At 43.9% G+C, this 72,089-nt stretch overlaps 3 protein-coding genes across 4 annotated transcripts in view; all 3 read right to left on the reverse strand.

Moving 5' to 3' along the window:
• Positions 1-9,249: 9,249 nt before the first annotated feature.
• LOC134578433 (dispanin subfamily A member 2b-like) lies at positions 9,250-36,602 on the reverse strand. Of its 2 annotated transcripts, XM_063437436.1 has the most exons (3): positions 36,293-36,602; positions 24,705-24,889; positions 9,250-9,370 (listed from the first exon to the last, which is right to left on the reverse strand). In XM_063437436.1, exons 1-2 carry the CDS (start codon positions 36,539-36,541, stop codon positions 24,740-24,742), a joined length of 399 nt encoding a protein of 132 aa, XP_063293506.1. In that variant the 5' UTR covers positions 36,542-36,602; the 3' UTR covers positions 9,250-9,370; positions 24,705-24,739. The 2 variants fall into 2 exon arrangements, with proteins under 2 accessions (XP_063293506.1, XP_063293505.1); XM_063437435.1 differs by lacking the exon at positions 9,250-9,370 and having other exon boundaries at positions 24,260-24,889.
• Positions 36,603-42,762: 6,160 nt separating this feature from the next.
• LOC134578608 (dispanin subfamily A member 2b-like) lies at positions 42,763-45,577 on the reverse strand. Its single transcript, XM_063437582.1, has 2 exons — positions 45,101-45,577; positions 42,763-43,491 (listed from the first exon to the last, which is right to left on the reverse strand). The coding sequence occupies exons 1-2, from the start codon at positions 45,344-45,346 to the stop codon at positions 43,324-43,326; spliced, it is 414 nt and encodes a 137-aa protein (XP_063293652.1). The 5' UTR covers positions 45,347-45,577; the 3' UTR covers positions 42,763-43,323.
• An 8,912-nt stretch (positions 45,578-54,489) lies between these two features.
• Positions 54,490-72,089, reverse strand: part of LOC134578573 (dispanin subfamily A member 2b-like) — a 19,441-nt gene continuing 1,841 nt past the window's right edge. The window contains exon 2 of the mRNA XM_063437543.1: positions 54,490-54,648. Coding sequence (XP_063293613.1) covers positions 54,490-54,648 — 159 coding nt within the window. The remainder of the gene's footprint in view (positions 54,649-72,089) is intronic.

Below are 72,089 nucleotides of genomic sequence, written 5' to 3' on the forward strand. Positions count from 1 at the left end.
CAGACCCATCTTTCTTGTCAAGTATTGATGTCTCCTGTGTTGGAGTGGATGGCCAACCGAGACACAGTCCTCTAACAACCCCTCTGCGGGTTGGCACAAGCTTACTTGCTCGTTTTGTAGTTTCCTCCACATGCCCAATTAACCTGTTAGGCGCTGATGTCCTTTCACGCCTGCAGGCGTCTATAACCTTCACTCCAGATGGACAGGTAGAAATGTCTACACCTCTATCTGTTTCTGACACTTCAGCCCTGTGCTCCTTACCTTTGATGCTGCAATTAGATATATCCAATGAGCAAGCAGCAGAACCTAGGTCCAATTTCCCAGATGAGTTAAAAACTCAGGTGCCTGCTAAGTTATGGTCCTCAGGCCCAGAGGATATAGGTCATTTAAATGTCCCACCTGTGGTGGTTAAGCTTATCCCAGGAGCTAAGTTACCAAGGAAACCACAATATCCTCTAAAACCAGCACAGGCTGCAGCCATTTCTATTCACATCAAAGCGCTCCTGGAAAAGGGTGCTTTAGTGGAGTGTAAATCAGAATGTAATACTCCATTATTTCCTGTGAAGAAGAAGACTCTAAAAGGTGAGCCAGTAAAGTACAGGATGGTTCAGGATCTCCGTGCGGTCAATGAAGCCACTGTCCTGGACACCCCTCTTGTACCAAACCCCCATACCCTGCTCTCTGGCGTCCCACCTTCTGCAAAGTATTTCACAGTCATTGATCTAGCTAATGCCTTTTTCAGTGTTCCACTAGATCCATCCTGTCAATACCTGTTCGCTTTCACCCATGAAATGCAACAATATACATGGACTGTCATGCCCCAAGGGGCACAAAATTCTCCAAGTCAATTTGCCAAAGCCATGTGTACTATTCTTGACCCATGGCAAGCTGAACACCCAGAAGTTGTTTTACTCCAGTATGTGGATGATTTGTTGCTCTGTGGAGATGATATACCCACTACTGAAAAATGTTCAATTAGTCTGCTTTGCTATTTGGCAGAACAAGGATGTAAAGCTTCACTTCTCAAGCTGCAATTCTGTCAACCCTCTGTGATTTTCCTTGGACATTGCCTATCTCAAGGTACCAGACATCTCACTCGGGACCGAGTCAGAACAATTCTGGACATTCAACCCCCAAGGACTTCAAAATCTCTTCATGCCTTCTTAGGCCTCATTTCCTACTGCAGAGCATGGATCCCAGAGGCCTCTCTGCTTATGCAACCTCTCTACGATGCACTCAAGTCAGATCCATTCGGCCTGACCAACGAAGCTCTGGACAATTTCAAATCTCTTAAACGTGCCATTGTCTCTGCTCCTGCCTTGGGCCTACCAGACTATACCAAGCCTTTCAAATTATTTGTCTCTGAAAGACTAGGTCATGCTACAGGAGTTCTTACCCAAACTAATGACTTAAAAGGCCGCCAGAGGCCTATTGGATACTTTTCATGCCAACTGGACATTGTGGCTAGAGGGACCCCTTCCTGCCTTAGGGCTGTTTTTGCTGCAAGAGAACTTATTGAAAGAACTTCAGACCTGGTCCTTGGCCACCCGTTGGTTGTTTTGGCCCCTCATGACATCTCTGCCATTATCAACCAAGTCCAGCTCAAGCACGTGTCTCCCGCTAGACACCTACGTCTGCAATGTCATCTTCTTCTGCCTGACAACATTTCTATACAAAGGTGTCAAGTTCTTAACCCATCCACTCTTCTTCCACTCCCTGAGGGGGGTATCTACTATGGGTTTGTCACAGATGAAACCTACATTTACCTTCTCTGTGGATGTATCAAGAAAATGCATCCACATTTAACTTTTCACGAGGACAAGACACCTCTCTGTGAAGGTCCAGATTACGCCTTCTGTACCATGTGGTACAAGCCAGACATTACTCCTGAACCTTGCTATGAAGATGAGCTCTACCACTGGTTTGAAGTAAAGCTCACTGCCCAAGATTTCTATTGTGACTCGGAAGGCAACAGCATGGTCCTGATCCAACTGCCCCCAGAACTCAATTACCTATACCATCATTGGGATACTGCTATTCCACATATTCCTGTTACCAAGTTAAAGACAAGATCATGGAATGACCTTGGGCCCATGGCAAAATTATGGGCCACCATGGATGAATCACAACTACAGGAAAATGGCATTGCCAAATACCCAGCAACTGACCTTCTTGAAGCATGGCCACGACATTTCCTGGAAAAAGAATTTAAAGACCTAGTTATAACAAATGACTATGACCCAGAAACTCCTCATGACTGTTTCGAACAGATGAAAATGGAAACAGTACACTTACCAACTGTGCATGAGAATCCATTACCGGATCCGGATTTTACTCTGTTTGTGGACGGTTCAAGGTATGCTGATGAAGAAGGAAAATACCATACAGGATATGCCGTAACCACGACAGGGGAAGTTCTCAAGTCATCACCTCTACCGCCAGCAATGTCTGCGCAAGAAGCTGAATTGCAAGCCCTGACTTCAGCATGCAAGATTTCCAAGGGAAAGCGTGCCAACATCTATACAGATTCAAGATATGCTCTGGGTGTGGCACATGACTTCGGCCTCATTTGGAAGACAAGAGGATTTCTTACCACTGCCGGTACACCAGTCAAACACAGCTCTGCAATCAAGGAACTAATGGATGCCCTCCTACTCCCTGAAGAAGTGGCCGTTTTGAAAGTAAAGGCACATGGGAAATTGGATTCAGATGAAGCAAAGGGCAACCATTTGGCCGATCAGGCTGCTAAGCAAGCAGCCAGAGATTTGCAGGAAGTGGATGAAGAAGTGTCCGGTCAAGAAGAAGAAGTTCCTATCTTTACCTTACAAACTCTTCCTACTGACCTAAGAATTCTACGAGAACAACAAGCTATAATTACCCCTGAAGAAATCCAGAAATGGAAGAAGAAAGGAGCTGTCCTAAAGGACGGAATTTACTACAACAATTCTAAATTTTGCCTTCCAAGAAGCTTATACCCAGCAGTTGTCCAATGGGCCCATGGGCCTGCACATCTGTCAAAAGACCTAATGGCCGCCCTCATTCAAAAATATTATGAAGCACCTGGAATCACAACCCTGATCAACAGCTTCTGCAGGGCCTGTGTCATTTGTGCAAAATGTAATCCAGGAAGACCAATCAAGGTGCCTGCAAAGCACCTAGCAAAACCCATGTACCCATTCCAGAGAATTCAAATTGATCATATCCAAATGCCCAAGAGTGGGTCTCATGAATATGCACTAGTAATGGTGGATATGTTTTCAGGCTGGCCAGAAGCATACCCTGTAGCCAATATCACTGCAAAAACAACCGCAAGACGCCTACTTACAGACATTGTATGTAGATTTGGACTACCAGAAGTCATTGAAAGTGATCAAGGCCCAGCCTTTACAGCAACAGTGACTAAAGAAATTTGGACTGCTCTGGGAGTGACCCTAGCCTTCCACACCCCTTACCACCCACAAAGTAGTGGTAAAGTAGAGCGCATGAATGGCACTCTAAAAGCCAGAATGTTAAAAATGTCACAAGAAACAAAAATGCCCTGGCCAGAAAGTCTGTCAATAGCTTTGTTCAGCGTTAGGCACACACCTAGAGGGAAACACTCGTTATCCCCATATGAAATTCTATTTGGGACAGCACCCAGGCTAGGTTGTTATTATCCACAGCAGTTACAGCTTCAATCAGATGTTTTAGTAGACTATGTAACTGAACTTGCAAGTGCCTTGAACAAAATACATGCCCAAGTTTTCTCTTCAATTCCAGATCCTGATCTGAACACAGGTACCCATAACCTGCTTCCCGGAGATTGGGTTCTGGTTAAGAAGTTCGTGCGGAAAAGCACCCTGGAACCAAGATTTGACGGGCCATTCCAAGTTCTCCTGATCACCGCAACTTCCGTCAAATTGGCCGGCAGGCCACATTGGATCCACGCTTCCCACTGCAAGAAGTCTCCTGCCCCAGAGGAAGCAGATACCGCACAACCATGTACCTCTGGTACATTGTCTCCTTAATTAGTTTAATTAAGGCCCAGCAAGTAGCCATCACTAAAGATGCTAGTGGGTACACCTTCTGGTATAATTCATCATGTACCCGTGTGGCTACCTATACCTTTGATTATTGTGACATCGTAGAATGCCCATTCACTACAACACAAATCCAGAATATCTATAGAGATATCCCTCATGTAAAAGATCCATATGTTTGTGTAGTTGACAAACAATGGGGGCATAATTGTGGCCATTGGGGGGCGGCGGGATGGAATGCCGGACCTTCCTGGGGCTACAAGCCAAAAAGTGCCTTATCTAAAGTAGATGATCATGGTAGGTCCCTCCTTCAAAGAATGACTCTGAGAAAGCCTGGAGGAGGCACACCAATGAAATTAATTCTTAATGTTGAGCATCCAAGCCCAACAGATGCAGACCAGTATGTATTGGGAATGTACTGGAAAAAGGGTTCCTATACTAAATTAGGGCATTTCTACCTTAAAGATATGTGTAATTCCCCTGAGTGGCAAGGAGCTACTCATATGGTCACAAACCCATTAAAACCACACATCCAGTCCTTTAAGGACATGATGGCCATTGCTAACCCCACCTTTGAAGATACTATGGCCGCTGAAACAGGTTTTAATGATGTTAACCTATGGTTAGAATGGATGAAATATAATGCCAACAAACATAACCGAACCGCATGCTATGTGTGTGGTGGTGCCCGGCCTCATCTGGGCACTGTACCTTTAACCCTGCCAGTAGATGAAGAAAAATGCATTTTAAGTCTTTTTGCCTACCAATATAATTTCAACAGGTCTCAATGTCAAGCATGGACAGCGGAGTATCCTCTTATAGCCAAAAATGTAAGACCTCCTCATGGTGTTACCGTATATAAAGGTAATTACACTTGCTATGTCAAACATGATGGGATTGGTAAATTTGTGGGTAACTTTCCCGCAGGTTATTGTACTACATATAGAACTGTTCCTGTACGTTTGCTGCAGCAGCACACTAGGTCACTGGGAGATATTTACTGGTTGTGTGGGGATTTACAATTAAGATCCAGAATGGACACAGAGTGGTGGGGGGAGTGTACATTGGCCAAGGCCATTATGCCTATACACATTATTTCTGACACACACACCAACACCCATGAGTCCAGCCACACTAAGGCTAAGCGTGAAGCCCCAGTAAAAGGAAGTTTTGACCCTCACATTTACATTGATGCCATTGGGGTGCCTAGGGGGGTACCCAATGAATTTAAAGCAAGAGATGAAGTTGCTGCAGGATTTGAATCAATTTTTACCATAGTTACTGCAAACAAGAACTTAAATTGGATAAACTACATTTATTACAATCAACAGCGTTTCGTTAATTACACCAGAGATGCCCTCCAGGGATTAGCCGAACAGTTGCAGGCAACATCCCAAATGGCCTTCCAAAATAGAATAGCCCTGGATATGATCCTAGCCGAAAAAGGAGGGGTATGTAAAATTTTGCCCGACACCATGACATGTTGTACCTACATCCCAGAAAACACAGGTCCTAATGGTAAAGTTACATTAGCCATAGCAAAATTAAATGACCTCTCAGAAGAATTAAAAAGGAATTCCGGGATAAAAGATCCCTGGGACAGATGGTTTGGTTGGATGACGGGTTGGAAAAAGGCTTTAATGCATATTGGTATGGCAATACTAATTTCTTTTTTTATCTTTGCTCTTCTCTTTTGTTGTGTCTTCCCCTGCCTGAGGAAAGCTCTCACGAAGACTATTGACCAAGCGGCACCCACTTTCACACTACTTGATGTTGATGACCAAGATTTCCAGGATCTCAACTCACCCTGTTTGCCGCTGCAATCCATCCCTTTTGATGATAAAGTGCAGGAATTCTAGGAAGGGACTAGATTAGGGACAGCATCTGTCGGTGAATGGTAAAGGCCCCATGTGGAGAAGTGGTGGGTTAGCTGCCATGGGATACCCTTGGGTGTGAAGTGTTCGAGAGCCATACTGACAGATGAGCTAGCCTAGTAGGGTCAGAAAATAGGGACAGACTTGCACTTTGCATTAACACCTAGCTAGCGGCCACGGGGTTTCTGTGCCTTTGGGCTAACACGTCTTCTGGTATTAACAAATAAAGTTTTTATCTCTTAGAATCTAACATTTCATAGGGGGGACTGATGTAGAATTATTAAAAAAAATCTTATTGTATTTATATTGAATTGCTGCTCTAACTCTGTATTAACCTGATACTGTGACAAATCCTCCATTTTGTCCTCATAACCTGACTTCTTCATATGAAAACTACATTACATGACAGTATTTCTCAGCACATCTAATACAATAGACAAGGACTGTATTCTCCATAAGGATATGACTAACCCAGGAACTGTTGAATTTCCCCTAACTCGCAACATAGTATAATTTAAAGGCCATGAGAACACAGTAGTAATGAAATGTTCTATTCATAAGAGACCTTGCACCTAACCACGAGATTTGACATCACCGACCGAGTAAAATGACGCTCAAGACCCCTTGTCCCCCACCCGTGTCCGAAAAAGTACCACCTCTTGGTGGGTGGACACGGAACTAACCACTTAGCTTTTGATCCAATTAATTATATTGATAGGTGGACACTAACCCAGACACTTAACAATTAATCCAATTAATGATGTTTATTCACTGATATCTTGATAATCAATGATGACGAAAATGTCTCTTAAAAGGGCCTGCGCGCCCGCTGATTCTGCACTTGCCAATAAATTTCCTCGAAGTTATTTTAACCTGAACTCCGTGTGTCAGACTGAATTACTTCAGCGTATATACGCAATTCAATTCTCTTTAATTTGGACAGGAACAGATAGACACTTAAACATTTTGGTTTACTGAAAAAGTACCATAACAAAACTATGTAACATCTACATAGAACAGAAAAATAGACAGATCATAAACCGGTCCTTCGAATAACCGGGTTAATACGTTGAAAGACAGAAAATGGTGAAGGGAAAGACGAGGTCAAGGAAGCCAGAAATACACAAGATCGATTAGAAAGCCAAGTCAGGGAAACCAGAGATCAGAATAGCCAAAGTCAGAACACCGGGAAATCAATAACAAGGACAAGAAAATGCACTCTCAGGAACCAGGAACAGAAACCACGACAGGGCAATGAGCTAAAGAAATCCAGGGGATTAAATTGGGCTGTGATTGGTCAGAGCTTGGCCTCTGACCCCAGAATGTGTGTGTGCGTTCGTGTGACCTTTGGAGGCTGTGACGAAAGTCACTTCGCGACTAGTTGTTGGAGAGGACTAATGGCTAGACTTTTGCCTTGTGATTATGGATTGCAGGATAAAACTTAGCAGGAAAGGTTAAAGGATCTTAACATGTATACCTTGGAGGAAAGACGAGACAGGGGGGATATGATAGAAACATTTAAATACATAAAGGGAATCAACACAGTAAAGGAGGAGACTATATTTAAAAGAAGAAAAACTACCACAACAAGAGGACATAGTCTTAAATTAGAGGGGCAAAGGTTTAAAAATAATATCAGGAAGTATTACTTTACTGAGAGGGTAGTGGATGCATGGAATAGCCTTCCAGCTGAAGTGGTAGAGGTTAACACAGTAAAGGAGTTTAAGCATGCGTGGGATAGGCATAAGGCTATCCTAACTATAAGATAAGGCCAGGGACTAATGAAAGTATTTAGAAAATTGGGCAGACTAGATGGGCCGAATGGTTCTTATCTGCCGTCACATTTTATATGTTTATATGTTTATATTATGGCCCCTGTATTGGACTCTGGTTCAGGACTGGGGAAAGGCTTTTGTTTGTGACTTTTCCCTGCAATGGTTCAGTGAATGGAGCTTGCTGAATGGATTGTGCTAATGGTGTTCGTTTACTGAACAAACTGGCGAACAGCCGGACCACCCACAAGTGGAGTATGCTGCTCCACTAACCTCCCAGAAGCTGTGGTTAACCACAGCTTAATTGACGGACGGCTGGGTAGGCGTTGTTCGTATGCACGAACACGTGGCAGTGGCCATCTTAAATTGTCGACCGGCCAGCAGTGTTTTGTCGTCGACTGCATGGAACTGTTTTCGGACACTATTCCACACGAACACCGCTGGGACTTCCAGACTTCCAGCAATTCGTCTCTTTTCATACGAACGCAGTGGCTTTCAGTACATTTAAACACACAAACCAGGGACACACATAGACTTTGGCCATTCACCAGTTCATTCGGTAATTTGAACAGCATTTGAACTATTGGAAATAAACCGGCCGCACAGCCTAATTCTCAGGAACTGTTTTGGGCATGAAAATATGTGTGCGGTCGGTCAAAATAAACTTCCAGGAATTTCCTGAACCCCTGCTCTGATCTGGGTGATTTTTGGATATGTTGTTCACCCAGATCAGGGCTATCAAGGGATGTATTTGATGTAAGATTTATGGGGATATGTTATGTTTGGTTTTTTTTCTGTACTTTGGGGAAAATGTGTGTCTTTCTGCCTGTGGATAATTAGGTTATTGTTTTATCTACCTTAATTGTATCACAGGAAGAGGGGAGGGATTGTGTAATGCATGTGGCAGTGTCGTTCATTGTTACACTGTTTTCATTGGCTTACATGTTTTGTGTCTCGGTGCCCAACTAGGTCCACCTGGGCGGCACCTTTGCTGTAAAACTTGTATAAAAGACCAGTTTGTGCCATTAAACTTTCTGTTCCTGTTTGACCCTCAACACGTAGTCTTGTCTTGTGATTGAAGGGGAACTGCTATAATCACACTGGGGATTGCTATACTTTGTATACTCCCCTGGGTTCTAATCACGTTCCTGTTACGCTCTCCTGGAGGAGAGGTCTCTCCCACACAGTCCTGGATACCAGAGGTTCATACAGAGTGGAAGGAAGATGGCGAGATTCCAGTTAAGCTACGGCGGTTGAAGCATCCGTTAACGGAGGTACCCAATTGGGTTGCCAGATGATCCCTTACAGAGGCGGAGCTACAAATGGGTGCAACCTCGTGGTCAGCGCCATTTTCGATCCCGCATGTGGAGGGAACGGATACGGTTCCCGGCTCGTTGCTGATCAGGTAATTCCTCCTGTAAGAAATTATGACCCTCTTACAAGGATATTCTTTTAGGGAATGTGTGAAAAATAAGACACAAACACAAGTGTATAATAAAATGTATTATTAATATTGATTTAGGATTCTGTTACAGATTTAAAAAGGGATATACACATTATACATTATAACCATATCCAGTACATAATCAAAAGATGCATAATAAAAGGGCAATACTTAGACATTTAAATTAAGCTCTTTCCCTTGCGCCTTCATCTTTGGTAGTCTGGGACAGTCTCTCTCAGTTCACCGTAGCACCACTGCTTGCTGCGCATCCTCCCCAAAAGAGACAAACAGAGAGAAAGAGAGAGGAGAGGAGCCCAACCTCCTTGGCTGTTGTCCTTTTAAAGACTGATTCTTACATTAATTAAGTCCCATAGTCCCTTTTCCCTCCCAAAAGTGGTTTATCCCACCCTCTTTTTCCAGAGACTTCTGTCTTTACACAAGTCTTTTCCTTTTATCTCTTCCCTCCAGCTATACTGTAATCTTCTGAAAGAAGTGACCAGTTAGGTTAGGTTTCTGGGTAGGTTAGACAGCTTGGGAAAACACACACTTCCATGGTTATACCTAGATGTTCATTACTCTGATCTTCTGATAACATGCATGGAAACCTGGTTGTCAGGAGAACTGCTGGAGGGATGTAAGCTTTTGTTTTAGCTGCGTGTTGTAAAAGGCAACTAAAAGCTTTGATCCTTATCACACTGTTATCAAGTACGTTGTGAAACCAGTCACACACACAGAAAGTTATATACAATATTGCAGTTTTGCATATCACTTTCTTACACTCCGACCTGTCAGCGTGGTAACATCGAGCCTGTAGCTGTGACAATATGTAGATGTGACGGAGCCAACAATTAACCCCTGAACACAAGAAAAACCTTAAAAACATATAGAAAACAGAAATGCACCACTACACATGTGGTACCCCCGGATAGCTCCTCCCTGAATGTCCAATCTGTCCTAAAAGCACCTGGATCGGACAATAGCTGGCCCAATATGGCTGGAAGTCAAAGTTGATTCCAGTTAGGTGTGCCGTGCCTCTGGAGCCTCCCTGCAACTAGAATGGGGTAGTCCAGTGAGGAGGTGGAGGGTTGGGGAGCCAGGTACTGATACCGGAGAAACTGACGGAAGCCAAGCACAGAGAAGTGGACACAGGTTTCTTCAGGAAGGAAGAGATCTTTATTCGATTCACCGACCGGGGCTCAGATGGACTAGCGTCACCACAACAAACAGTCTGAGCCCAGAACTGACTGTGTAAATGCATTATATAGACATATAGCTCATCCTATAGTTAACTCTACCCACATATACTCTTTACCCAATCAGCTGAACAAAGCCTAACTTCCCTTACCTGTTAGACCACATGGCTCACCCAGAACAATGGAGGAGGGGAAGTGTTTTCAGTTCCTGCATTCCTACACTTGCTCAGTACACTGTTGATTGTATCTTAGCTACGTGTAACTGACTAACTGATACACCAACATACACATATGCCACATGGAAATCTCGGCCTACTAAATTTAATTTCTACCGAGCTTCCACCACAGTACAGACAGTCAAGGTGACCGGGCAGGGAAACCTTTGTAGTTCAGATGAAAGAGGGGTCTCTGGGATGAAGACCATAGTCCCTTTCCTCTAGGCTAGCCTTCACGCTCCTCCAGAATTCCGTGGCATTGGAGCACTTGCCACAGTACGGATAATGCATTAACTCATTGAGACTAGTGAGGTAAGGGAACAGCCTGCTCCAGTCTCCCAGTTTTATCTAAACAGTTCACTTTTGATTTATTCATATATACTTTTACCAGGGATTCTGCAGTTTATGTATAAGGTAGACCCCTACGGTCAGATCCTTAATGTTACCATATTCCGATTTCTACACTTGTATCCCTACACTATGTGAGTGTTATTAACTATCAGAATTGATTATAGTGACCCCTATGGGTTACATAGTTACATAGTTACATAGTTACATAGTTACATAGTTACATAATTACATAGTTACATAGCTGAAAAGAGACTTGCGTCCATCAAGTTCAGCCTTCCTCACATTTGTTTTTTGCTGTTGATCCAAAAGAAGGCAAAAAAAAAACAGTTTGAAGCGCTTCCAATTTTGCAACAAGCTAGGAAAAAAAAAATCCTTCTTGACCCCAGAATCAGGGCCGGCGCTACCATTAAGGCGGACTAGGCAGCCGCCTAGGGCGCCCCTTGGGAAGGGGCGCCGCCAGGAGCGCCGGCCCCCCTAATGCTGCAGCCACCCGAGCGCTCTGTAGAGCGCCTCAGGCGGCTGCAGCTTCGCCCGGGCTGGTGCGTCCATGAGGGCGCACCGCCCGGGCGCAGCATGAGGAGAGGGGCTGACAGGAGGAAAGCGCTCAGCGCTCCCTCCTGTCACTCCCTCACTGTAGCGTGGCCGAGCCCTGTATAGTCCGCCGGTACAGGGAGCATTTGTCTCCTGTACCCGGACGGACTAACCGGAAGTGAACACTGAGTGTTCACTTCCTTTTAGTCCGGCCGGGTACAGGAAACAAAAGCTCCCTGTACCCGCGGACAGTACAGAGCTCGGCCACGCTACAACACAGGTAGGGGGGGGGGAGAAATAAATGGAGAGGGGGGAGGGGAGGAGGGAGAAATAGAGGGGGGGGGGAGAAATAGAGGGGGGGAGAAATAAATGGAGGGGGGTGGAATAAATGGAGAGGGAGGGGGGAGGGGAGGGGAGGGGGGGAGAAATAAATGGAGGGGGGTGGAATAAATGGAGAGGGAGGGGGAGGGGAGGGGGGGCAGGAGAAATAAATGGAGAGGGAGGGAGGGAGGGGGGAAATAAATGGAGAGGGAGTGGGGGAGGAGAAATAAATGGAGAGAGGGGGGGGAGAAATAAATGGAGAGGGGGGGGAATAAATGGACAGGGAGGGGGGGAATAAATGGACAGGGAGAATAAATGGACAGGGAGAATAAATGGACAGGGAGGGGGGGATAAATGGAGAGGGAGGGGGAGGGGAGGGGGGGCAGGAGAAATAAATGGAGAGGGAGGGGGGAAATAAATGGAGAGGGAGTGGGGGAGGAGAAATAAATGGAGAGAGGGGGGGGAGAAATAAATGGAGAGGGGGGGGAATAAATGGACAGGGAGGGGGGGAATAAATGGACAGGGAGAATAAATGGACAGGGAGAATAAATGGACAGGGAGGGGGGGATAAATGGACAGGGAGGGGGGGGGATAAATGGTCAGGGGGGGGAATAAGTGGACAGGGAGGGGGGTAAATGGACAGGGAGGGTGGGGGAATTAATGGACAGGCAGGGTGGGGGGAATAAATTGAAAGGGTGGGGGGAATAAATTGACAAGGTGGGGGGGAAGTAATTGACAGGGAGTGGAATTGACGGGGTTAGGAGGGGGAATGAGAGTGGGGACGGGAGAAGAGAGTGACAAGGGAGGGGGGAGAAGAGAGGGACACGCAGGGGAGAAGAGAGTGACAAGGGAGGGGGGAGAAGAGAGGGACAAGAGGGGGGAGAAGAGAGGGACAAGAGGGGGGAGAAGAGAGGGACAAGAGGGGGAGAAGAGAGGGACAAGAGGGAAGAGAAGAGAGGGACAAGAGGGAAGAGAAGAGAGGGACAAGAGGGGGGAGAAGAGAGGGACAAGGGGGGGAGAGAAGAGAGGGACAAGGGGGGGAGAGAAGAGAGGGACAAGGGGGGGAGAGAAGAGAGTGACGAGGGAGGGAGAGGGGGAGAAGAGAGTGACAAGGGAGGAGGGAGAGATTGACATCCATCACACACACACACACAATGCACCCCTTGCACACAGAAAAACACACAATGCATTACACACACAGACACACACACACAAGCAATTCAACCCTTACATACAATGCATCCCTTACACACACAGAAACACAATGCATTCCTTACACACACTCAATACACCCCTTACACACACTCAATGCACCCCTTACAGACGCACACACTGCATCCCGTACATACACAGAAACACACATTGCAGCCCTTACACATACAAACACAGATTCACACAATGCATTCCTTACACACATATCAGGACATCCCCTACTCCTGTGAACAAACTATTTGGTGGAACGTGAAGGTGGACCCTGGGGCCCAGACCATGAGCTGTGTAAAGGGCCTTTAAAAAAATGGAGCTGCTTTCCGTTCTCCCAGAACACAAACAGCCTCCAGAGAGCCTGTTCTACACCAGACGAGTGGAGCCAGACTGCAGCTAGAGCCCATCACCATCCTCATCTGATTGTAAGTAGGCAATCTAGTATATTATTCGTGGCACTAATCTCTAATTTACCTCACATTAAAGGGACACTTTAGTCCCCAGAACCACTGCAGCTTAATGTAGTGGTTCTGGTGTCTATAGCCTGTCCCTGCAGGCCTTTTAATGTAAACACGGTGGCACTGCAGCACTTGCGTTAGTTAACATGGGGCATTGTGATGTCATAGGGCCGGGGGGGGGGGGGGGGCGGCAAACTTTACTTTTGCCTAGGGCGGCAAAAATCCTTGCACCGGCCCTGCCCAGAATGGCAGTCAGATTTATCCTTGAATCAAGCAGTTATTACCCTACATTGAAAGATTATATCCTTGAATATTCTGTCTTTGCAAGTATGCATCTAGTAGCTGTTTGAACATCTGTATGGACTCTGATAACACAACTTCTAAAGGCAGATAATTCCACATCCTGATTGTTCTCACAGTAAAAAAACCTTTCCTTTGCTTGGAAATGAAATTTCTGTATTTTTTTTCAGTCAGTTTTGGAGAATAGCTGTATAGGTTATAGTGAATTGCAGTGGGCTACAGACTGCCTCTGGGTAGGTTTTTTTTTTTTTTATTTGTTTGTTAGCTAAATTCTCTTATAATTGCTTTATATAAGATTACAGACTGCCATCGACAACTAAATTGTCATGGACTATAGAGTGCTTGAATTAGGACAAAATTATTAGCGTTCTGAGTGCTATCAAACTTAACACATTTGGCCAACTTGTTAGATATTACAGATGGCTTCCTTCAGCAAGCATTATTAGTGTTGGGTTGCCATTTGTGATAGTAGACACTGAAGGTATCTTTTATTTTTTTCACTTTTTTTAGACCCCCCTATACATTTTTGCTGTAAATTTAGCAAATTTGATATGTGCCACTATGATTAAACTCCTCAAATTATGGTCAGCAAGCTCTTCGGAATAAAACAATACTCACAATGTATGCCTTTGTGACTATATTGTGCAGTTATTGTGCCATAGAAGAGACCTGACTATTTCAGTTTTTACAGTTAGATTTGATCAGATCGGCCTATTGTGCATTTTGAAGTATTGCAGTAGTTTAACAGTTCAGATAACCCCATACGTGCTCACACCACATTGCAGCCAGTGCTGCATCAAAGGTGCTGCATGCCAAGCTCACTCCGAGCTCTGCATGCAGCTCACCTGTTGGTCTGGGGCCACTATGAAAAGGGCCACATCTGACAGAGGGCTCCCTGGTATCGAATGATAAAAATGATGATTTAACCCCACACACATACCACAATCTAGATGTAGGCATTTAAATGCCTATTTCAGGAGCTGCAAACCGAGCTGACTTTCAATGAACATGCAGCTTGTTAATGATAAGGGGTTAGCGGACTGAGAGCCTTTGGGACCCCCGGGCACAATTAGATCCCAGGCCCTTTGAAGGCCAAATATATGTGCATTAACTAAATGTTAAATATAACTCTCCTGTAATACGGCATTCCTTTGGATGTACATATTGTGAAGACCTGTGTATCAATGTATGTTTGTATGTGAGTCTGTGTGAATGCACTTGTGCCTGTCCGGATGACTACATGTGCTTTTTTGTATATAGTGTCAGTGTGAATGCATATGTGTATTGAGCGTTAGTGTATGTCTGCATGTGCAGGGGTGTGGAATATTAAAAAAAAATCTATTTGTCCAAGGGGGGGTGACAGGTGACAGAGTGAGTGAGGGAGGGGGTGAGTGGTGGCAGAGTGAGCGAGGGAGGGGGTGAGTGGTGATAGATTGAAAGAGGGAGGAGGTGAGTGGTGGCAGAGTGAGGGGGTGAGTGGTGGCAGAGTGAGAGAGGGAGGTGGTGAGTGGTGAAAGAGGGAGGGGGTGACTCCCCATTTCCCCCTTTTTATTTCCCACCTCTCTCCCTCTGGTCTCTCCCCGGCTGCTGCTCCTTCGCTGCTCCTTTGATGGAATCCGGATGTTTGTTTATTGTTGAGCTGTAAAGCTGACCTGTCAAGGAAGGGATTAGGTACTGGAAAACGTTCTCATGCACTCAATGTTTTTTCCATAAATATAACCGTGTCTTAAAGGTATGCGTTCAGGGCTATTTACTGCTGGCAATTCAGAGTGGGTTTTCAAAATGTAGGCAAAAAAGCCAAATTTGTTATTTGTTATTTCTGTTTTCACTTTGTCTATTTTGGCCTTAAATTTTAAATTAATTTTGAATTTGGATACTGCAGAAGTAACTTTGTCTTTGTTTTTTGTATTGGGGCTGATGTGTACTATAGTCATTGTTGTTGCCCAGGAGTAGTGGGAGTTAGAGCGCAGGGCTTAGTTTTGTTTGTAATTTCATGTGTCACACTGCAGGGTGGGTCTTCAGAACATGTAAAGCCAGGTCTGCATGTTTCTTTCCTTGATTGGTTATTTTTTCAAAGAGAAATGTTTTCTATAATTTTATTGAATATTCCCAATAAATGATCATTTTGCTTATTTCCTTTCTGGTGGTCTCTGTGTTGTGCAGGTCCTTAATTATGCAGATAACACACAAGAAAATCTGAATAAAATAAAGACCTATTTCAATGTAATGTGTCTAATTTGCATACAATGAGTGGAAGCCCATGGAGAATTCATCATGGCCCGAGCATGTTTCTAGTAAAAAGGATGTTTCCCATCATTACCTCACAGGTAAGTAGGGATTCTGCTCCTGCAAGCACCATGGAATTTGCAAATTGTGGCGAAACCAACTTCGCCACTGTGAACTGGAGAAGCCTGGTTGCTCGCCTGCTGCCTTTAGATTATGGACCGGCAGCTAAAGGGTTAATTTTGCTGTGCAGAAGGATATATATCTCCCTTTCTGCACAGCAGTTCGGTAGATTCCATCTACCGAACAAACAGTCGTTTACCAACCTCCCCAGAGCCGTGGGAAGCCGGCCGGCGTTGTTAATGGGCCACCCAGAAGCTGGAGTGTGCCTCCTATTGACCTCCCTGAAGCCGCGGTTAACCGCGGCTTAACAAGCGTGTGCCGGCAATTGACCACCCAGTAGCTGCGGTTAACTGCAGCTTAATTGCTTGTTACTGGGTGGTCGCGGTTACATTCAGCCGCCACACGATGGCAGTGTTCTGGAGCTCCCCGGGCAGCCAGCACTTGCCTGCCTGGCTTTCATGCACCAAACCCGGACACTTTTGCGTGCAGGCACCGCTGAACTTCCAACCCCTGGTTCTATTCGTATGGATTGGGCGAATGCATGGAAATTCGGTAGTTTGTTTTATGTGAATGCTTTAACCCAGATAGCAATGCCATGGAGCCTGATACTGTATTTGTATCACCATGTGCATAATGGAGTCTTGCCTTTGTCCTGGGAGATAATTGAATTACTTCTCTAATTATCTCCAGGACAGAGGGGAGGAAGCCAGGATGCATTGTGGGAAAGTATTGTGGCTGTATGTACTAAAGTGATGCATGTTTGTCTGCTGTTTCAGTCTCCCATTTGGTCCCTTAGGGGAGTGTCCACCAGGTGGGAGACCTGCATAAATACTGGGCAGCCCTCAGTAAATGAGTTCCTGCTTAACCCTCAAAGCGATGTGTCGTCTCGTTCTTTGGGGGAATTGGATTGTATGCTGACTGCCAGGAGTGTAAGCGGATTGTATGCTTTTCCTGTTCGGCTGATTCCAGGGTTCGTGTGTTTCTAGTTCGGGAGTTGGCGAATTTGTACAGTTTGGAGTTCGGGAGATTGGTGATTGCAGTAGCTGCTGGTCTATGGGAAAGGGGATTATCGCCTAAACGTTTTTTATCCCCTTGTGAGTGAAACGGTCCGTTACACAAATGCTTTCAGCATTTCATGTTAATATAAGCTGAAGGTGGCTGTAAACATAGTAGGCATTGGAACTTTCCGATACACCATTAAACCAGTACATGGGGGGGTACTGTTATATTCAGGAGACATCGCTGAATACAAATATGTGTTTATTGCAGTAAAGTCTAACAGTATTATGACATTCACAGTTAAAATGACATGCTGGACTAAGAACATAGTAAAAGGTGTTCATTTCTCGCACTTTTTAAGATTTTATTTGTATTAACTTATTTTTCATATATGAATATTTGATGTAAAAAGAAACCCCTGTTTGTCCTCAACACAATCATATAACATAAGTATGTGAGCACTTAGCATGAAAGAGGTGAATTAGGGTTTGACAGACATATAGAGCAAATTAAAGGTTTTGTTTTGATCAGAACGAATACAACTACCTCTGTCCTTAACGGGTTAAACTACAATAAATGTGTTTAGAAATCAGTCCGTGTAAATAAGACACATTGTTCTTGTTCTATAATACGATTTAGTTGCATAAATGATTATTAGTAAGTCATGTATAATTTAGAATGTAGAACAGCCCACCCCTGGCCCATCCCCTCTCCCAGCTCCTAAAATGAAAGTGTCCCTCTTGGCCCAGTTACCATGTTTGGAGGTATTGGATACATATTAAGGAGTTATTGGATGCTATGTGACGGACATTTTCACTTTTCATATCCATTTTTCTGTCTGTTTCTGTTCATTTTTGGAACTGGTGTGCAGGTAGGCCAATAACAGAGGAAGACCAGGGAGGAGGAGAAAGGTGTGAGCGGGTGACATCAGACGTTTGTTTCTCTGGGGAGATGCTGATCACTAGCAATGTGTTTTTGTTAATCTTAACTTTATAATTGGATTTCAACATTTTTTGAAAGCTGATGCATTGGTTCCAACCAAGTCGTACGTTTGGTGGCAGAGATAATTGCCTCGATATAAAGGTGTTACTATGATATTCCTGAAACATTTTGTCTACCCAGCTTACTATTGTGCTGATTCTGTGAACAGATTTACTGAACACCAAACTGTAATCCATTGAAAACAGAATTAAAAAATTGATTGGGCAAAATATGGCTGCTGTAGCCAAGATTTATCATTCACCCTTTCGCTATATTTCAGTGAATTAACCTCAATATTGACGCAGGGATGTCCAAAATTTTTTTCCAGGGGAAGAAATTCATTATCAGAATGAACACTGTCACTCTGTCATTTAATTCAAAAGGAAGTGCAACATTCAGGCAGAACTCTATCGCAAGGATGGAAAAAAGTTGTGGATCTACTATTTGCCCATCTTAGCAGTGGTGTACTAAGGAGGGGTGGGGGGTGGTCCGCCCCTGGTGCCTCTAGGTAGAGGGGTGTCATGACCAGGGCCAGGCATGTGTGAGCTGTGCAGCCACACAGGTTGCCATGGCAGCTGGGGTGCCGGGTGCGGACACAGCTCACACAAGCAGACTGTCTTCATGTGAGTGTGTGTGTGACTGTCTGCCTGTAACTGCGTGTGTGTGTGTGTCTGTCTGTCTGCCTTTAACTGTGTGTGTGTCTGACTGTCTTCCTTGAACTCCGTATGTATGTGTGTGTGTGTGTGACTGCCTGTAACTGTGTGTGTGTGTGTGTGCGTGTGTGCGTGTGTGCGTGTGTGTGACTGTCTGCCTGTAACTGTGTGTGTGTGTCTCACTGTCTGTCTGCCTGTAACTGTGTGTGTGAGACTGTCTGTGTGTGTGTGTGTGTGTGTGTGCGCGTGTGTGTGGGAGACTGTCTGCCTCTAACTGTGTGTCTGACTGCCTGTGACGGTCTGTCTTTAACTGTATGCGTGACTGTCTGGGTGTTACTGTGTGTGACTGCCTATAACTGTATGTGTGACTATCTGCATATGACTATGTGTGTTACTTTCTGCCTGTAACTGGGTGAGCAGTGTTTCTACGTTTGAATGCGGCTGCACCGGCGGTAGTTCAGTCACTGACCTCATGCTTTGAGTGCCCATGTAGGTATGTAGTCTGCAAAATGTAGTTGGCACTGAGCATTTACTCCATCTGTGCTATTGCTTTAGTTATATTTCCTGTTTTAGAAGTATAATCCCAGGATTTAACTAAAATATGACCGAAATTCTGGATTTTATTAGACACTGACAGACGTGAGTCTTGTAGTAAATCTGTTTTCTATACTGATCAATTCCTTCTACACAAATGGACCAATTGAACATTTCTTTTGTTATATTATTTATTATACAGTGGTACCTCGGTTAACATAAATCCATTGAAAATAATGCCTCGGTTTACACATTGTTTTCGCAATACAAAGCAAGTTTCCCCAGGATGGGGTAACACTGTTTTATATATTATGGGGAGGTTGCAAAGCAGAATTTTTTAATTTTCTCCTCTTTGTCACAGGTGACATGCCAAGCCTGTCAAGATATAAATGTATTTACCTGATCCTTTTCCATGATAGAGGTAAGAAAAAGCCTTTCAGGGACCAATTTCTGAATTCTATCAACAATTCTCAGATTTTTCAGTCTGAATTTAGACATTAGTGAATAAACCTATTAACGGAAATCAGCAGGTAACTCCTTAATTTGGTTTCCTTATGTGGGATTGCTATATACAAGGAAATTAAATTAGGGAACGTATACCCTTAATGGAAGCGAATTAGGGATAACAGCAAATGAAAAGGACTTGGGAATTGTTATAAACAACAAACTATGCAACAATGTGCAATGTCAATCAGCAGTGGCCAAGGCCAGTAAGGTATTGTCATGCATGAAAAAGGGCATTCATTCTCGGGACGAGAATATCATTTTGTCTCTTTATAAATCACTGGTAAGACCACACCTTGAATATGCTGTGCAATTTTGGGCACCTGTTCTAAAGAAGGATATTATGGCACTAGAAAAAGTGCAGAGGCGGGCTACAAATTTAATACAAGTAATGGAACATATCAGCTATGAAGAAAGGTTAACAAATTTAAACATCCTTAGTTTAGAAAAAGGTGCCTCCGAGGGGATATTATAACATTATACAAATATATCCGGGGCCAATACAAACCATTGTGTGGAAATCTATTCACAAACAGGACTTTACGTAGTATACGAGGTCCTGCGTTTAGACTGGAAGAAAGAAGATTTCGTCTAAGACAAAGAAAAGTTTTTTTTTTACTGTAAGAACAATAAGGATGTGGAATTCTCTGCCTGAAGAAGTGGTTTTATCAGAGTCCATACAGATGTTTAAACAGCTACTAGATGCATACTTGCAAAAACAGAATATTTAATGATATAATCTTTCAATGTAGGGTAATAGCTCTTTATCCAAGGATAAATCTGACTGTCATTTTGGGGTCAAAAGGAATTTTTTTTACTAGTTTGTTGCAAAATTGGAATTGCTTCAAACTGGGGTTTTTGCCTTATTTTGGATCATCAGCAAAAACAAATGTGAGGAAGGCTGAACTTGATGGACACATGTCTCTTTTCAACTACGTAACTATGTAACTATGTAACAATGTAAACTGCTGAAGGAAATGGCTTTTCTGAATTTTGATCTTTCATGTATTTAGTAGATAGCTAATGTATTTGGTATCCATATGTTGCACCACCATCTTTAAGGATGTCAGATTCAGTGAGTTCAGTAACGAAAGTGTTTATAACAACACAAAGCTTCCTGTCATGTAGTAAGATCTGTCTGTTTACTGTTGCTTTATTGCAATATCAATAGGTAAAACGGTAAACTTACATTATTTGGTATGCAGTTTGGAAGTTGTATGTTTAATACATATTTGTACATAGATGGGGTTTGAGCAATGTAGTTATTACAGTTTTTTTGTAATACTGTTCACAAGAACTAATGTGTTGGCTGAATAATTTATAACTCATCTAATTAACAAAGTGATGTAACAATGTGTCATTCAAATTTTTGGTGCTTGTTTCTAAGGCATTGCGTGTTATTGTGATATATAATATGTCATTTCTGATCCTTGCATGGGACACTATAGCTGCCCCTGCAGGGTGAGCATTGTAAACACTGGTTTTCTGAAAAAAGGCAGTATTTACAACCTAAGTTGACCTCTAAACATTTTCCGAGTGGATTTCCTGGATGAGGTTCTGCAATCTTTGTGTCTCCACGCTCTACATGGAGAAGCTGAATGCTCCCCATAGAGATGCATTGACAAAGTGAGTTGCTTTGAGTGCACTCTAGCCTTCAATGGATTGAATGAGATCAAGATGGCTGATCTCAGCCAGGCAGGCGGGCAGCAGTACAGACAGAGGTGCATCGAGGGCTAAAAGCTAAGTAAATCTAGGTTTATTTTTTTTTTTTAGAAAAACATGTTTACAGCTGAGTGGTGCTTTCTCTTTTTTTTTGCCAGTGTGAGAGATTTTCCTCAGAAGGACCACGGATGTCCATGAGACCAGCCCTCTGGGTCCTCACAACACATGCTGTTGGGAACCTTGCCTCTATGTATTGACTATGTGTCACCACTCGGCAGTCCAACACCATTAGCAAAAAAGAAAAAAAAGAATTCTGGCTTGTCCACGTTCCCGAATGTTTCTCTTTACTGCATGCGGTTTTGTCCTGAGGAACCGACCTAAATATCTTAGAAGACTGAGGGAGATTTTTTTTTCTTTTTTACAATGTTTGAGTTGTTTCTCCACATATGGCTAAGTGTTTTTAGGAATAGTCGATATTGGAATTTAGCTGGTTAGACCAAACCCTTTTTCCCTGTTTTTTTTTGTTTAGTTTTTTGTATTCTTTATTTTTGTTTGTGCAAGCTGTACATCTTGCTTGGATAGCCACAACAGCTAGGACAAGCGCGTTTGTAACATGTATAACATCTGCATGGCATTTATAATTACTGCACATTTCTAAGTGGTTATGAGGGTTACTGTGCTTGGGGGGGTCCCAGGGTGAGCCCCTGTTTAGGCTTTGGGCGACTCACCCGTGGTCGAGGGTTGGAGTGCTGAGGCCTGCATCGGGTTTCCCGCCTCCGCCTTCCTGCTTTCCTGGTCTCCCTCTGGGTCTGAGTCGGCTTCGTTGTGGAGTCCCATGGAACTGACGCCGATGGGACCCCCTCCGGGTCACCACTGCGGCTGTCTATTTTTGCCCAGAAGTCCGCCAAAAGTCGGTCTATCCTTTCCGATAGTGGGAGCAGGATGAACTCGGGTGCTTGATCCCTCATGGCGTCCGCCATTTTGGGCGTCGATGTGCTGGGGTTGGCACCTCTTGCTTTGGTTGCCGGGATAACCCCCACCGGCAGGGGGGGGGGAGAAGATGCTCTGGGCAGGCCCCCGGCGCAACGGGCCCCAGCCGGCTGGGGGATCGGCCATCTCCCCCATGCTGCCCGGATAGGCCGCAGGTAGGCCTCGGGTCCCTCCTCTGGATGCGGTCGCCAGTGTTGCTCAGGGTCTCGAGTTAGCGTTGTCTCCATTGCATACCTCTGTTACTGGGGCTGAAAAGCCAGTTGTATGTAGGTAATAGCGATAGTTTTTTTTTTTAATTGTTCTCTTCTTTGTTTTTATATATACCATTGGAAGGCTCCCCTTTGGTTATTGGATGAATGGACAATGGTTTATGATATATTTTTCAAGATTTGTCTGACAACCCTTATTACACTAATAAATAATTAGCAATAATACTTTGTATTATTCTGTGTAGTTACACTGAGATATTATTTAGTTCTCGATGATATCCTGTATATCGGTGATATTCTCCGTGGCCTACACCGCGATAAGCCGCAGTGATATGATAATTGCCATGTTTTACTTTATACTGTTACACACATTATAATCTCCAAAGCTTATTGTTTGGTTCTCGATGATATCCTGTATATCTGTGATATTCTCCGTGGCCTACACCGCTATAAGCCGCAGTGATATGATAATTGCTGTGTTTTACTTTATACTGTTACATTATAATCTCCAAAGCTTATTGTTTGCACTTTGTTCTTTTACTATTGTTTGTTTCTATTCACCCACATTGCTATCCTCTACCTGAAACACTTATTCGAGTGTCCTTTGCTGTATCTTTTCTAAGTTTTATTGCATTTTGAACAAACAAAACAAACAAAAAAAAAACAAGAAAAATCTACTGTTAGGAATTAAACATTTGATCTCTTTGTTGATTTTGATTATTATTTCATTCATTCATTCATTCATTCATCCTTTCTTTCTCTCTTTCTTTCTCTCTTTCTTTCTTTTTTAGAGTTTTTTCTTGTTTTCTCACTTGCTTCTCAGAAGTAAAAATATTGCTTCTTCTATATTTAGGTGGATTTATGTTGCTTCTGCATGTCAGATTAAATAGTTCTATATATATTAGTTATTTGAAACAGTATTTTAAACTCTTTTATTATTACATTTAATTCCCATGTGTTTTATTTAAATGGGGGTGGGGGTAAGGGGGGGTTGCTATAACATTTACCTCTGGGCTGTACTTGCCATTTCCATGCCATTACCTGAATATCTCTCTCCACTACATGCGGTTTTGTCCTGAGGAGCCTCCACAGATACCTTTGAAGACTGACTGGGTGATATCTACTGGTAAAATAATGCATTTCTGATTTACCCTCTATTCTCTTTGGTTGAAACAGATGAGTTGATATGAGAATATGCTGCTGAGATACGTAGGTACCCGACAAAATAAGCGTTTTTTTCCCAGCTAACGGAGGGTGGTGCATATAATGTGAGCAATGAGTCTCCTTGTGACTTTTTATCACTCATTAAACCATTTCCTTCAGTGTATTATAAAACATTAGAATTCTTGATTGCAGCAAAATTGAGGGTTAAAAGGAGGGATTTCAGTTTTTTTGTTTGCTATTATAAATTGAAATGTCATTTTTGTCATGGTGCCATTTTTGGGGATGTACCTTCTTAATATGCTTGCAGAATATAGAAATGATCTGACTGTGAGCATATTGTAGACATACAGTAAGCACAGTTACTCCAAGCATCGGAATTACACAGAATAGAACCAGCTGCTATTGAAATGTATTTTACTGCGGGGTTAAATCCAGAGCAAATGGGAATGAACGTTACACTTTATGGCAAATATTTTTCTGTATTGCTTAGTTCATTTTTACATCGTGTTGAAGGAAAAGAGGTTAAGAGAACTAAATGTCTGCAGCAAACATCTTTAATTGAAACCCACACTAAAACTTTGAAACATTTATCTTCCACCAGTTTCAATCAAACACATCTTAAAATGATTTGTGGCTATACTAATTAAAAAAGCGATATATAGCATTCAAAATCACGTTAGGATTTAAAAGGTCCCAGTGGAGATATATAATATTGTTAAAGCAAATTGTAATATCAGTAGTCCATCGTTTTCCTTTGATAATTTTATAATCAGGCACAGGAAGGAAAAGATTGGGTGTGTGCAGAGGTAGGAAATAGGTAGATTGTTCCGAAATAGATTGAAATTGAGTGGATTTAGGTAAGCGACTTATTACTGCTCACCCAAAAGAAGTGACAGTACCAATCAATCAGTTGTTAAACCCATATTCACCCCATATAGGGATTATATTCTTAGTACTAGAAACTGCAAGGTAAATATGAACTTCACCCTTCAGAGGCACGTTCAGTGGAGCAGACGTTAAAAATGGATAACTCCAGTTACTATTAGCACAAAAAAAAGAATGATCGATAAAATACTGAGGACAGTGGCCGAAATGTTCAGGGAACGGGCTGTGGAAGCATAACTGATGGAACCGCTCACATCTCCAATCAATTTCCGATCTCGTGACTGGGGATTAAGAAAATAAAAGAGATTGTTAGAAATAGGCAAACTTTGCAATTCTAAAACATCTGGCATGTGTCAATCTGTGGAAAGAAATATCATCTACACATATATAAACAAACATTATGTACATGCAAGAGGCACGATTAAAGATCACTTGACAAATCTTTTTTATACCAGTAAGCAAACACTTTTAAACAAATGTACAAACCAAAATAAAGCTATGAGACGTACTATAAACTTGGTCAGATTACATTGTCGGGCACACCTTTCAGCTGGTAATCAACCAATCTCAGTTTCTGACCAGCCCACTTACGTCAGAAACAGGGAATTAATGTGCAGAAGCAGGAGAGAGAAACCCAACACCGGAGCCTGCTCTGCATGATCACACTGATCAGACTCGCTCTCTTCTCCCCCTGTCAGGATGTTGCAGGGTGAAGAGAAGCACATGTGTAAATCTGTCAGGCAGGCCCAATGCACCGTAGCAGCATTCCTAGGGATAGGACACTGATTGGTTAGGTTAGAGTCCTCTCTGGGGTGGATGTGGGTTGCATAAAAAAGAAGAAAAAGAGAAATGTGTATTTACCTGTTTTATTTTCAGCTTTTTTCTAGCTTGCAGTTAGCTAAAGCATTTAAATGAGACAGTTACTTAAAGTGATGCCTTTAAAGGGACACTCCACTGCCCAAATACAAAATATATTTTAAAAATCACTGTTTAGTACACATACCCCAAATTAAAACTTGCATGCATTAAATTATGTATTTTTTCATATGGGGTATATCTAAAAACAGCTTGCAAAACCTGAAGTTCTCGTGTCTGCAGCCTTTGCAAGCCCTCCCCTTCTAACCCCGCCTAGACTTTCTGTGTCTGTCCAATCAGCTCAATTAGAAGTCTTTGCAAGGCAGGTGCTCTGGGCAATTGTTGCCTCTTGAGTTCAATGTAAATAAGCTAACCGTGGCAAAGCCAGCCACTCAGAGACTGTTAATTGTAATTTAAACTGACTGGTGTAATTTTCCTGTTATCTTTTGCAATGTTTGCGGCATTCGTGTGTTACAACACACGAATACCGCTAATGTTAAACCTACATATCCACGAACAGTGAATTACCGCACTGTTCGTGAGTTAAGCAAAGTACTGAACGGGAGACCACCCATAGACGGTCATGTGTCTCTGTGGCGAAACCAGCTTCACCACTGTGAACTGGAGAGGCCTGGTTGCTAGCCTCCTGCCCTGCGACTACGGCCCCTGGACATATTGCTCTATAAAAACTATATTTGGGCATGTAATAATGTATATTACTGCTACTGGGCCTTTAAGGGCCATCCGTGAACTTATTGGGACTTTTGTGATACTGTACCTTTAAGACTGTGAAACATGGTACTTTAACCCTGCCTTTAATATCCTGTATGTATTTATGTGTTGAGTTAACCTGGGATATAGATATGCAGTATTAATCTGATTGTTCGGTAGAATCACTCCATTCATTATATAATATTGAGTGAAACTACCGAACAACCAGACCACCCAGGAATAAGTGTGCCTCCAATTACCGTTTGCAACAATGTTGCAAACAGGTAATTGGCAATCTATGTAATGTATTCTGTGTCCTCTGGGTGGCCGCCATTCGGGAGCCGAACACGTGGCAGCGACCATCTTAAACTACCGAACAGCGGTGTTTTGCCGTCGAGTGTCTGGAACTGAAATCGGACACTCGACTAGGCAAGCACCGCTGAGACCTCCAGACTTCCAGGATTTCGTGGGGAAACTACCGAACGGCCCGCCGTTCGGTAGAAAGAAACGCACGAACTAGGGGATTCATGCGAACTCCCCTTAGTCTCTATAACCCAAGTAATTCGCCTGTTTCTATTCCCTTTTCTGTGACCGACCGCAGGGCCAAAATGCATGGAACTGTTTTTGGATACTTTACCCATGCGGTCGGTCAAATCTTTGGAACCCCATATCTCCCGAACCGTTCATCCGAATGACCTGATTCTTGAATATGTTGTCCCCCTGAATAAGGGCTATCAGGGGATACCTGTTTTGGAGGTGTAGCATATGTATTTGGGGTACATCCAGGAATTGGGGAAAAGGGTGTACGGTATAATTATGTTAAGTGTTAATCTAAGGGGAGGAAATGTGTGGGAGGTACATTCATGTGATTGGTTAATTTCATCCTCACCCTGGGAGTGTCCTGTATGTACCTGTTTGTAATAAAAGCCAGGCTGGGTGTCCCAGTCCAGAGTTCCTGTTTTACCCTCAAAGTGAAGTGTCGTCTCATTATTGGGGGAAGGATTGATTGCATGCTGTTCCAGTTGACTGCTAGGAGTGTAAGCCTATTCGTATGGTTCCTATTCAATGATCTACAGCATTCATATGCATGGGAGAATTTTAAAGGTTTCTCGGATCCAGTGTTCGTGTGTCTCCAGTCGGGAGAATGGTGTTTGCAGTAGCTGCCTGTGCATCTGTAAAGGGGATTATCGACTAAACTGGGTTTTATCCTCTTGTAAGTGAAACGGTCCGTTACAGTCTCCAATTAGGTACTTTGCAACATTGTATCTAAGCTAATTGCGGTTTGTTGCGGGTGGCCGCCATTCGTGTACTGACCACGAGGTGGCGGCCATCTTTGTTCGCGGAAAGCCAGCAGGGTTTTGTCGTCGAGTGCCTGGAACTAAAATCGTCTACTCTGCAACACAAGCCACGCTGGACGTCCAAGCCGTTCGGGAGTTTACCGTTTTCGGTATTTTCATTCCCTCTGTTTAAGTGATTGTTTACACGAATTGACCCTGATAAGGGAAATGGGATAAGGGAAGCAATGCATTCTGGCATAAGTATCTCCTTGGTACAGCAATGTATGATGGGTAAAATATGTGTAAAACCCAGTCCCTCATGTAGTCCCCTACTGGACAAACCCTGCATTGGGACTTGGGAAACCCTGTACATTTGTAACCACATAAATTCTGTGCCTGTAATTAAAAACCTCAGTTGACCTCCAAGCTTTGTGTCGTCTAGTTCTTGGGAGGAAGGGATTGTAACTACGCTACCTGCATTTTGCCTGTTTTGGGATCTGCTTAACCTGTCTACCAGCGGAGATACCGTGGATAATACTACTACTCTGCTACACTAACCAAACCAGGAAGTAACATTGCCTGTTGCCTGCTTGAAAAGCCATGGGGTGTAACCAGAATAATTTATAAAAGGGTCAATTTCTATTTAAAAAAAAATATATTGAAAAAGTGGTCTGGAGTGTCCCTTAAAGTCTCAGCCTCTTAACACATTTTATGTAAAAAGTGATCCTTTATATTGCATGTTGTTTAATTAGGAATTTCTTATCTCCTGCTTTGTTAATAGCCTGATAGATCCTGCAGAGGACTAATTTAACAGAGCAGGAGATAAAAACATCTAAAGTAAACACACTGTGCTTGCCAGATTTGATTGAAAATGAAATAATTCCGTTTACATGCCAGGGGAGGTGTGCCTAGGGCTGCATAAACAAAAACAAATTTGATTTTACTCCTAAATGAGAGAGCAACTGCAGGGGATGATCTGTACAATAAAATGGTTTCATTGACCAAAACTTGTTTGGGTGTTTTGAGTAAAGGAGCACCCCAAACCTGTAAAGCACTGTGTAACAGATCGACCGGCACCCCGACTGGGTACCTCCATTGAAGGATGCTCCTAGCGCATACTGAGGACTCCAAGCACTGCAGCAGACACCACAACCACCCACAGGGTTTTGGAAAACAACCAATAAACATGTACAATACACTCAGACACTCCCACACAAAATCCTCCCCTCTGCCTTTGATATAATTACTGAACACAATGGTCTAACTTAATTACCACAGGCAGGAAAATACACCGTGTTACACAATATTCATAACTCTAAAAGTATACATCACATTCACATAATACATTTTCAGAATCAGCATACTCCAAATACAAACATACGTAAAAATCATACAAATTGGTCCAGTGGTTCAAAAGATAGATCGTAGTCCTTTGTGACTAAATGAAGCATGGCTTTTCTGCCCAAAATCAGTTCCACAGAGTCTTCTATCCTGGAGATAATTGGGAAGTAATCCAATTATCTCCAAGGACAGAGGCAAAACTCCATTAGCCACATGGCAGCAAAAGACAATAAAATGCATAACAATATATAACTGTGCAGCCATTGCATAAAACAGGTACATTCAACATATCCACAGATAGCTCAGATCTGAGCACACATTATTACTAAATGGCGCTCAGATCACACACATTCAGTTCAATTGCCATGGAGCCAAAGTCTTTCACATAGTCTTTCGTTATACGAATGGGCTCCATGGCATAGCTATCTGGGGTATCACCGCTCAAACAGGGCAAGCACCGAATGACCCGGCTTTGGTGTCTTTGCAGGGGAAAATCAAGCGTTTCAACATGGGGCCATAGTCTAAAGACAGCAGGCGGGCAACCAGGCTCCTCCAATGCACAGTGGCGAGATTGGTCTCGTCACACACTGCAACTTGCTGAAGCTCGTTAGTGGTTAACAGAGAGCCCCATCTTTCTTACTGTATAAAAGTGCCAATTTCAAAAGAAAAGGGCAAGGGACACATGAATTCAGCAAGTAAAAGTGTGTCTGCTGCATGTAATGTTTGTTGGGAGTGACCAGCAGATGCGAGAAGCTGTCAATTCCACGGCACCTATGGGTCACTGTGTTCCATGACTATTTTGGGCCAAAAACAGGATAAGCCAACATGAAGCATGGAATAGCATAACAGTAAAGGTACACTCCAGACCCCTAAACTATTTCCCAGAGAGTGAGGGAGAATCTATCATCCCGCGCGTTGCTGGAATAAAGGTATGTTTTTTACTTATTTAACGAGGCAAGGAGGGCGTCCATCTTATATGGGTTTTTGTAGTATCAGGAAAACACATTTGTATTCCTGAAGTATAGTGTTCCTTTAACTGTCCCCAGCTGCCTGAGTGTGATGGGTCACAGCTGTTGGCTAGGAGAACTCTAAGCAAACAGAGTAGCCCTTCAGAGCCGTTTTAAAGCATGGGCACGCTAGGCAGTCGGCCGGGGTCCCCACGAACAAAGGACCCCATGGATTGCCAACGTTTCAGTCTATAATTCAGGGAGATTTATTCATAAATCGTTATTAAAACGTTTAGGTGGACTAATTACCTCAGTATCAGCTGTAATCTGTACAAGCCAATTACAAAACAATTCTCTGAAAAGAAATTTCACAAATGTTTGTGTTGAACACTTGAATATTATAATAATGAATAATAAGGCTCATGTTGTATTTACCAACGGTTTGTGTGGATTAATGTCTTTTTATAACGTTTATGCCCTGATTTTGCTGGAGGTATCAATAAAGATAATCGTAGCTTTATCGATAATTGACATTTTTATTCCTGTGAGTGGATGTGTAGGCAGGCCCCCGTGCACGGCGTTCATGGGGGTAAGACGGCCCGGTAAGCCCTACTGGTTCAGCCGTCAGTCAAGCTGCCCCACCCCAGAATATTTTGATATCAATAAACCCGATCCCTGGCAATGTGCTTTTTAACACCCAGTACCATGATGATAATTGGGAGGTTATTCACAATGTCTTATTAAGATGATCTGTAATATATATATATTTAATGATTGTTTACTACCATCAATTATAATCCAGAGTAGAGTAAGCGGACATGTTAGAGAAGTGGAATTAGTGAAGCTGTTTTGATAACTGCAAAATGTCTGCTTTGTCAGGTTTCTAGCAGTTTGCTATGAGATTGTTTCCTTTGGTTGAGGTGAGGGGTAGAAAGTATGAGTCGGTTCAGAATATTTTAGATGTTTTGGAGGAAAATGATTGATGTCATAGGAATGGTTCAGTTTTCTAAGCAATATACATGTAAGCATGTGCAGAATTACATACCTCCCAAGTGTCCCTGTTTCGGAGACATAGTCCCTATTTTTGGTCAAAATTCATCTGTCCCTCTTTTCTATCCTAATGCCCCACCATATTGTTGGTGTGCCTGAGTGTATAACAGAGCTCCACAGCAATAATACTCCCAGTAATGTGTCTGAGTGCATAACAGAGCTCCACAGCAATAATACTCCCAGTAATGTGTCTGAGTGCATAACAGAGCTCCACAGTAATAATACTCCCAGTAATGTGCCTGAGTGTATAACAGAGCTCCACAGTAAAAATACTTCCAGTAATGTGTCTGAGTGTAAAACAGAGCTCCACAGCAATAATACTCCCAGTAATGTGTCTGAGTATATAACAGAGCTCCACAGTAATAATACTTCCAGTAATGTGTCTCAGTGTATAACAGAGCTCCACAGTAATAATACTCCCAGTAATGTGTCTGAGTGTATAACAGAGCTCCACAGTAATAATACTCCCAGTAATGTGTCTGAGTGTATAACAGAGCTCCAAAGCAATCATACTCCCAGTAATGTGTCTGAGAGTATAACAGAGCTCCACGGAAATAATACTCCCAGTAAAGTGTCTGAGTGTATATCAGAGCTCCACAACAATCATACTCCCAGTAATGTGTCTGAGTGTATAACAGAGCTCCACAGCAATAATACTCCCAGTAATGTGTCTGAGTGTATAACAGAGCTCCAAAGCAATCATACTCCCAGTAATGTGTCTGAGTGTATAACAGAGCTCCCCAGCAATAATACTCCCATTAATGTGTCTGAGTGTATAACAGAGCTCCACAGCAATAATACTCCCAGTAATGTGTCTGAGTGTATAACAGAGCTCCACAGCAATAATACTCCCAGTAATGTGTCTGAGTGTATAACAGAGCTCCACAGTAATAATACTCCCAGTAATGTGTCTGAGTGTATAACAGAGCTCCACAACAATAATACTCCCAGTAATGTGTCTGAGTGTGTAACAGAGCTTCACAGCAATAATACTCCCAGCAATGTGTCTGAGTGTATAACAGAGCTCCACAGCAATCATACTCCCAGTAATGTGTCTGAATGTATAACAGAGCTCTACAGTAATAATACTCCCAGTAATGTGTCTGAGTGTATAACAGAGCTCCACAGCAATAATACTCCCAGTAATGTGTCTGAGTGTATAACAGAGCTCCACAGCAATCATACTCCCAGTAATGTGTCTGAATGTATAACAGAGCTCTACAGTAATAATACTCCCAGTAATGTGTCTGAGTGTATAACAGAGCTCCACAGCAATCATACTCCCAGTAATGTGTCTGAATGTATAACAGAGCTCTACAGTAATAATACTCCCAGTAATGTGTCTGAGTGTATAACATAGCTCCACAGCAATAATACTCCCAGTAATGTGTCTGAGTGTATAACAGAGCTCCACAGCAATCATACTCCCAGTAATGTGTCTGAATGTATAACAGAGCTCCACAGCAATAATACTCCCAGTAATGTGTCTGTGTGTATAACAGAGCTCCACAGCAATAATACTCCCAGTAATGTGTCTGAGTGTATAACAGAGCTCCACAGTAATAATACCCCCAGTAATGTGTCTGAGTGTATAACAGAGCTCCCCAGCAATAATACTCTCAGTAATGTGTCTGAGTGTATAACAGAGCTCCACAGCAATAATACTCCCAGTAATGTTTCTGAGTGTATAACAGAGCTCCCCAGCAATAATACTCTCAGTAATGTGCCTCAGTGTATAACAGAGCTCCACAGCAATAATACTCCCGGTAAAGTGTCTGAGTGTATAACAGAGCTCCACAGCAATAATACTCCCAGTAATGTGTCTGATTGTGTAATAGAGCTCCACAGTAATAATACTCCCAGCAATGTGTCTCTTGTATAACAGAGCTCCACAGTAATAATACTTCCCGTAATGTGTCTGAGTGTATAACAGAGCTCCACAGTAATAATACTGCCAGCAATGTGCCTGAGTGTATAACAGAGCTCCCCAGCAATAATACTCCCAGTAATGTGTCTGAGTGTATAACAGAGCTCCACAGCAATAATACTCCCGGTAATGTGTCTGAGTGTATAACAGAGCTCCACAGCAATAATACTCCCAGTAATGTTTCTGAGTATATAACAGAGCTCCACAGTAATAATACTCCCAGTAATGTGTCTGAGTGTATAACAGAGCTCCACAGTAATAATACTCCCACCAATGTGTCTCTTGTATAACAGAGCTCCACAGTAATAATACTTCCAGTAATGTGTCTGAGTGTATAACAAAACTCCAGAGCAATAATACTCCCAGTAATGTGTCTGCGTGTATAACAGAGCTCCAAAGCAATAATACTCCCAGTAATGTGTCTGAGTGTATAACAGAGCTCCACAGCAATAATACTCCCAGTAATGTGTCTGAGTGTATAACAGAGCTCCACGGCAATAATACTCCCAGTAATGTGTCTGAGTGTATAAGAGAGCTCCACAGCTATAATACTCCCAGTAATGTGTCTGAGTGTATAACAGAGCTCAACAGCAATAATACTCCCAGTAATGTGTCTGAGTGTATAACAGAGCTCCACAGTAATAATACTCCCAATAATGTGTCTGAGTGTATACCAGAGCTCCTCAGCAATAATACTCCCAGTAATGTGTCTGAGTGTATAACAGAGCTCCACAGTAATAATACTTCCAGTAATGTGTCTGAGTGTATAACAGAGCTCCACAGTAATAATACTCCCAGTAATGTGTCTGAGTGTATAACATAGCTCCACAGCAATAATACTCCCAGTAATGTGTCTGAGTGTATAACAGAGCTCCACAGTAAAAATACTCCCAGTAATGTGTCTGAGTGTATAACAGAGCTCCACAGCACTAACACTCCCAGTAATGTGTCTGAGGGTATAACAGAGCTCCACAGCACTAACACTCCCAGTAATGTGTCTGAGCGTATAACAGCGCTCCACAGCAATAATACTCCCAGTAATGTGTCTGAGCGTATAACAGCGCTCCACAGCAATAATACTCCCAGTAATGTGTCTGAGTGTATAACAGAGCTCCACAGCAATAATACTCCCGGTAATGTGTATAACAGAGCTCCACATCAATAATACTCCCAGTAATGTATCTTAGTGTATAACAGAGCTCCACAGTATTAAAACTCCCAGTAATGTGTCTGAGTGTATAACAGAGCTCCACAACAATAATACTCCCAGTAATGTCTGATGTATAACAGAGCTCCACAGCAATAATACTCCCAGTAATGTGTCTGAGTGTATAACAGAGCTCCACGGCAATTATACTCCCAGCAATTTGTCTGAGTGTATAACAGAGCTCCACAGCAATAATACTCCCAGTAATGTTTCTGAGTGTATAACAGAGCTCCACAGCAATAATACTCCCAGTAATGTGTCTGAGTGTATAACAGAGCTCCACAGCAATAATACTCCCAGTAATGTGTCTGAGTGTATAACAGAGCTCCACAACAATAATACTCCCAGTAATGTCTGATGTATAACAGAGCTCCACAGCAATAATACTCCCAGTAATGTGTCTGAGTGTATAACAGAGCTCCACGGCAATAATACTCCCAGCAATTTGTCTGAGTGTATAACAGAGCTCCACAGCAATAATACTCCCAGTAATGTGTCTTAGTGTATAACAGAGCTCCACAGCAATAATACTCCCAGTAATGTGTCTGAGTGTATAACAGAGCTCCACAGTAATAATACTCCCAGTAATGTGTCTGAGTGTACAACAGAGCTCCACAGCAATAATACTCCCAGTAATGTGTCTTAGTGTATAACAGAGCTCCACAGCAATTATACTCCCAGTAATGTGTCTGAGTGTATAACAGAGCCCCACAGCAATAACACTGGCAGTAATGTGTCTGAGTGTATAACAGAGCTCCAAAGCAATAATACTCCCAGTAATGTGTCTGAGTGTATAACAGAGCTCCACAGCAATAATACTCCCAGTAATGTGTCTGAGTGTATAACAGAGCTCCACAGCAATAATACTCCCAGTAATGTGTCTGAGTGTATAACAGAGCTCCAAAGCAATAATACTCCCAGTAATGTGTCTGAGTGTATAACAGAGCTCAACAGCAATAATACTCCCAGTAATGTGTCTGAGTGTATAACAGAGCTCCACAGCAATAATACTCCCAGTAATGTGTCTGAGTGTATAACAGAGCTCCACAACAATAATACTCCCAGTAATGTGTCTGAGTGTGTAACAGAGCTTCACAGCAATAATACTCCCAGCAATGAGTCTGAGTGTATAACAGAGCTCCACAGCAATCATACCCCCAGTAATGTGTCTGAATGTATAACAGGGCTCCACAGCAATAATACTCCCAGTAATGTGTCTGAGTGTATAACAGAGCTCTACAGTAATAATACTCCCAGTAATGTGTCTGAGTGTATAACAGAGCTCCACAGTAATAATACTCCCAGTAATGTGTCTGAGTGCATAACAGAGCTCCACAGCAATAATACTCCCAGTAATGGTCTTTAAATTACAATAAATGTGTTTAGAAATCAGTCTGTGTAAATAAGATACATTTTTCTTTTAGTTGTATAAATTATACAAATTTGAAGCTCTAATAACTTTATATCGCAATACAGAATGTTATTGAATGGGAACATTCAACTTAAAATGTAATATCGCCATTTGAACAAATATGGCCCTAATGTATGATTTAGATTTTTTTTTTAGTAGACACATCAAGCTCAATAAAATGAAATCTCTATGAGAACTTTGGACTGGAAACCTGATCTCGGTGCCTCTATGTGACAAGCGCTTGATTGGGCAATGCCCGACTAATTAAAAGAAGTAAGTGCTTGTTGGAATGGTGTGGATCATTAGCTTAGTATTCTCTGTCAGTGCCAGTGTGCGGAGCTTGGAACTCCTTAGTTACTACACAATTGAACTATTGCCACGTTATTTCTTTGACTTAATGGCAGACTCCAGGCACCAAAACAACTTAGTCTAAATTAAGTTGTTATGGTGCCAGGAGGCCCTCAGAGGCGCATGTACCTCATGGGGTTAAACCTTTCTCGATAAATGAAGAAGTCGTATCCCGCCAGCGAAGGAGTGGACATCGCCGCTGGAGGAAACAATGGCGTTAAACCATTTGAGAACAGTTTACCACCTTATGATAAAAGCACCATAACAACTGAATTTAGATTAAATACGTTTTTTTTAGATTAAATAAACAGTTTTTCTTTTAATTCAGCAGATGGTTAAAAGCATATCTTTTTAAGTTGTCTTTCACAATAAATTAATTTATCAGCCAAACTGAAGAAAATGAAACCTGACTGAATTTGTTATAGCGATATGGCATTAAGGGGACAGACGGCTATTATTACACAGATTGGAGGGGAGGCTGCATTTCCAGAATAAAATGATAATTATAAACAACAACAGAGAAAAGGCTGCGATACAAATAAGGGATTATTGTGTGTTTGTCATATTTTATACACCTGTGATTTTCTACTTAGTTTTATTTTTTCCTTACCTTGACAGAGAACACAAGAGCCAGCAGTCCCAGACAGCAGGTGTTCAAGTAAGCAGTGTTGAAGATAGACCACACCAGGTGGTCTCGTACAGGGACATTATTCGGTTGTATGGACACCACAGTCGTATGCGATTGACTAACCGCCATTACCGGATTTCTCTCTTCGTTCAGGGGGAGATAAGGATAGGTTCCTTGGGGAGCATACTCTCGAGTAAAGAAGGAGTTTTTGTTTTGCTCACTGTTCTCCATGGCTATAAACAGAAGAAAGTCAGAACGTTCTGTACAGACGTGTGGCTTTTCTGAAACCAGGAAACACTGTGCTCTTTTAACTGTAGAGGGGAGGTCCTTTTAGGAAGCAAATATTATCCTAGGGATATATTACACACCTGAACAATTAGCATTGCCATGATATATATGCCTTAATACATCCCAACACAATCACAAACCTCACCACACACACACTGCACCCCTCACACACACACTGCACCCTTCACATACATACTGAATGCCTCGCACACACACTGCACCTTTCACAAACACACTGCACCCCTCACAAACACTTCATGCCTCACACACACACCGCACACCTCACACACACACCGCACACCTCTCACACACACACTGCACCCTTCACATACACACGGTACCCTGCTGTGTTTGTGTGTGCTGAATTGCTTATGACATGAATTTAATGTGTTTGTGTGTGCTGAAAGCTGGGAAGCTCCCTGTGTCATTTTGTGCATGGGGATATATGTGGGCTATATGTGGGCATGGTGTGCTGTGTGAGGTGGTTACGTGTGTGGTAGCTGTGTGTTGTATATGGAGTGTCTGTGTGTTGTATTTGTGTGGGTTAGCCGTGTGCATTGTATGCATTGTGTACATGATTGGCTGTGTGGCCAGGATGCAAGTGTTCTAGGACCTCCAATTTTGGTCGAACAGTCTGACCCAGAAATGGAGGACAAAACTCGCGGCCAAATAGTGCAATAACCATTTCTAGTCCTAGGTGTGATATAATTGTGCGTGCTGGATTAATTAGTAATCCGGACAGTAGTCAACTCATAGCTCTATACGTGGGATTTCATGTAAACATCTCAAACAAGTAACCTTCGTATGTGGATCAGTTATCAAAAGAAAAGGAGTAGAACAAGTTAACCCCACACAATCTATCTAAAGGTAGACTCCAATTATCTTTTCATTTTTGATAAAAAAATAATTTTCAATGTTTGGTAGATATACCTTCGAAAAAATTATGCATTGCATTGTTTGTTAAGAAAAGAGTTGCTTGTGCACTATCCCAAATCCCTTTGTATACTTAGAAAAATGGAGGTTTTATTAACTCCAATGGCCATTAGATGGAAGCCCACCTGCCACATCAAGGCAAACCTCTCAGGTGGGTCCTACACTGACTATTTACCTTCTCAGGTGGGTCCTACACTGATCATGCACCCTCTTAGGTAGGTCCCACACTGATTATTCACCTTCTTAGGTGGGTCCTACACTGATTATTCCCCTTCTTAGGTAGGTCCTACACTGATTATTCACCTTCTTAGGTAGGCCCCACACTGATTATTCACCTTCTTAGGTGGGTCCTATACTGATTATTCACCTTCTTAGGTAGGTCCCACACTGATTATTCACCCTCTTAGGTAGGTCCCACACTGATTATTCACCTTCTTAGGTGGGTCCTATACTGATTATTCCCCTTCTTAGGTGGGTCCTATACTGATTTTTCACCTTCTTAGGTGGGTCCTATACTGATTATTCACCTTCTTTGGTGGGTTCTACACAGAGGGGTGTTTTTCTAAACCCCTACATAACACATGGGATGGGCGGCGGCATTGCCACAAGAGTGTGTTATACAAAATTAAATACAAATACACAAAACAAGTCTTGCTCTCAGACTCCCAATTTCTATTAAAATAGACACTTTTATAAACTGACACCAGGTACATAAACTACTTCAGCTTGCTTGCTTTATGCATCTGGAGTGTTCATTTCAAGATTAATGGTTACACAAGAGGTTCCCAACCTAATCCTCAAGGCACCCCACCAGTCCAGGATTTAGAGATTATCCAGTTGTGTCTAAGGCAATTTGATTTATTAAACATTTATAAAGGATTAGATTTTACCAAGGATTTCTCTTTTCAGTTGGGAAACTGCACTGGACAGTTTCTTCTCTCAGTCATCAGGGTCACCGCCTAAGTGGGATTTACATTAATGTCCAAGTTGTGGCCAAAGAGCAGCTTGGTACCATTTTGGCTTTGCTGGATATTGAAGTTTTCTGATTGTGGACGTCACAATTCTGTCAATGCTAACAGGTTTCTTTCCATTTTACTCTCTACTTGCTTCCACTAAACTTGTGTCGTCAGTTTCTGGCAAATTGCACTTTATCTGAATTTAGACTAATCGACTGTTCGGATGCGGTCCATATCTCCAAAGTGCCATCCGGACGTATAACTGAGCAAATGACGAACGTATGACTGAGCAAACGAACAGCACAATGCAAGACATGTTCCTTGGACTCGCAGTTCTGCCTTTGGTGCCAAAAAAAGAGATGATTTATGGGAAAAAAGATGGTTGACGGCTAGAAGACACTCGCTAAATTTTATTCACAGATCAAGTGAGAAGTGACCAATAAAGGGGAAAAGGGAGAAGACAAAAAATACATCTATTTTAATAAATATACAAATATAGATTTTTTTTTAAATGTTACTGTCCCTCCTCTTTTTCTCTCTATTGGTCTGTCTGTTTTTTCTCCCAGATCTCACGTGATCACTGAACTCAATGGTGGGAATATGCCTCTATTGGTGTACTACAAAACAGAGTAAAAAGTATTCCTACTTACCGTAATGTTCTTTTCATGGCCATATCCACAACAGCACAGCAATGGGTAATACCCCAGCAAAAACCAAGGGAGGGAATCAAACTCAGACTCAGATGAAATAATGCCAGTGTATCAGCAAACCAAAAACGCAAAATCACAGCAAGTAAATCAAACGTATACGTTAGACGTGGAAAGAACAGTTTTACCAAATTGGTCAAATTGACCAGCCTTCACATCTATTTGATTATGTTTTCTAAAAGTGTTAGCTGAAGATCAAGTGGCTGCCTTACAAATACGTTCTGGGGATACTTCTGCCGCTGCTGCCCAGGAGGAAGAGAGGGACCTTAGCGAGTCTCACCACTGCAATGTCTACCTTTGGAGCATAATCCCAGGAGCTGCAATCACTTTCCCCAAATGGATAAAGGCATGAGGTTCTGCCTTTTGCCGATACATTTCTATCTGTATTGGACCATTTGTCCACAATTACAATTTGGGAATTGGATCTTTGGGAGAAGGTCTTTCAGAATGGCTGGATTTCCAGTTACAACCTCTAATTAAGAATGCCAAGGGGTTCCAGAGATGTTTTGATCCAACTGGAACAAATAGAATGGAGGGAATCTTGCAGATGGCTTAGTATGGATGTAAGCTCATTGTATTCATCCATACCATATCAAAAAGGCATTAGTACTATCTCGGAATTCTTAAGGAAATTCTCTACATTTACAGAATAATTTAGAGAGTTTATATTGGATGGTCTTTCTTTTGCACTAACACAGAATTACTTCATGTTTGATAGTGACAAGAAATATGCACCTTTCTACAAAAACACGTATATGGTCTGTGCCACGTCTTTGGAGAGAATAATACCTACAGGACAAATATTATTTGGTATGGGAGGTATATAGATGACCTCCTTTTCATTTGGGAAGGGAATGAGGAAGAGTGTATTCGCACATAGTCTAAATGTTCCGGTTGGACTCTGTCTTTTACTATGAATATTCAATAAACCAAAATGGATTTTTTTTGGATCTGAATTTAGAGGATAATCCCGTCAACAAAACAATTACAATAGCAAGATTTAGGAAGAAATCAGCAGGAAACACAATCCTTTGGACTGATAGCTGTCATCCCTCGCATACCTTTGATGCTTTTCCCATTGGACAATTCCTCAGACTCAATAGGAATTGTTCGAACTATGACATATTTCAATCACAGGCAGAGGAACTTAAAATAAGGCTTCAAGATATGGGGATATACAGACCAACAAACAAGAAAAAGTTGGAATACGGCGCTAACTAGGGAACGCCGCACGCTCCTTCTACCTAAACCCACAAATTCTCTAAGTTCATTTCCCCATCCTTCTAGCTATAGGAAAAGTCTTCCCTATTTCTGCACGGATTATAGCAACCGATTTAAATTAATCACACACGATACACAAACACCTCCATGACTTGGTTGACTTGTAAAGGCATGTTTAAATGTGGACAGAACCACACATTTCATGTCTTGAGTCACCAAATTATTTATCTTTATTTATCTCATAACGTGCAATTAATGTAACAAACAATATGTAGGACAGACCAAACGTAAATTAAAGATCAGGATAGCCGAACACGTACACAACATCAAACATGACACTACGAAATAAACAACAGTATCACGGCACTGGAGCTAACTCCTCTGAATTAAGCCCTTAAGGACACATGACGGAAATATTCCGTCATGATTCCCTTTTATTTCTACAGTTGTGTCCTTAAGGGGTTAAATAATGTCTTCTCTTTTTCAGAAATACAAAATGTAGATTAGGCATAAGAAGAGGCAACATGGAAAAATGTCTTCTGAAAAACGAATGTAAGGTTCCCTTTGAGTCTAAATGTGGAGTGGGATACCAATGAAATGTTTCAACATTAATGCTAACTTTCTAAATAATCAAAATTTCTTTAAGTTTTCCTTTACCCTAGAAAGGAATATTCAATACTATTAGAAATATTTATATTCTTGTTATCATTTAACCCTATCCATACTGGGACCCACAGCAAGCTTTGCTTTCCTTGCATTAACACATCTGCTCATATTTCTGTACTTTTGGGCTCATTCTGACAATTGTTTGGGTTCATACTTCCGATACATCCCTGAGTAGTGATGTCCCGAACCATTCGCCAGTGAACATAACGTGTTCGTGGCGAACACGGCGGGCAAACATATGCGATGTTCGGTCCGCCCCCTATTCGTCATCATTGAGTAAACTTTGACCCTGTACCTCACAGTCAGCAGACACATTCCAGCCAATCAGCAGCAGACCCTCCCTCCCAGACCCTCTCACCTCCATGACGAATAGAGGGCGGACCGACCATCGCATATGTTCGCCCGCCGCGTTCGCCATGAACACGCTATGTTCGCCAGCGAACGGTTCCTGGCGAACAGTTCGGGACATCACTATCCCTGAGACCTTGTTAGGATTTTAGATCAATGTTTACCTAAATCACTGATAAAATCCCTCAGCAGTAATATTGGGCTACATCATGTGATTCTTTTTATTTATGAGTATATACAGTGGGACCTCGGTTTACAAACGCCTCGGTTAACATCATTTTAACTTTACATTATATTAATACTCACTCATGTTAATTAAATATCACTTCTGTTTGGGTGTCTCATGTTTAAATACAGACTGTTTTGGAGATACAAAACTCACTGAAACACAGGAAGAGAAATGAGATGTGATATCTATGGACCTGCACCTTTAATTTTATATGCAGAGACATCATTTTGTTTTCTGAATAATGTTACAAACTAACATTAAACATTAGTAATCATTATTTTTTTTGCAACCTGTAACAATATTGCAACAAATTAAAAAAAATATATATTTTCCACCAATAAATGCAAATTGTTTCAACAATATTGTGATAGTCTCTTCAGCAATAAACACATTTGCAATGCAGCACCTCAACTGCACATCATCTGTAACACACATTAATGCAAGATCAGTAGAATACCTTTCCTTACAAAGAACTTTAGAAAATCGAAGTGGATTTAACAATAAAGCTCTTCTAAACATAGACACTCTATTTAACAACGTACCAAACTGAAGACATCGTATTAATGCAATACCTGGTCCGGTATTATTGGAACAGGGAGCTGAATATTACATAGGAGCTTCTGATCTGGGAACTACTCTCCAGTGTCTGATACCCCCAGTATCCCTCAGGTAAGCCACAAAGAAAAATATTTTTTAGTCCTGAAATGACTAGTTGTCCTATAGGGATAGGACAGGAACAAAAAGACTGAGGGAGGTGGGGGTGGGAGGGGGTACTTATACCCTTAATCTTTAATTATTTCCTGTCGAATTGGGGATAGGGAGGAGCTACCCATTGTTATGCTGCCATGGATATGGCCAGGAGAAAACAAATCTTATACCCGAATCTTAAAAGAATTCTTGCTTTCTGGTCAAAGTACACAGGTAAAGACAGAAGTCTTAACAGCGGTCATGACCATTAAATTTACGTGTAGTATTATTTATGTATCTTAGTTTTACACATCAGTAATCATGATTAATGATCAAGAAATCAATGATCACATGAGATAATAAAAAAATTAAAATTAAAACTCGGGAATGGGGGGGGAGGGATGTCCATCCGTGTAGCATAACTCAGCATCTTCAATGAAAATAAACATTAGAAATGTAGTGTTTTCTGCTCCCATTTTTCGGTAATCACCTGTGGACGTGTCATCGTAGGCATAGCTTCTTGTATCTCAATATTAAATTCTGATCTGAAATCATGTGTGATTTTCGGCAGAGACACATCTTATCATTCTCCTTGTAATGACGTATGCCGGACCACAGGCTATTTGTCTATGTGGTCCATTATCGAGATACCATAATGGAGACACTTGATTTAAGATTCTTCTTATAACAGCACGACCAGTTTCTCGAATTCCACTCTCCTTTGTTTTCTTCAGGAAACTCATTCAATAATAAATTAAATAAACAATCAATAATGTTACTGAATAACTCAGATGGTTGGCAGCACTAACTGCTTTTGGGTAGAAGTTTGATCAAAACGTAATCATGTTCTATTTGTAAAGCAAATTAGTGTTTATTAGAGAAAGTCCTTTTATTATAACGTCCAGGGCTTTAAAGGTGATCTGGATATATCTGTATTATATGTCTGCAGATAGAATATATGATGGCCAGTTCTAGACGTCACTCCACATGAGCATATTGTAAACTGAGAACTAATTTTATGACAAGGATGATGGCAATGGTGATTATGATGAAGCTAAACACAGTAGCAATAATGTTGATAGACCGTGCTATTGAACCATATCTTATGGCCCCTTTCAGATCACCAGCTATCTTCCGATCTCGTGACTGTAAAACAAAGAAAGAAAGAAAATTGTCATTAAAATGAAATCTGAAATCTGAAATGTCCATATAACAGCATGTCTATGGAATTAAACACAATGGGCTGCTGATGGATATTTATGTAAAGATACAACAATAACGATAATCATTGACAAATCGTTTATCATTCCACAAACTCACAGCGAGAGGGAAGGATTTCTCATGAGAATTTGGTATTAAGCAGATAAATTGAGTAAACGTGGCTGTACAAATAGAGAAAATAGAAATATGGAGGGAACTTCATCTTAAACAAATAGGATTCTAAGTTATAACACACACAAATGTCATTTTGGTAAAATAAAACATGATCACGTTTATGTAGCAATGAATACTCTTTATTTAAATGTATTTTGGGGTTCCACAAAATGTAATTGTTCTCCTGGAAGTAATAAACATCTGGAATTCTGACACTAAACAGCTTTCATTGGATTGATATTTAGAGAGATTGAGAAATGGTAAGAGACCAAGTCTCATTAGGTAGAGGTCAGAATGTAACAAGACCGAGGTCTCTAGGTGACACAGAGAATATGACTTTAGTTTGACTCAATCCTACAGCCTGTGATAGTTAGATTTGGAAAGATGAACTGATAGACCCAGACTGAAGTGTTTTAAGGAGAGAAGACGTGAGTTTTGTATAGGGAGAATTACAAATGGGGGATAAAGGAAGATATATAAGCAGATAATCACATGGAGGAAGGGGATGTGGCAAGTTACTTGGTAAATGGTCAAACTTTCATGGAGGGGGATACGGTAAGTTACACAGAGAGGGCAAGGAATGATAGAGAGGAGATGGCACTGAGAAGAAAATATTTGGCAACGAGGGAGTGGTGATGAAGAGGTAGGTATGTCCGGTGAGGAGAAGTAGACATGTGGATGAAGTAGTGGATATAGTCTATGGTGGTCGAGGTTGGTGTGTAAAAACATGAAGATTAGAGGAAATCAAATAATGGTGAAGGAATGGGCAGGTGAAATGTAAATTTAAGGGTTGGCATGTGACCCATTGAAAAAATAAGATGGGTTATTAAATATTGTGATTATTATTATCATGGATTTAGATTTATTTTGCCCATCTGCACATTTTTTATTCACGTGGAGGTGGGACAGTGTTATAACTTCCCCAGAGTGTTAGAAACCCTTATTAAAGAGGGACTGTCACATACAAGGATTGTTAAAAGTATGTTTTCTTATCTCTGGATCTAAGAAATGGATTTGTGACGTGTGGACTAAAATTAAAATTAATTGCAGAAATCCACAACTCATTATCATAGAACTGGATGGCTCCATCTTCAATGTGGGGTACCCCATAGACATGGAGATCTTTGCAACCTCTTACCAGCAGCACTGCATCTCCATGTGACATAGAGCTAAATATTTAACAAACAAATATTAAGTATTATAAAAGACAATACAAATTTCCTCCAGGCATTTTCCCTGTGTCTAAAATGTATTCCTTTCTTTATTGTATTGATACTGTATTTTTCTATATACTGTTTTAACTTGTTACTTCAGAAAGGCATGCATTTATTTACCACTAATAAAATACTCTTGATCTGGGTTGAATACATTTCTTTCTTACCTTAACAGAGAACAAAACTGCAACCAGTCCAAGACAAAATGTATTCAAGTAAAGAGTGTTAAAGATGGACCACATCAGATGGTCTCTTATGGGGGTATCAGCAGATGACTTGGTCTCCTTTGAAGCTGGTGTCTGTTCACTGGTAACCTCATCATTCTCCTTCAGTGTCCTATAATCGAGCGATCCATGGGAAGGGCAATTACTGAAACATGTATTAAGGGTCATGCTTTCTTCATCGGTCCTCATGGTTAACCCAAGATTATGGTTTTCTGAATGTTTCGTTCATGTGAAGAGTTGTCCTTTTGTAATAGCAAGTGAAGTATTTATAGGATAAATAGACTAGATACTTATGACGATGGGAAAGTACAAGGTTTTATGGTTTTACAAACTAAACATTAGTTTTTCCCACAAACAAAGGGAACTGAAAATTGTTGTAGGATTACACTGGACTTCACTCCTGATACAAAGACATGACATATTCAGATAATGGATTAATACAGTTATGTTATTGTGACTTGATGAAGTTTAGTTTCAATTAATTTAATATATTTATATGATTATGAAAGTGATAGTTCATTCTCTGTGAAGTATGCCTCAAATAAATTAGTGTTTAAACAGATAACTAATCATAATTCATGGCTGTTATATCAAAATGTTTAATTGCCCCTTTGCACAGGTGAAGGTGGAGGTGGCCTTCATTCAAGCTGTCCATCATTTCTAGGAGCTTGGAATATTCCATGTATGAGAGTATCACAGAGCTCTACAGTCAGTCACAAGGCTGTGAATATAATTGGCTTCGCTGGGAATACAGTAAGACTTGGTGAAGACAAATAAGCACTGATATTAGGAAATGATTTTAAATAATGCAATATAAAGTACAGTATTACCTCCCCAGAATCATGCTGTCATAATAAAGCTCAATGCTATGTTTCTTCTATTGCTACCTGAAAAGCTTTGAGAAAACATTTAGCATATTAATATGTCATGATACATGCGAGGAGGATAAGTGCTTAGTATTAGACAAAGCGTTAGCTGTGACAGCAAACATTGTAAAAGAAAGGGGACCCCCTTTACACCCCAAATAATAAGCACAGACAAATCAAACACGAATACTTGATTCAGAAAATTGTGGACTAAATCCGCTTGGACATTCTTCATAATTTTCTGCTTTACCCACTCGCTGTTTGGCATTATGTGTAACCTGTTTTCAGTTTGGTTCGTCTATATTAATAGCCTATACCTCAAACACTGCCTGTGACATATCCTTCTACCCCGGAATTAAGGTTAGAGCAGTGATCTCAAAGAACCGGTCTAGCTACCTTAATGCTTTAATAAGGCCCACACCTACTTATCCTGAAAGACAGAGGAATGTCTGAGACCCACATGTACAGTGCCTTGCAAAGGTATTCACTCCCCTTTGACTTTTTACCTTTTTTGTTACATTACAGCCTTAAGTTCAATGTTTTATTAATCTGAATTTTATGTGATGGATCAGAACACAATAGTCTAAGTTGGTGAAGTGAAATGAGAAAAATATATACATAAAACTATTTTTTAGAAATAGAAAGCAGAAAATTGGCATGTGCGTATGGATTCACCCCCTTTGTTATGAAGCCCATAAAAAGCTCTGGTGCAACCAATTACCTTCAGAAGTCACATAATTAGTGAAATGATGTCCACCTGTGTGCAATCTGAGTGTCACATGATCTGTCATTACATATACACACCTTTTGTGAAAGGCCCCAGAGGTTGCAACACCTAAGCAAGAGGCACCACTAACCAAACACTGCCATGAAGACCAAGCAGCTCTCTAAACAAGTAAGGGACAATGCTGTTGAGAAGTACAAGTCAGAGTTAGGTTATAAAAAAATATCCAAATCTTTGATGATGCCCAGGAGCACCATCAAATCTATCATAACCAAATGGAAAGAACATGGCACAACAGCAAACCTGCCAAAAGACGGCCGCCCTGCCAAAAGACACCCCTACCCAGCGGCATTCTGTGCTTCCTGACACTCAGTAAATAAAAGTGAACACATTAACACTGATATTTGTTTTTACCTGGGGAGATGAGAAGGTCCAAAGTTTTCCTGCCAGGCCCAGGTACCAAAGCCTTATGATGTGGTGTCCAGAATAAAGTGGAGGGTTCACTTCACTTGTCCTTCCTGCTCCAATCTCTTTTTCCTCTCCTTCATTTGACACAGTCTTCTTTTTCTTCTGACACTGTCTTCTCTCCTCCTTGGCTCCTTTTGCTCCGTTACCTTTCTGCTACTTTCTGCTTATCTTGCCCCCCTTTCTGCTCCTTTCTGATTCCTTTCTGCTCCTTGCAGACCCTTTCTGCTCCTTCTCCTACTTTACCTTAGTGCTCCTTGCTGTCCCTTTCTGCCCCTTGCTACCCTTTTCCGCTCCTTCTCCTACTTTACCTTTGTGCTCCTTGCTGTCCCTTTCTGCTCCTTGCTACCCTTTTTCTGCTCCTTCTCCTACTTTACCTTCTTGCTCCTTCTGATTCTTTCTGCTCCTTTACCTTTGTCCCCCTTCTGTCCCTTTCTGCTCTATGCAGACCCTTCCTTCTCCTTTCAGACCCTTCCTACTCCATGCTGCCCCTTCCTGCTCCTTGCAGACCCTTCCTGCTCATTTCTGTTCCTTTTCCTGCTTCACTTTTGTGCTCCTTCTGTCCCTTCTTGCTCCTTGCTGCCATTTTAAGCTTCTTGCTGACCCTTTTTTGCTTATTCTACTTTACCTTTGTGTTGCTTTACCTTCCAGCTCCTTGCTGACCATTCCTTCTCCTTGCTGACCCTTCCTGCTCATTGCTGACCCTTCCTGCTCCTTGCAGACCTTTTGTGCTCTTTGCAGACCATTCCTTCTTCTTGTTGACCCTTCATGCTCCTTGCAGACCCTTCCTTCTCCATGTTGACCCTTCCTGCTCCTTGCTGCCCCTTCCTGCTCATTTCTGTTTCTTTTTGCTCCTTCTCCTACTTTACCTGTTGTGCTCCTTGCTGTCCCTTCCAGCTCCTTGCTGCCCCTTTCTGCTATTCCTTCTCCTTCTCTTACTTTACCTTCCTGCTCTTTGCTGACCCTTCCTGTAGGCTATCTCTGCCCCCCATGCCTCACTTCCCTGACCTGTAGGCTATCTCTTCCCACCACCCCCATGCCTCATTTCCCTGATCTGTAGGCTATCTCTTCCCCCCCACATGCCACACTTCCCTGATCTGTAGGCTATATCTGCCCCCCACATGCCACACTTCCCTGATCTGTAGGCTATATCTGCCCCCCCATGCCTCACTTCCCTGATCTGTAGGCTATATCTGCCCCCCCATGCCTCACTTCCCTGATCTGTAGGCTATATCTGCCCCCCCATGCCTCACTTCCCTGATCTGTAGGCTATATCTGCCCCCCCATGCCTCACTTCCCTGATCTGTAGGCTATATCTGCCCCCCCATGCCTCACTTCCCTGATCTGTAGGCTATATCTGCCCCCCCATGCCTCACTTCCCTGATCTGTAGGCTATATCTGCCCCCCCATGCCTCACTTCCCTGATCTGTAGGCTATATCTGCCCCCCCATGCCTCACTTCCCTGATCTGTAGGCTATATCTGCCCCCCCATGCCTCACTTCCCTGATCTGTAGGCTATATCTGCCCCCCCATGCCTCACTTCCCTGATCTGTAGGCTATATCTGCCCCCCCATGCCTCACTTCCCTGATCTGTAGGCTATCTCTGCCCCCCCATGCCTCACTTCCCTGATCTGTAGGCTATATCTGCCCCCCCCCCACCCCCCCATGCCTCACTTCCCTGATCTGTAGGCTATATCTGCCCCCCCCCCACCCCCCCATGCCTCACTTCCCTGATCTGTAGGCTATCTCTGCCCCCTCATGCCTCCCTTCCCTGATCTGTAGGCTATCTCTGACCCCCATGCCTCACTTCTCTGATCTGTAGGCTCTCTCTACCCCTCCCCCCCCCCCCCCCGCCTCACTTCCATGATCTGTAGCCTCTCAGTAAAGTAATGGTTTCTGATATTATTTTTACACCTTTGCCCCTCTAATTTAAGACTATGTCATCTTGTTGTGGTAGTTTTTCTTCTTTTAAATATACAGTTGCAAGAAAAAGTATGTGAACCCTTTGGAATGATATGGATTTCTGCACAAATTGGTCATAAAATGTGATCTGATCATCATCTAAGTCACACCAATAGACAATCACAGTCTGCTTAAACTAATAACACACACATTATGAAATGTTGCCATGTTTTTATTGAACACACCATGTAAACATTCACAGTGCAGGTGGAAAAAGTATGTGAACCCCTAGACTAATGACATCTCCAAGAGCTAATTGGAGTGAGATGTCAGCCAACTGGAGTCCAATCAATGAGATGAGATTGGTGGTGTTGGTTACAGCTGCCCTGCCCTATAAAAAACACACCAGTTCAGGGTAATCCATAAATCCTGGGGTCCTTGAGGACCTGCTCCAAAGTATCAATATCCTTCTGGAGATACGGTCTCCAGTACTGTGTACAATACTCCAAGGTCTAACCAGTGTTCTGTACAATGGCATGAGCACTTCCCTCTTTCTACTGCTAATACCTCTCCCTATACAACCAAGCATTCTGCTAGCATTTCCTGCTGCTCAATTACATCGTCTGCCTACCTTTAAGTTGTCAGAAATAATCACCCCTAAATCCCTTTCCTCAGATGTTGAGGTTAAGACTCTATCAAATATTCTGTACTCGGCCCTTGGGTTTTTACGTCCAAGATGCATTATCTTGCACTTATCCACATTAAATGTCAGTTGCCACAACTCTGACTATTTTTCTAGTTTACCTAAATCATTTGCCATTTGGCTTATCCCTCCTGGAACATCAACCCTGTTACATATCTTAGTATCATCATCAAAAAGACACACCTTACCATCAAGACCTTCTGCAATATCACTAATAAAAATATTAAAGAGAATGGGTCCAAGTACAGATCCCTGAGGTACCCCACTGGTGACAAGCCCAAGCTTCAAATATACTCCAAGTGACTACATCCCTCTGTTGGCTGTCACTCAGCCACTGCCTTACCCATTCAACAATATTGGAATCCAAACTTAAAGATTGCAGTTTATTGATAAGCCTTCCATGTGCAACAGTGTCTATTTTCACCTTACAGAGGTTCAATTAATCTATTTTTCCCATTCAAGGTTTCAAGAATGTGAAGGCCTTTATATAGGTCTGCCTACACTTTGAAAGGTGGGTCAATGTGGGGGGCATGTTTTCCATACTTTGGTTTTAGAGTCAGGTGGTTCGGTTGCATCTGGTCGCCATTCATTCAATAAACAGTAACTTTCAGACTGCAATAAAAACTGTGGACAGTAATAGATCTGGAAAACCATCTGGATTTTGTGGACAAATTCATGTTTTTGTCTTATTAGTTTGGATTGGTTGTTTTTGCATGATCTATAAAGTACATTAAGCAGGTGGTCAGTTCTAGCATTGACAGGACTGGGGCAACCATAAGGCAGCATATGTGGTCACCTTAGCACGCACCAGTCCAGGGCGAGCAATGTCCAGGTGACGGTAAGGAGGGGGATACAGTGCGATCCCCTTATTGCCAGTCACTCAATGTAGCACATGGTAGAGGATCTCATTTATATACTCGGACTGACAGCAAGCTGCTCACTGGAAGCAGCCATCAGCTTCCGGTCAGACTGAGTAGAGAATAAAGAAGACATCTACCACGGTCCACGTGGCCACGCTACAACAGGATGTAAGAATGAATGCAAGGCGAGGTGGTAAGAAACCACAAAAGGACTAGAAGAGGGGAGAAAGAGACACACACAGGGGTTAGAGGAAAAGTAAGACCCTCACAGGCATGGGGGAAGTAAGAGACACACAGGCATGGGGAAAGGATAAGGGGGGGAGTAAGAGACACAAGCACGGGGGGCAAGTAAGAGACACAGGCACGGGGGGGGAGTAAGAGACAGGCACGGGGGGGAGTAAGACACACAGGCACGTGGGGGGGGGGGTAAGAGACACACAGGCAGGATAAGATATTCAAAAGTTGGAGGAGAAAAACAAAGGGCCAAAGAGGGTAAGAAATGTTAAAAAATGGAGGTGAAGAGACACACAGGTTACGATGCATTTGGGGAGGGTTACAAAATGCACCTTCGTCTGTGTTGTCAAAAATCCTTGCACCGACCTAAAAGCATTCTCTACCAAAGCTCTACCCGGCTTTGAAGGAGGAAATCAAATAGAACTAGAGAGTTGTAGAGAAAATGGAAGCCAGGAATATGCAAGTAAAACCCTATCACACGGTATCTTTGGTGTAAAAATGATCAAAAACGTGTTCGACACATGGAAGAGAAAGTTGTGGCTGCCATTAGTTTCATAAAAACTCTCAGAGAGTGTTGAATCATGTCTCAATTTCACTAGTGAATGAGTTTCATAGGGATCTGAGTAAAATCCTTGGTAAAAATAAATAGGTTTCTAGTGATGTGAAATGCGGCTAAGGCAAACCAAACCAGAGCCTCTCCGACTTGGTCGCTGACGTATGGTAGAGAAGATGAAGTTAGGGAGCAGCACCTTGATAAGGTCCTCCAGTCCAACAGAATAGAAAAAAAAGAGAGAGGGGAATTAGTTACAGTAACACACAGACACCCCATGACCAACACTGCACAGAAATTGTCTTGTGTAACATACACAATGGCCAGCAGGTGGCTCTGTAACCAAAGTCCTATTAGAGTATTTCATTAAACCACTTGATGGCATTATAGGACATAAATTCAGGAATGGTTAAAAGCAAAAAAAAAAAGAAAAGAAAACCAAACACAAAGACGTTTATCAAATTTTATTCATTTTGTGATCCTTGTTTTTAATGCTGCATTGAAACCTCTCATGGCGTGCTCGTCTTCCAAGCAATTAATTTTTTTTCTATAAATTAACCATTATCTAAAAAAAAAAAGTCAAACCGAAACATTTACCAAGATCTATAAACAGGAGAGTCAAACAGCCCCCTCACCCCACCCCCCCTCACCCCCAACTCCATTTAAGAAACAACAACATAAAAATATTATAATATCTCAGCTGCTTTTTATTCAGGACTAGAATGTCATTGTTTATTTACATTCCTACATTGGATCAAACCTCCTACATTGGGTCCTCTATATTCACTTTGTAAAGTATCTATGGTGCTACATCACACAGCTAATCCATTGCAACCCTATTTTGATCCGGGGGCAAAGCGATACTCTCTAGAATACAATTCCAGATCGTCTCGCTGAGCCTGGTTTCCTGTACATTGAATTTAACATCTCGGGGGTCATCATTTCAAGTCATGGTGCAATTTATACAACACACACGGTGCATTGAGCAGTGCTTCCTATCTGCAGTTTTTCTTTTATTTACAGATATTTTTCAATAATAAAGAAACGATAACTATAACAAAAACAGGGGAAATACAATGAATGTACATCATCCAATAACACACCATAAATGTATTTTAAATTACAGAATTGTAATAATGCAATAGAGCAGTTCTAACATTAAAATAGCTTGTGTGTCTTAAAAAGTTGGTGCGTTTACATAAAAGAAAGAAATATATATCATGATGTGTTACCGTCCGGTCTGGTGCGGGTCTAAAGAGAACATTTATAAACCATAACGGCTCTGGCCGTCATCCTCCCAGAGTGTCCATTCATGTCTCAGTGATTTGACAGCAGGAGAAGGTGTTCTAAAAGCCAACTGACATCATTTAGTTTCAAAGATGCTACGTAGGACTTCAGTCATAGATGGAATAGGATCAGATTTATAATATTTAGGAAGAATTGAAGTCGCTGAAACTAAAAGATGAGCCAAAATGATTTCTGTAGATCTGGATACACGTTCCGGGTGTGATAGTATGAACCTGGTCTGTAATGGTTTCTATTAGTGTTACTATCGTAAGTTCTTAGATAGATAGGACCAAAATATGTGAAAACATTTACCCACACTCCATCCAACCTGCATTAGTTCTAGATAAACTTAGTTTAAAGAGCCTGGAGGCTCATCTGTAGAAAAGTTATTAATGAGACTCTAAAAGCGCCATGGACTTTGTTATTCCCCGTAGCGCCAATAGAAGCACATGCCGTTCATCCATACTGCACCTTGTTCAGTTCCCCTTCACACTTTGCCATATAGGCTAATTTTGGACCCCAGCAAATTAAGCATAGCACATAGAGCGTGGCTTGTTTAGTGGGGTCTAAGATAGAATTCAAATCACCTCTTTAAATGTATTCAGTTTTATCAAGTAGTTGTTTTAATAAACCAGTTGGAGTGGAATTTGGAAGCTACACATTGATTAGAGTGTGTTTAACATCATTAATTGAACAGACACCAATCAGGTATCTGCTCTCTACGTCTAAGTATTGGTACATTATGTCGACCTTCATCCTGCAATCTCTCTGAGTAAAGTATAGCTACTCCCCCGCGTCTTTTTATCCTGCTTCGATGTAGATAGAATTCTTGGGAACGTTAAGGATTTTCAAGTCAATCCTACAGTTTGTGGGACGCATGGTGTTCCTTTAAGCTCTGCTGAAAGCATTATAACTCACAGTAAATAGTAACAGAATGTAAAAAAAAAAATCATTATCTGTATTTAAGCATAAAATAGGCAGTTAAATCATTTCTAAAATAAATATAATAGTATAAAAAAGTATTATAGCATTTAAAAAAAATTATCTTGTACCGTCTGGAAGGAGACAGTGACCTGAAATGTTCAGCACAATTAGACATAAAGTGAATGACTAGTGGCTTCGGGCAGAGGCTGCTAATCATTCCCAGAGTATAAATGTGGGGGCTACATTTTATTCTGGGAATTACATCGAAGTGAAAACGTTAACTGCTTTTCCAGAATCGGCTGTAAAGTTATCGCAGTTCCCTGGAGTATCAGAATAAACCTTGTGCTAAAAGGATGCAGATAAACTCAAAGAACGACAGAATAACTGGTGATACATGTTTAATACACTTGTCATTCAAACTACAGTACAACGTGCCAGATCAGAGTACCTTGAAATACAACGGGAGAGAAAAAGTGTGGGACCCTGACATGTTAAATTTTATGTGCATTCTCTTACCAGGGAACGATTGACTAGATGCTCAGACACCATTTGACGGCTTGCGGAGTGTCATGGGCAATACAAATATTAGCCTTGTGGTCAACTTCCCATCACATTTGAGTGCCCCGCAAATGTAAACTAACTGGGGTGTTTTTATCATGAAAACAGTTCACAAAAATGGTTATAACAGGCTGCCCTTCAAACCCAAGCCCCTCTAAACCTGGATTAAAATAAAAAATAAAAATAATGATTTGGTGAGAAGAGTAGAAGGACAACCACTGGTGCACATAGATTGGGTCCATATGGACTCTACATTGGCTTACACAGATACAACCAAGTATCCTTTCACAGATAAGACAATGATGATAATGAGTAGCACAAGAAGGCTGAGCACGGTGGCAGCAATGTTCAAGGAGCGAGATGTCAAACCATAGGACTTGGCACCACCAACGTCCCCATTCAGCTTCCGATCTCGAGACTGTGGATTAAGAAAACAGATTATGGTGGAGACCATTAAACATATTGCTTACTCATGCATGTCCTTATTCTGCAAAGCACCTTTTTATAGGTGATTGATGATTATCAGAGAGCATTACAGGGGATTGTGGAAAGTCAGGAAAGAGTGACCAGGTTGTTGGGAGTGATAATAGTTTTGTATACACAAAATATCAGTAAAAGCAGAATCTACGGTAACAAAGGGCCCTTGTTACTCCACAAACCACACACTTCATTAACTGCCCTAATGAGTGAGACCCATCTATGTTAGGAAAGAGTCTCTATATAAGATGGTGGGGGGCGCAAAGGAGAGGAATGACCACTGTGACAGACTGCCTGGCACCCCGACTGGGTGCCTCCGCCAATCGCTGCCTCCTAGTCGCCTTGAGTACTATAAGCACCGTAGCCCCTTAGCTGACACAGCTTGGCTGGGTTCCCGCCATCTTCCCCCCACCCTGGACCTAAGTCAAGGATCCATTAGTGGGTGAACCTCTCCTCCTCCAGAGAGTATAGCAGGTATAGCTCTTACAAGAGCTAGTGAGAAGAGACCAGTAATGGAAAGATATGGGGGGGTGGGGCCGGAGAGACCACTAAGGGAAAGATATGGGGGGGCCGGAGAGACCACTAAGAGAAAGATATGAGGGGGCCAGAGAGACCACTAAGGGAAAGATATGGGGGGGTAGAGAGACCACTAAGGGAAAGATATGGGGGGGTAGAGAGACCACTAATGGAAAGATATGGGGGGGGAGAGAGACCACTAAGGGAAAGATATGGGGGGGGTAGAGAGACCACTAAGGGAAAGATATGGGGGGATAGAGAGACCACTAAGGGAAAGATATGGGGGGGCTGGAGAGACCACTAAGGGAAAGATATGGGGGGGTAGAGAAACCACTAAGGGAAAGATATGGGGGGGTAGAGAGACCACTAAGGGAAAGATGGGGGGGGGGGGGAGACTCTAAGGGACACTATAGTCACCAGAATCACTGCAGCTTAATGTAGAGTATACGACTTAATGAAGTGGTTCTGGTGTCTATAGCCTGTCCCTGATGGCTTTTTAATGTAAACACCCACTGTGTGCAGCACTGGCGTTGGCGCATATGGCAGATCATATGGGGGGGCATTGGGATGTCACATGGTGGACAAAGCATGTGGGTGAGGCGTCAAACTTTTTTTTGTCTAGGGCATCAAAAGTCCTTGACCCGGCCCTGCGTTTATGTAGTAAGGTAGTGAAAATACTACTTTCTAAACACGTAGTGTGAGCAGCTAATAAAAAAGCCCCTCCCGCCTCCTTACTTTCTCACAGTTCCCCTACCCACCCCCGTCACAGCCCCTACCCTCTGTCACAAGCCCCCTACCCCCGTCACTGCCTTTCCACCCCCCTACCCAGTCACTCCCCTACCCAGTCGAAGCCCCTCAAGCCCCCCCAACATGTCACAGCCCCTCCTACCCTCTCACTCTACCCCCCCCCACCCCTTCATCTCCCCTACCCAGTCACTGACCCTCCACTCCCCCGTCACTGCCCCTCCTCTCCCCCACTCAGGGGCAGTGACGGGGGCAAATCCCCTCCACTCCCCCATCCCCCAAATCCCCTCCACCCCCCTACCCAGGCACAGCCACTCCACCCCCCACCCTGTCACAGCCCCTCAAGTCCCCACTTTCTCACAACCCTGTAAACCTGTCACAGTCCCCTCCTACCCTGTCACAACCCACCTTACTGGCTGTGGGATGACAGCCCCCCCCCCCCCTGTCATACCACAGCCACCCACACACCCTGTCACCCCCACATTGTCACCATTTCCAAGCACTTTCAGCCCCCAACTGTAGCAAACCTAGCCACTTCAGACTATAGAACTGTGACTCTAAAGGTTGTCCTAAACACTGCTGCCATATTGTGTTTGAATGTACTTTGCATTCTGTGTTGAAATGTATACTTGCCTGTAATCCTTCTAGCATTCATATGCCGAAAGCCGCTAGCATTTACATGGTTGTTTCACGAACAGCAACTTTACCGGCTGTTCGTGAAACAAATTATGTACCGAACCCAAGCCCACACACTGAGGGTCGTGTGGCACCAATTACCAGATTGCAACATTGTTGCAATCGGTATTTAAGTGCGTTCCTAGGTGGCCGTCGTTCGACTACCGACCACGCGGCGGTCGGCCATCTTAGATCCTTTGTCTCCCCAGCGGTGTTTGGTCGTCGAGCGTGTGGAACTAAAAACGGCTACCAGAAGACACGAACACCGCTGTACTTCCAGGCCGTTCGGGAGCTCCGGTCTTCTCCTATTGTGGTTCCCCATCGGTGTTCAGTACTTTGAAACAAATGTAATAAGCAAATGTATTTTGTGCGGCATTCGGTTGTTTTAGCTGGGATCTGAGCGGTATTCACACGAAATGTGCACTCAGAACCCAGCTATCTACCGAACATCTGTTCGTGTAAATAATGTGAAAATTGTTGGAGTTATGGATTTAAATGTGAAATGCCGGTTCTGGTGCATTGAGGGATAATCCACGTAACGGTATATTTCAGTTGGAGTATCCCTCTCGTCCAGCAGTGCCTGATGGGAGAAATGCTCCAAATGTTAAGTCCCCCATGTAGTCCCTTACTGTATTACCACTGCTATGTCAGTAAGGAAACCCCTTGCATGGGGACTTGCATAAATACTGGAAGCTGTGAATAAAGACCTCAGTTGACTCCCAGAACTGTGTTTCGTCCGGTTACTGGGAGATTTGGGATATTGCCTTACTTTTCAGCGCGTACTGTGGATTTACCCTTAATACCAGCGGAGATCGTGGATTTTAATATTGCACTCTGCTACACACACACTGTCACGCCTCACATAAACACTCCTAATCCTATCACTCTCACCCTCTCCAACCATACCAAACGCACCTGCCCTTGCTTTACCACAATTACCCGATCACATTAACCCCCCCCCTCAATCCTGTCAGACTCACCTTCTCTTGCACTGTCACACAGTCCCCAACCCTGCCACACTCACATAAACCCCTCCAATCCGGTCCTCCAACTGTGCCACACTAACCACAAACCCTGTCACACTCTCCCCCTAACCCTGCCACACTCACATAAACCTCTCCAAGCATTGTATCAATTTAGCGAAAGCTGGAGGTCCTCATGCAGAGCGTGAAGACAACCACCGTTATTTAGCTGGCCAAGAGTCCGCCAATGACCCAGAAGCGCCTCTAGTGGCTTTTTGATACTAGTGGTGGCGTTAACCCTGCAATGTAATTATTGAAGTTTCTCAATAAATGCCCAATTGGAGGATTAAGGAGACCGACACTGCACCCAGACCACTTCAAAGAGATGAAGTGGTCTTGGTGCATTTTATGAATGAACTTGAGTTCTGTGGAAGAGAAAGCATTTTGATTTAGAGTGATCTGTTTTCATGGAGGGGATTTATTTATTTAAAGACAAGCTGCCAAAGAACGTGCACATCTAACGTAAAAATCAGATATTAGATTATGACACATGAGGTAAACCCTAAATTATGAAGATTTGCTAGGACCTTAAAGAGAGATTCTTTAAGCACCACTTCAGCTTTGCATTACTGGGGACTTGGTTATCTTTAAGCATAAATTAAAAATCTGCACTTTTTTTTTTCCTAAATGGAAATAGTAAGAGGAGACACTTCACACAAAGTTTTTCATGAAGCGAAAGTGCTTTGGGGGTCTGGAGTGTCCCTTCAATTAAGCAGGTATCCCAAAGTAATGGTTTGGATTTACCACTAAGCAAGACACTCCAGGCACTCTTTCAAGTTATTATTACAGTCTTACCATGAACTGTTCACAAATTGTTAAATCCTAAAATTGGGAAGACAGTGCCTGTCTACCCTGCCCTCCCCCTCAAATTCACAAAACTGTATGACATAGGAACACATGGTTTTCTGAATGGGAAGCCACTTCACCAGCTTAAAAGGAAATCAAATGACCCTCACTCACCTCTCAGCACAGTTTTGTACTCAATACTTTGCTATCAATCTAGTAATTACAAATTGCATCTCTAAATATAGTCTCACTCTCCTTAATTAGAAACATCTATTGTCCAGCCCTCTGCATCACAAACTTTAACCTCATGCAATCAAGCTCTAATAGTTATAATGCACGAGCTTCCCAAATAGTTTGAGCCCCTTTCTTCTGGACTCTGGAAATCTATTCTAAAATGAAAATAATTTAACCCTTATATATCCTCACCCTTCCTTCCAATGGTCTGGTGATTTTTAACAACCCACTCACAACCTCTTCTTCCATTGAAAAAATAAAAACAATTCTCAGTGACTTGATATAACAATTTAATTAGACTCAGATGTCAGGAAGGTCTGGGCTGCACTAAGAAAAGCCTTTCTCCCGTTAACCATTGATAGTGGGACAGGTTTCTGAAGGAATGAGGAGAATGATTTCTGTGTTCCTATTAGCGGAGACCAACTAAAACCACTTGTGGACCCATTTTCTCTCCCAACCAAGGGTTTAAGAACTGTTGGTTTATTTACTGAGTATGTGGATCTATTTACTAAACAGTGAGGTATGGTAAGTTGTGAACATAGAAATGTTGGGCTAAAGTAGTTGAGAAGGATCTAAACTGGTCAATCTTGACTTAATAATAATAAATATGAAGCGCACACACAAATACTGTAAATAGTAAATTAAGTTGTTTCTTGAAAAATGGCACCTGTCTAAAGCATAGGAGGCCTTCATTGTTTCATTATGTTCACATTGCAAAGTTCATGTGTGCAGGTAGTGGTTATTGTGTGGTGCGATTCCATTACAATCATAAACCCGTTTCCCCGTCCTCCCCCCAATTAAAACCAAGAGACATAAGTGTGGTATAAAAAACAGGCCACAGCTTTATTTATAAATAACAAGTATCAATATATAATAAGTATAAATATATAAACCAATATTTTAATTCAAACTGGTCCTTGCCAACCGGACCATAACAACTGTAGAGTACCACCTTCCGGGGTACCTGCCCTCCCCCCCTCGTCCAAGATAACTGGCCTTCACCTTGGCCTTCCAAATCCCCATGCCAACCCCTGGCCGCCTTTTACTGGCACGGGGGGCACGCCCAATTACCAAAACCTTTCCCAGGTTAGGGGAGGGACCAGACCCAGCATTCCTTCTTCCGGTGTACTCCGTTTCCCAACTGGTTCGGCAAGGACCATACCCGCCACTAGCACCTGCTGCATTTAAGCCTAAATCAGCGGGCGCGACCCCCAACTAACGCCATGGCCTGCTCTAACGCATCCTGCAGCGCTAGATTAAACAAATCTAAACCCACGTCTGTTAAATGCACCCCGTCCGGTCGAAAATAGATCGCTGCTTCCCGCTCGAATATACGGTGTCGCACCGAGACACCCCCGACCCCGAGAACAAATTTGGAGACCCTCTTGTTAATTTTAACCCTGCAGCGCTCAATCGCCCCCTGATCCCGTGCGCGGCGCCAGTAGTTCCTAGACACTATCCCTGACCAAACTAAGCATAGCTGGGGGAACAGTACTCGCAAGCGCGCTAAATCCCGTCTAATCAGCTCCCCAAGCCCCCACGCGGGCAGCGCCCCAAGATCATTGCCCCTCATATGAATCACTAATATATCAGGGGCCCCCAAGAAAGTGGCCAACTGCACCACCTCCGGCAAGAGCTGGCCCCAGCGCATGCCCCGAAAACCAAACCACCGGACCTCAGCCAGCTCCCGGGGGATTCCAAGACGCGTCCCGCCCGGGCGTACCCCTGCCCGCAGGTGGGCCCAGTAGATGAAGGAATGCCCAATCAGCCAGATCCGTCGGCCGGACCCTGCGGAGAAAACACAAGGGGGGTACCTATCAGACGCGTAGGCCTTATATAAGAACGAAACCTCCCAGATTCCCACCTCCCAATCCTCTGAATCGCTTGATCAGAGAAACCAATCCGAGATGCTTCAGTAGCTGCCCCAATCCTGAAAGAATGACCCCCAAATTCCTCACTCGGGATTCCCAACCTGTTGAGCGCCAACCGGAATACCCTGAGGAATTGAAAACGAGACAGGTAGGTACCATCCTCGTGAATTAACAGCGGGCCCGCCACGGTTGGGCGTACAGAGCAGTAGGACTGACACGCGGCGACTGGGCAAACAGACGAATTAGGGATGGTGCGAAGGGTAACCCAGCAACCCTTTCCAAAAATGTCAGTTTTGGACCGTCGTAACAAGAAACGCACCGCACCATTCACGAAGAACACATCGTGAAACAACAGACCTCCCAGGGTCCCCCTGCTTGGGCTGACTAGTTCCCCGATCCGAAGGGCCCCAAAAAAGGCAAAAGTGAAGGCTAACAGAAATAGGCAGGCTTCATGAGCGGAATAACATACCTGCGGAAGCACCGAGGCGATCCCCAGCAGCAGTGCCCCTGAAACCGGCCTACGAGAATCCCGCACCCGAGGGCCCTTACGCCAACCGCGCATCGCAAGCCTAACCAAGCAATCTTTAGTAACATCTGGCACCCGGGTTAGGTTAAACCAAAAACTAAGACCGGATAGCTTCCCCGACACAGTAGTTGGGGAACACCCACAAGCCTCCCAGAACCAAAGCAAACGCAATAAACCCTGGACCCGTTCAGCAGAGGAAGCGTATCCCCCGTACTCCTGTTCCAGAGCGACCCAATCCCCCCAAGCCTTACCATACCGGACCCATGTCGCCTCCGACACCGAGGACCGTATCCATTCCCTTATTCGCTCAGGCCAAGGGACCACAGTTCTCTGGGACAGGAGAGGCCTTCCAAGTCTGCTCCCGGAGCGGCTGTCCGAAACACCTGCCATTGAAAACGAGAAAGAGCGTCAGCCGTGGTATTCATGACACCAGGAATATGCACAGCGCGGCAAGTCACGTTCAGAGACAAGCATCGCAAAACAAGTCGCCGCAAAAGCCTGACCACCGGAGGGGAGGAGGCCGTTAAATTATTGATGGCCTGAACCACGCCCAGGTTATCGCAGTGAAAAACGACACGCCTGTCTTTGAGTTCCAACCCCCATAGGTGAACCGCCACCAAGATGGGAAAGAGCTCCAAGAATGCCATGTTCTTGGTAAGACCTGAGTCGACCCAGGCCACAGGCCAAGGTTCCGCGCACCATTGTGACCCCAGAATAGCCCCAAAACCCGAGGAACCTGCAGCGTCTGTAAACAAGTGAAGCGCTGCATTTGAAACCTCTGGCTGTTGCCAGTAGGATCTTCCATTGAACCCATCTAGAAAAACAGCCCAGACTGCCAGATCCTCTCTAAGCGCCTTAGTCAAGCGGATGAAATGAGAGGGTTTTGAGATTCCGGCCGTGGCGGCGGCCAGGCGCCGGTTGAACACTCTGCCCATAGGCATGATCCGACAGGCAAAGTTCAGCTTGCCTAGAAGGGATTGAAGCCGTCTTAAGGTGATCTTTCGCAAGGAGCCCACCTCCCGTACCGCCCTCCGTAAATCTACCAATTTGTCCACCGGAAGCCGACATTCCCCAATAACTGAATCAATTTCGATCCCCAGAAAGGACAGGCACGGGGAAGGGCCAACTGTTTTGTCGGGTGCCAGTGGCACACCAAACCCACAGGCCACATCCGCCACCGATTGCAAAATGTATCCGCATATCGGGGAATGTGCGGGACCAACACACAGGAAGTCGTCTAGGTAGTGAAGGATGGAGTAGTGACCAGACTCCGTTTTCACCACCCACTCAAGAAAGGAGCTAAAACATTCGAAATAGAAACAAGATATCGCGCAGCCCATCGGGAGGCACATATCCACATAGTAGTGCCCCTCAAAAGAACAACCTAAGAGATGATGACACTCCGGGTGAACCGGCAAGAGGCGAAAAGCCGATTCGATGTCGGTTTTTGCCATAAGTGCCCCAGGTCCCGCAGCCCTAACCATACAAACCGCGGCATCGAATGAGGCGTACGAAACCCGGCAGAGTTCCGCTGCTATGTCATCATTCACTGAACTCCCGTGGGGGTGCGATAAATGATGAATGAGCCTAAATTTTCCCGGTTCTTTCTTGGGTACGACTCCCAATGGTGACTGCCGGAGATCAGGGAGAGGCGATTCGCGGAAAGGGCCCGCCATACGGCCCATAGCCACTTCCCTGGCCAACTTTTCCCTGACCACCCCCGGGTGATCATTGACCGAGCGCAAGTTCCGGCATGCATTGTATGCCGGTCGAACCTGGTGGGGAATCCAAAAACCAAACTTGAAACCCTCCAGTAGTAAGGCGGCCGCCTTTTTATTTCTATAAAGTTTTAGCCACGGTTGCATCGCGACGACGTCCACTGGCGTCCTCGCCCTTAGCGCCCATGGTCTCGCCTTTGTCGCCAGGCCTGCCCCGCTTAAAGCATTGCGAAGCGGGGTGTGATCCCCCACACCCAGAGCACTCGTGCTTGAAACGACAACTGGCCCCAAATTTACATTGTCCGTCGTTATACTGCCAACAGCAGCCCGTTCGTCGCTGATTGGCCGACGCTGCGGTCGAGGACCCCGCGCCGGCCCCCCCAAGAAAGGACGAGAGGCCCCCTTGATGCGACGCCGGGCGGGTCATGATGGCCAGCCACAAGCCAATGTCCATCTGATCCCAACTCAGTGACGGGCGAACAGCTATGCGTTGGCGGAACTGTTCATCATAACGCCACCAGCCTAACCCGCCATAAGTCCGGCACGCATTCCATATCGTATCCTGGTAGCAAAAAAGGGAAGAGCACTTATTAGGGGACTTCTCACCTATTACACTAGCCAGGATAGAAAAAGCCCTGATCCAATTACCGAAAGTTTTTGGTATCTTCCGATACCTAAACTTCTCCTTGTCCTTCTCCGATTCTTTTGCATCCGGATCGACCGAGGCAGATCCTCCATAGGGAGTAAGGAAAAAATTTCGACAAATTCCCCTTTCTCTACCTTGGTTCACAATTCGGGAGTTAAATGGAGGCCCAGCGGGCCTGACCAGCATGTATGCCGCCCCATGCGCAGCGGGCGCAACCCCAGCCCCAGAGATCGCAGTAGCGTTATCTGGAGATCCTTTGGGGTGCTCAAGTTCCGCTACAGAAGGAACTGATTCCACGGGGCCATTGGGCCCTGCAGGGGCAGGCGAGGGGGATGACACGACCCCCAAATGATTTGACCCCCCACTAGCTGCCCAACCCGACCGCAGTTGATCATCTAGGGCCAACGGGGGCTGAACCCCCGGGCGAGGGCCCTTCTCCATAGACTGTAAAAATTGTTTCATGGTTTGCAATAAAGAAGACCATTCAGGTGAGACCCCTGTGCCAAGACCCCCTAAAACAGACCCAGGTAAACCAGCATACTCACCAGCCGAAATGGGATGTGAAGGCAGCTGCGGCCCCATGACCTGGCCACTAGGCTGCAACGGCCCCACAGGAGCTGTAACCGCAGGAGGGACTGCACCAGTGACAGCATCCGAAAACCGCACCGTGAGGCGACCAGGGTCGATCTGTGAAGAGAGTATAGGTGAAAAGGAACCCAGCCCGCCCGCCCCCGCCGTGAAAGCGCCTGGAGAAGCGGATGGGAAACCAGCAGACGTAGGGCCAGAAGGGGCAGAATGGGACCCATCAGCGAGAGTGCCTGGAGAGGTAAGTGACAGCCTGGGATGATGGGGGGCAGGGAAGCCAGGGTGGGCCCCAACCATGAGAGGGCCAGCTGATGGGGCAGACAGGGGGCTGGGGGCAGGTCCAGTAGGACCAGAAAGGGGCCCAGCCACGAGAGAGCCAGGTGAGGAGGAGGGGGGGGGGAGGGTAGGGACAGGCACCGTGGAAAGGGGGTGGGCGCCATCCCCTAAGGGCCCAACTGCAGGTGGAGGGGCAGCTGAAACAGTGACAGGTACAGGCCCAGGGGAGGCAGAGAGGGAAGGGAGAGCAGGGGGGGGGCTGATATGGGGGTTAGGCGATCTCGACTCCCTACCACGGCCCCCAGAACCCCCCACCCCCCTAGAAACAACCCTGCCGACCTGCGGCCTACTCACCGTACCAGAAGAGGGGGTTAGCAACCCACGGACCGCCTGAGCTCCTGCCCGCGCCGATCGGGTAGTTGGTGCCCTTCTGGCAAATGGTCTTGTGGCCGCCCTCCTCAAAGCCCGCGAGACCGGAGGGGATGGAGAGTCGGAGGCAGCGTGGCCCGCATCCGTCCGCCGCGTGGCCACCTGCCGGCCTCCCCGAGCACCGCTCGAGGAAGAGGTGCTAGGCGCACAGGGAACTTCACCGGCCGCATGGGACCTGACACGCGGACCGGAAACAGGGCTCCCCAGAGCCCGCGAGACCGGAGGGGAAGAGATGCTGGAAGCAGCGTGGCCCGCATCCGTCCGCCGCGTGGCCGCCTGCCGGCCTCCCTGAGCCCCGCTCGGGGAGGAGGTGCTAGGAGCACGGGAAACTTCGCCGGCCGCGGCCGCATGGGACCTGCCGCGCGGACCGGCCACAGGGCTCCTGCTCCTGCCCCTCACCCGACCCTCCCGCGAGGGGCTATACCGGGTAGGGGGGCGTGCACGACGTCGCTGGGCGCTGTGGTTGGTGTGAGAGGGAGCAGCCACACCAGCAGCACCCTGCAGCCGCGCCAGCTGGGACTGCAGGTGCCGGCCACCATCTTGAAGGGCCTCAGCCCGGAGGGCAGACAGAATGGACTCAATATCCATAACCCTGGCCGTGGGATAAGCAGTGGTAACAGGCAGCAAGGAGAAGATGTTACCAGCCGTTAATTTTTAAGATGGCTGAGGTAAGGGAACAAAATGCCTGCTCTTTATATGACCCCACCCTAACCCCCAGCCTAAGCTACACCCCCAACTTGTGACACCTACACCCACCACACCCACACATGCCTCCTATCCGGCTAGCCTTCAGCCCGCCTCCTCTGGGCCTGTTCCTAACACAGCCCTCCAGGCTTTACAAAAACCCAGGCATTTAGACATTGCCCCGTTCTGTTCCTAAAAGGCCTGCATGTTGGGAGTTGGCATGTTTGATGCCTAGCTGACTGGTCCCTTCACTGGGTGGGACCTCCTCTTTTTCCAGGTGGGCTTGCTAGTTATGAGCACCACCAGTGATGCAAGTCAAATCACAGACCATGTCTCCTCAGAGCTGCCCACCTTGTCCCGATCTCATGCCTCCCAGTGTTGGTAGGCACGCTAACTGCAATGGCTAGCGTGTGGTGATAACTTGCACTATGGATCATGTGGTGGAAGAAACACAACACATGGCATGCTTGGTTTATTGACTTTATTTGCGTGTTGCTTCATCCTGCTTATAAAGTGATATTTACAGCATGCAATAAAAACATAAACGTTGCATGAACATCTCGCAGACGTAAGAATTAAATTGTGAAATGTTGGGGATTCACCAGGAAATTGGCAATTTAGCTCATTTGGAGACAGAGCGTATTTGGGAAATGTTTCCATTTTAGCAGTTTGGACTAAAACGTGCAGCTCCTTGGTGAATTTGCAGTTTAGAAGAAGCACAGGGCAGCAGGTACCCAAGTCTCACAGGTCTTTGCAGCGTCCCTGATGGGCAAGCATAAAGACAGGTGTGACATAGAACACAGAGATCGTCTGCACATCAGGATCACAGTGGATTACCAATTACAAGGAAGGGGGGTATATATATCTGAACAGGAGCAATAACAAGCAAAGGGTGACCAGGAAAACGCTGCATATTGTGCTGGCAATGTTGAGGTTACGGGCTGTGGAACCATATTGCATGGCCTTGGTCCTATTTCCAATCAGTTTCCAATCCCGAGACTGAAAAATAGAAAAATAAGGAGATTATTAAAAAAGGAAATTGTTTCCCCAGTGTGACTTCTTCCAATTTCCATTACAATGACATTTCCTCTAATTCTGACTGGCATAATACAGTTGTACATTTTTCCCATCTTAAACCCCATGCCGTTTCCCCCATTGCCACTAAAATGCTATTACCCTCCCTGCCATCTCCCCATTTCACTCCATTATCGTTTCTCACAATTCCCAACTCGTGTCATTTTGTCTAAATTCACACCAAACTGATTGTCAAAATCCCAGTCACCTCCCATCTGCGCCATTTCCAACCTCATGCTGTTAGCCTTGTGGCGAAAGTGACCTCGCCACTGGTTTTTGGAGGGACCTGCTTGCCAGCCTCTTGCCCTGCGACTATGGCCCTGGGATGTATTGCCCTTTAAGGAACTGATTTGGGCATATTGTATTTTATTATGCTGCTGCTGGCCCTTTAAGAATCATCTGGGGACATACTGTGGAGTTACTGGGTGGCCACCATTTCAAGTATCAGAGGCACATGGTGAGAACAATGGATGAAGCACATGGTGAGAACAATGAATGGCGGCCATTTTAACTCACAGACACTGTTTTGACTTTTCTACACGGTGCCATCTAGCCGGTATTTGATGCACAAAGTCATCGTTCAATAGTTTTAAACTACAGAACAGGGGACACATTTAACAGTAATTATTTTTCATATAGACTGTATATGTTCTGCGGAATCTGCATTAAACCGTATCTTCCAAACTACTGAACGGATCTGGGTGAATTTTGGATATGTGGTTCACCCAGATCCCCCGGTTTCGATGATATTTTCTATGGGGTTCTTGCATGTTTTGGGGTCCCTGTGATATGTTTTATAATACTGTATTTTCCTGCCTGTGATAATTAAGTTAGTCTATTGTGTTGAGATAATTGTATCACAGGCAGAGCGGAGGATTTCTGATGTAATGAATGAGAGTGTTAGCTGTGTTGTAATGTGTTGATTGGTTGTTCTTCAAAACCCTGTGGGCAATACTATGCTTTTACCCATACCCCCTCCCCCCCCCCTCTAAAATGTAAAAAAAAAACATCCCTGCACCCCCACACATAAAAACCCTGCACTCCCACACATAAATACCCTGCACCCCCACACATAAAAACCCTGCACTCCCCCTACACATCATATTCATACCCCCCTCTATACAAAATCCCTGCACCCCCACTCATAAAATTCCTGCACTCCCACACATAAAAACCCTGCACTCCCCCTACACATCAAATTCATACCCCCTTCATATTAAGACCCTGCACCCCTTCACATAAAAATCCTGTACCCCGCACAAAAAAAAACTGCTTACCCCCTCCCCCACACACACATCAAATGCATACACCCCCTTCATATAAAAACGCTGCACTCCCTTCATAAAAAACAAACAAAAAAAACTGCAAGCCCTGGGTCCTTCACAGGAAAGTTCATGCACCCCTTACATAACTCAAATTGTGGAGAATTCTCTGCTCTGAACACTACTGCCTCCGCGGTGCAGCCCTCACATCGGATCTTTCCACTCCTGGAATCCGTGAAGGCGGGCACGTCTACCCGTGCCACAACACTCCTCCCCCTGCTCTTCCATTATACTGCAGAAAGTGCGGGCCGGGCTGACCTCGGCCAGCGCTATGAGAGTGGATGGCAGTCATGACACCCCCCTAGTGAGTGGCACCCGAGGCGGGCTTCTCCCCCCCACCTCCCCATTAGCAGGGCCATCTTTAGCAGCTGCCCCGTGGGCCCCGTGATTTGAGCAACCCCCATGTACCCTGCGGTGCGGCTGCACAGAGCCAACTAAGGAGGCCCCCCGGGTGGCCCATGCACTAAGGGCCACCCAGTAAGCATGTGTGAGCAGGGGCCGGTCGGGCGCTGTGACACTTAAACAGCGCGACCGGACCCCTTCCTGTACCGGCTGGGAGGAAGTGAGTGCCACGCGTCACTTCCTTCCACCGGAGATAATAGCCGCGCGGGAGGAGAAAGGCAGGAGGAGGGGAGTTCAAGAGGAGAACTCCCATCTGCCTCAGCCTGCCAATGGACCCCAGGGAAACCACCCTCCAGGAAAATGTAAGAACCTGGAGGGTGGCTAAATGTGTGTGTGTCAGTAGTATGTCTGTGTATGTCAGTATGTCTGTGTGTGTCAGTATGTCTGTGTGTGTATGTCAGTGTCTGTGTGTCAGTATGTCTGTGAGTGTGTGTGTCAGTATGTCTGTGTGTGTATGTCAGTGTCTGTGTGTCAGTATGTGTGTGTGTGTGTGTGTCAGTAGTATGTCTGTGTGTCAGTATGTGTGTGTGTGTGTCAGTGTGTGTGTGTGTGTGTCAGTATATCTGTGTGTGTGTCAGTAGTCTGTCTGTGTATGCCAGTATGTCTGTGTGTGTGTGTGTGTCAGTATGTCTGTGTGTGTGTGTGTCAGTATGTCTGTGTGTGTGTGTCAGTATGTCTGTGTGTGTATGTCAGTGTCTGTGTGTCAGTATGTGTGTGTGTGTGTCAGTAGTATGTCTGTGTGTCAGTATGTGTGTGTGTGTGTCAGTATGTCTGTGTGTGTGTCAGTATATCTGTGTGTGTGTCAGTAGTCTGTCTGTGTATGTCAGTATGTCTGTGTGTGTGTATGTCAGTATGTCTGTGTGTGTGTCAGTATGTCAGTGTGTGTGTGTGTCAGTATGTCTGTGTGTGTGTGTCAGTATGTTTGTGTGTGTATGTCAGTATGTCTGTGTGTTGGGCGTAATTGGGGGGGGGGAGAGGAAGGGGCAGGGCCTAGGGGGCCCAAGAAAATGCTTTGCTCAGGGTCCTATTCATATTATAGTCGGCCCTGCCCATTAGTACGCCACTGACAAGAGGACTATCTGTGCTTGTAATAACTGAGCAGAGAACATGTAGCCCCTTATTCATGCCTTGTGGTATAAGGCAGCAAAATGCTGTCCCCCTTCAAAGTGCCACATAGTTCAATGGACTGAGCATGCTTTTTATAGGGGCCCTGTCTTGTTTTCCTTTGATTTTCTTTTCCTTATGCCTCCTGCGTTTTATATCGGATCTCAATACCGGTTTGTATCCATTTTGTTCTTGATAATGTTTGTCGGTTTGTCCTTCTGAGGGATTCTTTTACTGGTGGATTGTGGGTAAAGTTTATTGGTAATTGAACCGAGCTTTAAGCCTCACCCATTGTCAAGTTTTATCAGCTTGACTGTTACACACAAGGGTCGAAAGAAAAAAACGATTATAAATAGGATGGCGCAAATGGGAGAAGGATCTGAGTACATGCAGCAACCAACAAAAACAAAGCCTGGTAAAACAATTTGAACATAAAATACCTTACAGTAGTGATGATGCGCAACAACAAAATTTGTATTCACTATGAACCTCTCATAGAGAGTGAAAGTAACCCTGTGTACATGAAATGAGGTGTTTACAGAGTGGAAATTTTATTAGTAATTGAAAAACAAACAGTGGTTGTGGTAAAACAAGGCACAATCTGTAGGTATACTTGCAAACATGGAAATCACTCTGACACCTATTAAGGAGACAAAAACAGAAAGAGGGCTCCTAGTGCAGCATAGTAATTCACTTATAAATATATAAAATAAAGCAAACAGAGGTGCCTTTTAGGTGTTACACTCACAAGATTGGAGTGGTAAAGGCACCACTCGTTGTTATAGCACTCAGGGAGGATCAGCCCCTAGAGTGGGTGGGATCCGTGGAAAAGAAGCTTGCAATCCGGATCTCGGGTAAGTATACTTTATTAATAGCAATTTAAAAACAGCAAAACTTGTTGTGGAGGTAGTTAGTCCGCTCACCAGCCTCAAGAAACCGCAAAAAAAGTTCCATATACTCATTGTAGCAGAGCGGCAATATTAAATCCCACGATCTCCGCTGGTATTAAAGGTAATCCACAGTCAGCGCTGAAAAGTAAGGCAATATCCCAAATCCCCCAGTAACCGGACAAAACACAGTTCAGGGAGTCAACTGAGGTCTTTATTCACAGCTTCCAGTATTTATGCAAGTCCCCATGCAAGGGGTTTCCTTACTGACATAGCAGGGGTAATACAGTGAGGGACTACATGGGGGACTTAGCCTTTGGAGCAATTCTCCCATCAGGCACTGCTGCACGAGAGGGATACTCCCACTGAAATACACCGTTAAGTGGATTATCCCTCCGTGCAGCAGAACCGACATTTCACATTTAAATCTATAACTCCAACAATATTCACATTATTTGCACGAACGGACATTCCGTAGATAGCTGGGGTCTGAGTGCACTTTTCGTGTGAATACCGCTCCGATCCCAGCTAAAACAACCGAACGCCGCACGAAATACATTTGCTTATTAAATTAGTTTAAAAGTACCGAACACCGATGGGGAACCACAATAGGAGAAGACCGGTGCTCCCGAACGGCCTGGAAGTACAGCGGTGTTCGTGTCGTCAAGGAGCCGTTTTCAGTTCCACGCACTCGACGACCAAACACCGCTGGGGAGACAAAGGATCCAAGATGGCCGACCGCCGCGTGGTCGGTAGTCAAACGACGGCCACCACGGAACGCACTTAATTAACGATTGCAACAATGTTGCAATCCGGTAATTGGTGCCACACGACCCTCAGTGTGTGGGCTTGGGTTCGGTACATAATTTGTTTCACGAACAGCCGGTAAAGTTGCTGTTCGTGAAACAACCAGGTAAATGCTAGCGACTTTCGGCTGCCTGCATACGAATTCTATAGGGATTACAAGCAAATATCCATTTCCATACAGCAAGCACAGTACATTAAACAGAATAGGGCAGCAATGTTCTGGATAACCTTTAGAGACACAGTTTTCTAGTCTGAAGTGGCAGGTTTGCCACACTCATGCAATGTAAAAATCCTCCGGCTGCTGTTGCCGACTGTCTCCAAATCACTTCCTGGTTCCGGGTTCGTAATGCATTTCGCCCCGCCCACAGGGCTTTGTCAAACGGCTACACACAAGGAAAAGTAGTCATTACTTTTCTTTACATGGGTTATGGCAACCTTAGTGGCCAGAAAACATTAGGATAGATTCAGACTGTGGGAGTTATAAAGAAGTAGGTTACATTAAAGGGATACTATAGCAAAACAACTTTAGCTAAATGAAGCAGTTTTGGTGTACAGATCGTACCCGTGCAGTCTTACTGCTCAATTCTCTGCCATTCATGAGTTAAATCACTTTGTTTATACAGCTCTAGTCACACCTCCCTGCATGCGACTTACACAGCCTTCCTAAACACTTCCTGTAAAGAGTCATCTATTGTTTAAACTTCTCTATTTGACATTCTGTTTCATTCAGAAGTTAGGTTTAGGTGAATTCAATGATATTATAACAGGCTTGTATGTCATGAAGTGGTTATCCTGCCAAATGCTCTGTTATTTCCTGTTTTGTTTTTTTTCTAAATGACACATTATGGAAAATATATAAATAAAGTGTGTGTAATTTATATAATACACTGTATTCCCTCCTGCCTCTCTCCTCCCACACATCGGTCTCCCATTCATGATTGGCCAGAAACCACATGGCTAACCACTAAGGTAGATTTTAACAAGTAGACTGTGCCTCACTCCCGAGTATTAACACCGAAACACATCCAAGAATTGATATTATAGTGCAGACTTTACGCAAGGCATGTGGGATTA

Source organism: Pelobates fuscus, chromosome 12, assembly GCF_036172605.1.
Source record: "Pelobates fuscus isolate aPelFus1 chromosome 12, aPelFus1.pri, whole genome shotgun sequence".
Lineage (NCBI taxonomy): Eukaryota > Metazoa > Chordata > Amphibia > Anura > Pelobatidae > Pelobates > Pelobates fuscus.

Excerpts from the sequence above, each read along its gene's own strand:
- LOC134578433 (XM_063437436.1), bottom strand. The coding sequence starts at position 36,541 with ATGGAGAACAGTGAGCAAAACAAAAACTCCTTCTTTACTCGAGAGTAT. Across the intron at positions 24,890-36,292 it reads CTCTTGTGTTCTCTGTCAAG|TCACGAGATCGGAAATTGAT; the intron begins GTAAGGAAAAAA and ends CTTAATCCCCAG.
- LOC134578608 (XM_063437582.1), bottom strand. The coding sequence starts at position 45,346 with ATGAGGACCGATGAAGAAAGCATGACCCTTAATACATGTTTCAGTAAT. Across the intron at positions 43,492-45,100 it reads CAGTTTTGTTCTCTGTTAAG|TCACGAGATCGGAAGATAGC; the intron begins GTAAGAAAGAAA and ends TTTGTTTTACAG.